We start from the raw sequence: 71,020 nt of genomic DNA on the forward strand, positions 1-71,020 counted from the left end.
AAGATTCAAGACCAACCGGGAGTGTAGGCAAATGTTTCCGGAGGGGATGTGTCTTCACTTATATCTCAGTGAGGGAGGGCTGTGGTGTGGTGGATGGAAAGAAGGCTCTTGTTCCTCAGAGTTAGTGTTGTTGGCATCAGAGTCTATGGCACCTGAGTCCAAGGGCCTAATAACAGCAGCCAAAATGTGTCCATGACCTATCTCGGAGCTAAGGTCTTATCTGACACTCACAACCACCACCAGGAGAAGAGGAAATGGAGCCCCATGGGACTGAGTGAGGTGCCCAAGGACGCAAGCTGGAGCTGGTCTAGACCCAGGCCTGCTGTCCCTGAGCACCTGCCACCCCCTGAGCACCTGCCACCTCCTGAGTACCTGCCACTCCCTGACACCTGCCACCTCCTGACACCTGCCACCCCCTGACATCTGCCATCCCCTGATACCTGCCGCCCCCGACACTTGCTGCCCCCTGAGCACCTGCTGTCCCTGAGCACCTGCTCCTGTTGCTGTTCTGCCCGGCCTCCTTGGAATGAGGGGTCACGGGGATTAATAGTGACGACAGGGTTGAGACCAGACCCTGAGCATCCTCGAGACAGAGCAGGAGAAAGGTGATCCTCGTAAGAGTTTGGGGCATTGGAAGAGGAGCCACCAGGTCCCTGGAATCTATTAGGATGATCCTTTGTGAATACTTGGCTTGGGAGGCTGTTTCACAGGTGGGTAGAACAGATCAAAGCCCTTGAGCAGGAGGTGAAGCTAGCCCAGGAAGAATAACAAACGTCCACAGAAAGGGTGAAATTCCACAACAGTGTCAGTGTCCTGGAGCAGGTCTTGCCACTCCACCACAGCGAGGGCTGGCTGTTCCCTCCTGCCATCTGGGCGATGCCTCTGCTGCTGCGGGAGACGCTTTGCACATAAACGGCCCTGCAGTCATCCCGTGGTGGGGCCTTTGCCGAGGCAATTGTGAGAACTATTAAGGTTCAGGACAGGATCCTCGATGGAGCGCATCACGGAGGCCTCAGAGGTGAAGACGCAGCACTGATAACATACAAGCAGAGCCCGCCTGGTGACAGGGCCAGCCGAGGGCACACACAGGAGTCGCCGTATTGTGGAGCAGGCAGGAGAGCATGGAACACAACCCGCATTTGCATCCCACACCCTAGAATCTGCAAGGACACGACAGACTGGAAAATATGCTTTTGCAAACCCACTAGAAGTGAAGCTTAGGCAGCAAAGCCTGCAGCTTCCGGGACAGTCACATGAGCCTGAGCCCAGGATGCAGCACATCCAGAGGCCGGGGCGAGGCCTTGGGGTTCTGTGACAGCCACTGCAAATGACGGTGGGAACCGCACGGTCTCCACCAGCCCTGTGCTGAGTCGGTGAGGATGCTCTGCCATCTTCAAGGCTCACTGAGACGGCGGCCTCTAGGTGCATCCATACATGGATTCAAAACCCGCCTCTGGGTTAGTAGCTGCACGGGATAAGATGCCACATCTCTGTAGGCCTTGACTTTCTTATTAATAAAATGGAGATAACAATGGCACCTGCCTCACAGCATCCGACAGGACTATTTATTTTGTGTTGGAAACTCAAAGTTTCCCATAAAGAGCTTCAGTTTTAAATTCCACTCATGTTGGACATGGGTCCCTGGCTCAAGAAGTGAGACAGTGCACCCAGATCTCTTGGCTGCGAAGGTCCCCCCAGGCCTAAGTTGCTGTTTGTCTCCAGGCGGAGACGTGTCGAGGCTGTGGTGGGAGCACAGGGACCATCCCTCACTAGCAGGCCACGTCCCATCTTGCAGCCAAGTGCCAGCACCTCCTGGGCAGAAGCTGGATCACCACAGGGTGGCCCAGGTCCCAGGCACCCTTCCAACCCACACAGAAGTGGCCCACCCTTTCCAAAGGGACCGAGGTGTTTCAGGACGATGGAGGCTGCTCATCTGGATTCATTCATGGCATCAATTCTCTCGACTCCTCCAGCCAGTCCACACACCTGATCTTTCACGGAGCCTCTCCTGGTTCGAAGGCTGCAGGTGAGTTGAGACTTCCTGGGAAGCTCCCTGCACCATGAGTGAGAGTTTAGGGCAGTCTCCATGCTCCAGCCTTCAGCAGAGCAGCCTCAGGTTGTTCTTGTCCACATTTATTTCCCTCTGGCTGCTACTGGAGCTCCCTGCAGAGCCCAGATCGTTGCCCACAGAGAGCTTCTCATTCAGAGCTTTTAGTTTATAATTTCTTGGTTCCTAGAATGTTGTAGAGACTTAGATTGACAGGATTCTGGCAGGAAGTTGTTTCTCAGCCATTCCCCGGCATGGACTCAGCAGAGGTGACATTGGGGAAAGTCCCGTATTGCTTCTGAGGGGCAGGTGCTAAGGAAGAAAACACGCAAGCCGGCCGGACTCCGCCACGCCCCAGAACTGCTTCTGCAGCCCCGTGGTCACTGACCCCCAACAATGCGCCTCTGTCTGCTGCTCCAGCACGGCTCACACCACAGTGGTTTATGTGTGCCCTTGGGGTGCCAAACACCGAGATTGGAGCAGGTAGTGAGGCTGGGTTCCCTTCATGACATGGAGACCTCTGCTAAGATCATCCTGAACACCCTTGAGCCTCCAGGGCACTGACCTGTGCTCTTGACCTGCACTCAGGAAGCCAGACAGCAGGGAGGAGGCAGAACAGATGACGGCCACGATATTTACCTCACTGCAGAAAAGAGCAGAATGCTTCTCCTGCACCACCCTGCCCGCCCTGCACTACCCCTACCCATAGCCTGGCGCATGACTGTCTGAGGTCTCAGAGGGATGAGTTCCCCAAAAAAGAAGAGGAAGAAAAGAGGGGAGTTTGAATTAGAATAAGTCACTCCACACATGGCGGCCAGCTCTGCCTCCTTCACCTGGTGTCCCGCAGGCCTGCACCTGCCCTGACCAAGAACCTGGGGACCCCCTCCCTCTGCGCTGCCACGAGGAGCTTCTTCACCCCAGAACCTGAGCCCCGGGGAGCATGTGGATCCCTGGAGGAGGGGCGTCCAGATATCCACTTCATCTTGCATTGCATTCAAGTAGACCCCACTTCTCTAGTGGGTTATTTTATTTTTAACATTTTTATTTATTTTTTATTTTTAGTTGGACTTTCTTTAAAGAGAATGTAAATATTGAAATACAATTCTACGAATATGATTTTGGCTTGGGAAATCCCACACCTGAAGACTTGCCTGTTTTGACGTGGGGCATGCGCAGAACCGGAGTTCTTCAGAACCAGCCATGAGCTCAGCATCAGAGCACAGGAGTCAGCCCCGCCATGAGCCTAACGCGTGAGCCCAGCGCCCGAGTGCAGGCGTCAGCCCAGCCGTGAGGTCAGCGTCCGAGTGCAGGAGTTAGCCTGGGCGCCCAGGGCAGTTGCCTTGGTGCAGTGCTTGCGTCAGGAGCAGAGGGAGCCAGAGGGAGGAAGATCCATGGGGGAACGGAAAGGTCGCTTCCTTTTCATAATTTGAATGGAAACTTGATTGTGGGCAAAGACTTAGTTTCTACATGTCCTAAATGTTCTTTTTCCTTCTGGAAAGCTATAATGACTTAATCGACTCCACTGTGCTGCAGAATGTCCTCGTGTGCATCCGGAGACAAAGCTTGTGTGGGGGCACTCGGTTCCACGGAAAAGCCCTGGTGGGGCAATGGTTCTGTGCTTCTGTGCAAACACAGCACCCTGGGGAAGGAAGAACCCTCCCGGGCTGAGGCTGACTCTTCAGGTGACTCAAAGTTACCCAAAGTAAGCCAGGCACAGTGGCTTACGCCTGTAATCCCAGCACGGTAGGAGGCTGAAGTGAGAGATTCTCGTGAGCCCAGGAATTGGAAACCAGCCTGCGCAACACAGCGAGACCCTGTTCCTACAAACAAATAAAAAAATTAAAAGAAAATAGTCAGGTGTGGTGACATGTGCCTATAGTCCCAACTACTTGGGAGGCTGAGGCAGGAGGATCTCTTGAACCTGGAGGTCAAGGCTGCAGTGAGCTGTGATTGTACCACTGCAGTCCCAGAGAACAGGTCTGAAGCCTGGGCCTGCGTCAATTTCACCTGCAGCATTGTGCCCCTGAAATATAGCACTAGTCTCAGTGGCATCACAAAGCGGCACAGCTCTCAGGGCCCTGCCCCATCCCTGATGACACCCCCTGAGCCCTGGTGGAAAATGCTCTCCCCTTTGCACCCCTTAACACGGACCAGGCCCGGCTTTCAGCCCCTGTCTGCTCATAGTTCACAAGGAACCTACGCTCACTGCCCTCCTGCCTGACACCGCTCCTGACTTCCTGTTCCCCGTGGACCAAGGCCACACCGTGAGACAGGGTTGTAAGGCGAGGTCTTATAAACCCATCCACAGTCTCCATCCCCAGTATCCTTTCCCAGTCTCCTTTCACCATCTCCCTGCTGCTCTCTGCGGATGAACTGAGCCACTGGCAGCCACTTAAGCCGGCCACAACCTCACCCTGTCCCAGCCTGGCTCTTCCTCCTTCTGGTCCCTCTCAACCTTCTGGTCTCAGCCTGGGCACACTTCTCCTGCTGTGGCCTCTCCACCTCCCTGGACAAGGCTTCCACCCTCTCCCCACACCAACAGAATGGTCGGGCTCTGCCCCGAGTCTCTGCCTTCTGTCGTCAGCCTGTTTACTCACTGATTTCTCCATCATCCCTGTGATTCCATCAGTAGCTTGGGCAAAGGACCATTTTTACCCTAGAACCAACCTAGCACATACCTGGCACAAGGTAGGCCCACAGGAAATACCTGATGAATGAATGAATGAATGAATGAATGAATGTTATCAGCCAGGTGACAGCCAGGCTCAAGGAAGCAGGCACCATGAGTGAATGAATGGCTGCTACGGGCCACGTGGGCAGGCGCAACAGGTCTCTACAGACACCGGTGTCTCCCCAGCTTCATAGCAGCAGCATCCGCTGCACAGCCTCGTGCTCGGGGTTCCAGGCCTCAGGCCTCACCTGCTGCCTCAGGATCTCCAGGGTCCTCCCGGATCACAGACATAAAAGGTCTTAGGACAGTCGGCCCAGGGTCATCAGCGCAGTTGATGCAGCTCCCTCCCCTTCTGGTAGGACATTTTCATGGATGTCCGTGTTTGGGATCAGAGCAGCTGGAGTTACTATGCGTTTTCAGTGTATGTATTTATGTAGATAGTGATGCACTCTTAAATGTTTAACAACAGCTTTCCCAAAATATACACGCATATACATACAGATGTAAGTTTGTTACAAATATTACTGATATCAAGGATATGTAGCATACAGCTTACAAATAAAAAAAGATGCTGTACTCTGTCATGAATTCCACGTAACCAATTGATGCTCACCGAATGTTTTCGCTGATTTTTGTTGAAACACGATTTGACTAATCTAATCGCATCCCTACCTGCTAACTCTTTTCCCTATAAATTTAGTGTCCTTAATCTGATTTGTGATATAAACTATTTTCACCCTTGTATATGTTACATACAAAACTGAGACCTCTTTCAGTTTTGGCTCCGGACACCACCCACACAGAACACCCCATTGTTAACATTTTCTCCATCACTTTCTTAAATCTATACAATCAACAGAATAATCAGCCAAGCCTTCACTTGCAGCTGTTGCCAACTCCGGAGGTGTCCATCCTCCCGCATGGCTGACTGTAGGCTGCTGAGATGGTTCACTGAATGCAGCTGGGAGGAGATGTTTTGGGTAGCTTTGCCAATCCAGACACCGCAGGTGTGATAACCTCAGCATGTACACAGGTGCAAAGTCTAGTAAGATTGCTAGGAAGTGATGAGTTTTCAGTATTTAACTTTGTTTTGAAATAATTTATTCAATTGCAAGTTTATGTAATTTAACTTTTAATAATGGCTGTTTTTAATAAACTATAGGTTTACCAAAACCCTGAAACTTTAACCAACTGCTTTTGCAGCTATTTAAAAATATATATATATATGATGTATACAGTGTGGAGTGCATGGAGTGCAAGGAACATATAAAATTCTTCTCAGGTGTGGTTCACACCTGTAAGCCTAGTTACTCGGGAGGCTGAGGCAACATAGCAAGACCCCATCTCTTAAAAAAAAAAGTAAAATTTTATACAGGTCACTTATAATAGCTTTAAGATAAAATGTCCCATCAATGTCAAAAGTGGGAATGGTTTTGAATGATTTTCTTCGTAATAAATGTATTTGTCTTTAAGAAAAAAAAGAGCACAGTCCCCTGAGAACCGCCAGCTGTTGCACTCCAGATGCAGGGGAAGGCTGCTCCGGTGGCATTTCAGGTTCAGGGAGAGATGGCTGCAAGGAGCTGGGCTGGATGCCATTTAGGTTTGTGATCATCTTTGCAAGCAGAAAATAAAAGTGCCCTATATTTCAGAAACCAGGTTCTTAGCTTCACTTCCCAGTCACCTGTACTCACACATCACACATCAGGACATTGTCACAGGTGTTGGGATGGGTTTATGTGGCCATGCAGGGTGCAAGTAGGGCTGAAAAGATAGCTGTCCTCCCACCCAGCGCCAGCTTCCTGCCCAGCACTGTCCTCCCGCCCAGCGCTGTCCTTCTACCCACTGCCATCCGCCCCTTTGGTGGGATGAGCCACGGTCCCACTTATGCTGTGCCCTGAGACGGGAGGTCCTCTCTCCGCTCTCCCACTGGTCTGGCATCGCCATCTGTTTTCCAGCCTTGCTGTCCAGGTGAGCTGTGAATGTTGGGCTGCTGGGCTAAGCGGGGTATATGCGGGGACCTCCCACCTTTCTCTCAGATGTCTCCTAAGAGTCTGTAGCTTATGCTTTTGGATTTTTAAACAAGGTCAAAATGGAAGACCTTTTTAAAAGTCGCTTATCACCTACTCATCTGCTTTGCAAAGGCAGCAAGGCCTGGTGTGATCCTTAAGGTCTTTGCTGTCCTGGGAGAACTCAGCAGCCTCCAGGCCCTAAACTTGGAGCTGCTCATTGCTGCAGAGTCTCTGGGACGTCGCAGGTGGAGCAGGTTGCAGATGTTCAGGCTCTGGACAAATGACTCGCTTTATGTAAATGTATAAGCAATGAATGCATGAACTAGAATGGTGATGTTTAATTACAAGGTGGTAACAAAGGGCTATGATGGGATGTGGGTTTCCCTCACCAAGGGCACCCATTCCTGGTGTCAGGATTCTTGGGAAATCGAACTCTAAATTCAAGGCCATCTGGAGCCACAGGATGGGAATGCAGATGCCCAGAGCTTTCTGCAACTGTTGCATCCTGGCTGTGGTGAAGCCTGTGGGGGGGGCTGTCCCTGCTCTCAGACACTCACTCTGCCAAAGCCACTCCGCAGCCGCCTCTCAGATCACTGCTGCATGCACGCAGTCAGCCTCAGCTCTTACGTCTCCCTTTTCTGAGGCCCACGCGGCCCTGCCTCTGCCTCGGTGAGTAGAACCCTTCTTCAGATTGCTGGGCAATCACGGATCAGACCCCAGCTTTCCTCCCTTGTGCTCGGGTTTAAAGATAACCCTCTGGTTTCCCGCCTCGATCCTGGAAGTACTCTGGGCGCGTTAGCACCACATTCACAAGTCATGGCGCAGGTGGGCCCTTCTCCCGGCTCACCCCCCTCTCAGGGCCAGGCGGCGACGTTCCGGCTGTCTCGCCAGTGCCCTGAAGGCTGGGTGCCTCTGCTTTCCACAGCTGCATTCAGGGTCTCCTGCTCGCCACACAGCCGGATGGGAAGCTTGCTTTGTTATTTGAAGATGCGGTGACTTGAGAGTAAATCTCAAGCTTGTTGTCTGTGGAGCCCACAGCAGCCCACAGGCCTGGTGAGTGGGAGGAAGAGCTCTTCCTTCCCCACTGCTCCCCTGCCTGGCTGCTTTATGACAAAGTGACCTTCCAGAAGCCTTTGGCTTAGCCAGTTAAGGAGCCGGAACACCTAGCTCAGGGCTCCTTACACGAGGCAGCAATAAATTTTAGTCGGGGCTGATGAGTCTCTAGGGCTGTCATCACGAAGGACAGTGGCTGAGTGGCTGAGACCTCTGAAGCTGTTTGCTGTTCTCTCTCAGTCCTAGAGGCTGGAAGTCCAGGGTCAAGGTATTGGCAGGGCTGGTGTCCCCTGTGGACTCTCTCCTTGCTGTGTAGACAGCCATCTTCCTCTGTGTCCTCCTGTGACCGTCATCCCATGTGTCAGTGTCCTCCTCTCCTCTAATAAGGACCAGTCACGATGGATTAGGGGACACGTATGACCTCATTGAACTCGATCACCTCCTTAAAGGCTCCGTCTCCAAATACAATCACATTCTGGGGTGCGAGGGTTAGCCCTTGAATTTGGGAGGGAGACACATTCAGTCCGTCACAGATTCCAGACGTACACATGCCTAGATGTGAATACCACTCTAATCCTCCACAAAAGGGAAAAAGAGAACCACTCCCGATACGACCTGCGTGACATTTCTGATCCTGTTGAGAACAGAGGAGCCAGGTTGTGCCTTGGTCTAAAGGGGTCCAATTGCAGCCCTGCTGACACCTGCCGGTGCACAAGAAGGGGACAGGAGGCAGCCTCCGCCCTCACCAGTGAGGCTGAACCAAAGGTGCTTCACACGAAGCTGAGGAAGGCAGACCATGCCCTGGAAATGACCAGTCCCAACTGTGGAGAGCTCCCCGGGGAGGGGGCTGGGCTGTGAGCTCTTGAGGGCCGCATGGGACTGTCCTGGTGTGGTCTAGGGAGCAGAGGATGCTCTCACGTGGGTGAAGGCATGGAGGATGGGCATTTCTGTAGAGAGCTTTCTCCAGTCACCACGAGAAAAGACCTGCAGGGACCAGCGGGGACAGGAATGCTCTGTGAGGCAGCATGGAGCAGGTGAATGGACCAGGTGCCCTCGGGGAAACGTAGCCCGACGTGGGATGGCATCTGCATGAGACACTGAAAGAATGGTGGGAGGATTGCTATGCTTGGGACGTGGTTTGTGACACAGTTTTGGTGTTTTCGCCTCCAAATCTCATGTTGACATTTGAACCCTAGTGTTGGAGGCGGGGCCCAATAGAAGGTGTTTGGGTCACGGGGGCAGATCCCCTGAATGGCTTGATGCCTGTACTTGCAGTGATGAATGAGTTCACACTTTATTAGTTCCCGTGAGGACTGATTGTTAAGAAGAGCCTGGCACCTCCTCCCTGTCTCTTGTTTCCTCTCTCACCATGTGATCTGCACACGCCAACTCCCCCTCCTCTTCCACCGTGAGTGGACGCTCCCTGAGGCCTCCCCAGAAGCTGATACTGGCACCATGAGCCTGGTACAGCCTGTAGACACAGGAGCCAAATAAACCTCTTTTCTTTATAAGTTTCCCTGCAGCCTCAGGTGTTCCTTTACAGCAACACTAAGGGACTAAGAGAAGGATGAGCACCATGAGCTCCATGCCCAACCCGAGAGATGGACCAGCATGACCAAGACCTATGGAGCCTGTGGATGTCCCCCAGGAGAGCCCTCCATCCATCCTGAACTGTGTTGCTTTTCTGTGTGGTCTTCTCGGTGTGTGCATCGTTGCTTTGCCTGGTTTTGATGAGGCACTGCTTGGGGTGCCAGGGGACAGCCCAGTAGCATTGACCATCCTGGGATAATGCCCCTCCCTCCCTCCGCTCTGCCTGGAACTGTTCACAAGTTTGGAAGCGCCGTATAACCACTGCTCATTCCACCTTTTCCTTCCAGCCTGGAGATTTTATTTTAGTCATTCCATAGTGTCTTTCTGTAGCTAGACAGGCGGGAACAACTAGGGACAAATCCTCCAGGCTGCGATTTCAGAAATGATTCTCAGATCTATAAAAACGTGAGGCACAAAGAGAGAAGTCAGTGTGCATCTCGGGGAGTGGAGGGGCAGCCTGGAAGCATCAGTCACAGGGACAGAAACTGGAAAACGACCATGAGTGTTAAAGGCAGCAGAGCCGGGAAGGCTGCCATCTGCTGTGTCCCCAGCAGCTCACATGCGTCCCCCTCCCGAGCACCTCTGCTGGGGAGAAAGGAGGAACTGACTGCATTGAATTATCAAGTACAAATTGAGCACAGGGGTCCATTTATCCAACAGAGGTGAACTGCTTAGCATTTAACTAGACAGAGGCTTTGGTTATCACATAAAAGCAGGATCTGGAATGCTCATCTGAAGCAGCAATGTCCATGCATTTCTCCCACAGGCGCAAAGCGGAGTCCCCATCTGTCTCATTCTATAATTGCTTCTCTTCTTTTCCCTCTCTCCCTCCCTACTGCCTTCTTCCTTCCTTTTCCTTCCTGAAAATAGAAAGACTGGCCAGATATGGGATGGGGGAATTTTCAGATAGTTACACATTGAATTTTGAGCCACTGTGGATTTCTTACCATACTATTTTGCAGTCCTTTTTAGGGATGGCACTAGTCCCATTATTTTAAAAATATCTTTCTTTCTAATTACTTACACCTAGAACAATTAAGGATTGTTATTATGTCTTCCCAATATTGTAATAATAGTGGGACAGTCGAGCTGGGAGGCTGAGGGACATGGTTGGGGAGATTTGTCACTGTAATTCTCTTTGCACCTTTTGAATTTTGCTCAAAGTCAATGCATTACCACAAGCCTTAGTCAGTTGTCTGCTGCATAACACACAACCTCAGGCTCACACATAACACACAACCTCAGACTCACAGTGGCTGGTGACAATTGGCCCTTCTTTTTCTCACCTGGCTCAGTGGGTTGACAGGAGAGTGTGCCCTCAGGCTGTGGGTCAGTGGCCCCAGACCCCAGGCTGGACTCAGGTTTCTCCATGTCTTGCCCAGACCCACTCGGAAGGAACAGCAGCTGTCTGGGGTGTGACCTCCTGGTTGGTGTGCTCAACAACCGGAAAGGTTGACCTGCTCGTGCTGGCTCATTTCTGGCCTTCCCCTCTCAGGCCATCATGGTCCATTGGCCAAACATTAGGAGTTGGGAGTTACGCTCCCCAGGCTCGCAATTCCGGGCCCCCTAGCAGAGGGAGGACATGGAGAGGGGAGGTGTGTGAATCATTCCACCATGCGCAGTAAAATGAAAGTGCACAGATGTGGGTGGCAAGCCACCCAGATGCCGAGGCAAGAGACCGAGGGCACGAGCTGTTCCAGTGTAACAAAATATATAAGATACGAATTATACCAGATCTAGATCATAGATGTCATTATATATGAATATCACTAATCATTAGTGTGTAGCAATTACTCTTTATTCCAATATTATAATAACCCTTGCTCTACAACTCTAACCTAGGAAAAACCAGGCCATACAGAGATAGGAGCTGAAGGGGCACGGTGAGAAGTGAGCAGAACGTCAGAGTGCGAGCCCTCTGTCATGCCTGGGCAGGGCCACTAGAGGGCTCCTTGGTCTAGCCGTAACGCCAGTGTTTGGGAAGACGCCCGTCACCAAGCAGACCATGGTCTAGCAGTAGCGAGTAGCGTCAGTGCCAAGGAAAAGCACCGCTACTTAGCAGATGGGGAAAGGGAGTCTCCCCTTCCCCGGGGGAGTTCAGAGAAGACTCTGCTCCACCACCTCTTGTGGAGGCCCTGACATCAGTCAGGCCCACCCGCAGTTCTCCAGAGGCCTAACCATCTCCCCATGATGCTGTGCTTCAGCGGTCACGCTCCTGTTTCACTTTCATGTTCCACCCTGTACACCTGGCTCTGCCTTCTAGATAGCAGTAGCAGAATTAGTGAAAGTATTAAAGTCTTTGATCTTCCTGAAAAGAGCATAGAAGAAATAATGACATAAGCTGTCCGCTCTCTTTCTGCCTCAGCTACCTAAGAGGGAAGAGCCCCCTCTCTGGTGGACATGTGACTCACGTGACCTTATCAATCACTGGAGATGACTCACACTCTTTATCCTGCCCTTTTTGCTTTGTATTCAATAAATAACAGCGCAGCCAGGCATTCGGGGCCACTACCAGTCTCCACGCCTTGGTGGTAGTGGTCCCCTGGGCCCAGCTGTCTTTTCTTCTATCTCTTTGTCTTGTGTCTTTATTTCTATGATCTCTCGTCTCCGCACATGGGGAGAAAAACCATCTGATCCTGTAGGGCTGGCCCCTACACACAGAAGTCAATAAAAAGCTTAAACAATTAGGGGTAACCTGGCTGCAATGTTAATAATGTCTCCTCACCTTCTCACCGCACTCCCGGGCCAGCCCTCACCGATGGTGCCAGAATCCCAGTGACTTAGAATTGATAAATGCACCTCTGGTTCCTCCTTCTCAAGAAGGAAACCCATACTCAACTAAGCCTCGCTTCCGTCTCCCCGGCTCCATCCCTGACGGGTCCGTGAATCTCCCTCTCTCTCCCACGAGGATGCAGCAAAACTGAGGACCGGGAAGTTCCCAAGAGAAATGCTCCTGTGAGGCAAAGCCTGCAGTGAGGCTGTGGTGAGGAGTCCCTCACAGGCAGGGGTGTCTCTCGGAACAGAGAGCCCTGGCATGTCCCTGGGACAGAGACAGCACAGGCTCTGGGGACCGGAGGTGGACTCCAGGCAGAGCCAGCATGTTGGAGGGGAAGTGAGTAAGTGCTGCAGTGAGGGCAGCCGACTGTGGCTCCCTGTGTGCAGAGTCCTCTGGCTGCTGGCTGCAGCCTTCCCAAGCCAGCCATGTGCGCCACTTTTCACAAAGCACAGCCCCGCCTGGTCACACTGGGTAAACACGGCTTCCTGCCACCTCCTGCCAATCACCCCCAACACAAATTTCATCAGCTAAAGGTCGGGAAGTGATGCTCACTAAACACTTTACAGCAGCAATTTGGAGGAAGGCATGAGGGCTGCTTTTTTCCAGACTCTTCTTTTGAAAACTCATGTGTGTTTTTGTTCCTGATTTTAGAGCAGTCCCACCCTGACTCATTAGCAAAGGAAAAGGCGTCAATCCTATAACTTTCTGCTTGCTGACGGCAGGAAATCCTGTCTCTCAAGTCAGATTTTTGCATGCTGTGGGAAACATGATGCAGTAGGCGAATTTTCTTTTCTTCCCAACTTCCTAGATCATAAGAATCAGGTAACTGCCTGAAAAACAGCCACAGCCTGGTGCTGCTGGACTTCAGTGTTTCCCCAGGCTGGAGTCTGCCTGAGCGCATCTCCGATCAGCTCCCAGGCAGTGCTGCGTACGGAGCGGGGCCGTCTGTGCCTCTGGAGCCTCCGGAGCATGTCTCCTGGCCCCTGGAAAACAGCTCCCCAGGTGCAGCATCTGCAGGCGCTGGGTCCAGCACAGGTTTCTGAGCTCCAGGCTACACAGAGTGCATCAGAGCACCCCGTGTGGAGCAGACAAATCCGCATCTGCAACAGGCTCCAAACACAACCCGTATCTGGACCCCAGGCACAGGGTTAGAGTCCAGTTGAGCTGGGCAAGATCAGTTATTCGTGGTCTTCGGAATTCATGTGTGTAAAATGCGGGACCTATGTCTCGGAGGGGTGACAGGAGCAGTGTTTGGACAGAGCGCAGGGCCCGTCCCCATCAGGCGTTATTGCTGTGAGCTGCCTTTATTCGTGCTCAAGTTATTGAATATGAACAAGTTTAGTGTCAAAAACAAGAAGTCCAACACCGTGATACAGGATTCGTCGGATGTGGGCGTCCCTCCCACCTCTCCACTGGCCCCGGTGACAGTTGATGCCTGACCTTACCCCTCAGTTCGATGTGTAAAAGCACAAAAGTAGATTCCTTAATGGTGTCAATGCCACAGACCGGAAGGGGATGGTGCTGCAAGTTGTTCTTGTGTTTCTCAGAGGGTAACAACCAGATAGAATCGGGCGGAATGGATTTCATCTAGCGCTTGATGGAAATAACAGCCCCACATGGCTTGTCATACACATGAAATGCAGAGAAATATGCAGTGTTCTAGAGTGTCCTGCATGCTGTTGCATGGGTCCCCCATCTACTCCTGCTATCAACTGGCTGATGGATCATGGTCCCTGCAGATACAGGAACTGAGCTCAGAGAGGCCGTGCCTTCTGCAAGACTCCCGGCCAATGAGAGGGACCCAGGCCTGAGCACAGGTTTCTGAACCAGAGTACCACCTCTCACCTCCTCAAACCTCCCTGCTTCCCTTCCCACCGAGTTATAATTCAGTGATTGTGCACTTGGATTGTGGTCTTCCAAAGGCACTTATGTGATCACCTATTCCTCTTCGATTTCTCACCAGTTAGCCTGTAAAGTCTGTCCCATGGAGAGAGCATTCTTCAGATTTTAATAGAAAGATATCAGCATTGCCATGAAAAGATGAAGACCATGAACGTAATTATTTAGTAGGATAATGAACAAAATCTGGACAGACTTGTGCTGAGCAGCTATCAATTGCATCAGCATATCACAGACTGGCAGCAACTCACTGTGCAGACCGTCCAGGCCACAGGCTCAGGCTCCCCCGACACCCCGCTTCCCATGGGCATTTTCCCTACTGGGTACTAACATCAGATGGGTTCACACTCGTGAAAGACACTCGGCGCCAAGAAACAGGTGCCTGCAGGGCTGGTGCGACACAGGGACTCCGTGGTATGGTGTGTGTGGCTGGTCAGTATATTAGCAAGGATGGGGACACGGGTGTCCAGTAAGGACTGCTTGAACGAAGGTCCATGATTCACAAAACAGGAACAGTGCTGACCGCCTGCCCTCCTTTATCCCAGGAAGAACTCCAACTGACATCGTTACAAACAGCATGGAATCCAAACCTTATCCTCATCACACCTTAAATAACATATTTGTACAGCACTTTATAATTTTTAAGTCACTTTGGCATATAAACATACATTTCTTTTGCATAAACACGTGTGCATATGAAGAGGATATGTGTGTGTGTTCACAAAAGTCATGTCTACAGGATATGGGACTGCTTTTGGTAAAGTCCCCTGGAGAAGGGCCTAGGTGTGAGTCCTGGATCAACTCCCAGGTCAGCTACTTGTCTTCAGGTCTGACCATGAACCCAGCTTCCCACGTCCCCACCCTAAATGGTGTCAGGGACCCTGAGAAGACCAAGGCAGTATGGGGCTTTCCCAGTGGGGAACCTGTTCCTAACTCAGAGCTCTGCACCCAGGCCCTTTGGGCGTCTGTGTGCCTGCTGTGGGTGGGAGACCCTGCCCCTGTATCTTCCATGGAGAGGGTACGTAGCTTTCAGCAGACCACAAGACGCTGGAAGTGAAAGACACCCCTCCTTTATTTAGTCTGAAAGTTCTGTTTGCCTCACTAGAATTCTGCGTCATAAGAACCCCCAGACTTGTATGGCCCCACTGTGATGGCTGGATCTCAGCTCCCCACGGCCCCTCTGAGGGTCAGGTGTCCTTTACCCCCGGCCCCTCTGAGGCAGTCATGGCAGGTGTCCTTATCCCCTGTCCCCTCTGAGGCAGTTAGGGCAGGTGTCCTTATCCCCTTTGTAACTGACTCCTCCAACAACCCTCAGGGTCAATGATTCACTAGAAAGATTCACAGAACCTTACCATTTATTACAGCAAAAGGACACAGATTAAAATCTGCAAGGGAAAATGTGCTTGGGACAAAGTCTAAGAGAGACCTGCTGTGAGTTGCCCGCTGTCCTGTCCTGAGGGAGCCACCGATGCACTTAATTCTCACAGCAATGACTGTGCCAGTGTACACACAGCACCACCTGCCAGGGAGCCTCCAAGCCTTGGGATCCAGGGCTTCTCCTGGGAGGGAGTCACATAGGCCTGAATCATCCCACTGACTAATCCTAGTCACCCAGTCCAGCTATACCAGAGGTCAAACTGATGTAGTGTGGCTCTAGGCTCCGCATAAATCACTGTTAACATGAACTCCAGGAACTCTTGGCAATGGCTGGAGGCTGCTTGTAAACAAAGACACTCTTATCAAGCCAAGATAATCCAAGTCTCAAAGGGTGTCCTCTGGGAAGAAGGACAGGGCCAGGCCTTTCTCTGAATGTGCAGGGTTTGGACACCCCAAGCCTGCTGAGTCAACCCTTTACTATGCACATCCTTGTGCAAATGAGGAGGGCACACCTGGAAGTGTAATCGGCTTCCCCAAATAACACAGTTCTTGAGGCCAGTGAACAATGGGGCCATAGATACTCCCAATGCATATGTAGGAAGGGTGCAACGTAGGATGCCTTGAGGTTTTCCATGAGCATTGCTGAATACTCTTACAATCCAGAGACCTGTGTCAGCCGTGGCGTTGTTTCCCCAGGCTAGATAAAGGCTGGCACAGTCAAACTTGCAGGCTACCTCTTAACACAGCCTGGGTCCATGTGGGCACAGTTCTAAAACAAAGAAGTACAAACCACTCTTTTGTAGTAGAGGAGACTACTAAGAAAGTAAAATATAAACGACCGTATTGGCATTTTCAGTATCTGTTGTGAATCTAGCAGTTCCCACAATGGCAGACCACTACGCACCTGTGCAGGGCAGGCCTGAACCTTCACACCCGGAGAACTGAACCAGGTGCCAGGTGGACAGAGACAGCAGCCTCACCAGGGACTTCAGAATCCTGAGAAGCCCATCAGGCCAAGGGAAGGGAGTCCCGGTCCCCAGGCCTCGTGTGGGGCTGTGGTCAAGGCATACCCTGAGCTCAAGGGTGAAGGGTGCAGACTTTGGGATCGGAAGTGCTTGGATTTCAATCCCTCCTACTCCACTCCCAAGCTGCACAGCCCCGTGACATGGCTTGCCCTTTTCAGTCATAGCTTTCATCTCTAAAGTGAGTGTAATAATAATAATATCTGTGTCGTTTTTCTGAGACATAAATGAAGTAGACTGCACGCCAATGTGGAAGACAGTCGTGCTGGGAGGGTTGTTTGCCTTCAGCCAGCCCTACGCAGCCCCTTGCACCCAGGCCTCAGCAGCATAAGACCAAGGCCCTGAGTGCTCACAGGAGACTGTCCAGCCAGCCTCAGGTCTGTTGGGCAGCTGCCCGGGCTCAGACAGGGCGTAGCTGCTCGGGCAGTGAGGACGGGTGGATAGAGCTTTGCCCCAGACACAGGTGCAGTGAAGACCGGGGTTACCATGAAGCATCTACTGAGGGGCGGGTCACAGGGCCCCCGGGGACTGAGCTCTTCCCTGGTGCAGGCCCTGGAACCGGTGTCCATCGAAGATTACGGGGCACACCCCCTGGGAGGTGGAGAATTAGCCCTGCTCAGTCATGCTCCTGTGTGCATGGTGCATGTGACTTCCTTTTAAAGAGAGCAGAGTGTGGAGGGGAAGCTTGGCAGGCATGACCTCCATCTGGTGGACAAGGTCAGCACGGCCAGTGACAATCACATAGACAGCACTGCCTTTGACTGCATGTGACGGGAATAGAGCTCATCTCTGGGGTCCTCTTCCCCGAAACCCACAGCCCTGGTCTGATCTTGAGAAAAAACATCAGACAAAACCCTCCTCCAAACAGCCAAGGTCATCAGAAACCGGGAAGGTCTGAGAAATGGTCATGGCCAAGAGGAGCCCAAGAAGACGTGTCACCAGGAGTTGTGTGGGAGCCTGGACAGGACCCTGGGATAGACATTGGGCAAAAACCGAGGAAATCCGAATCCAGTGTGGACTTCAGTTAATGTCAGTGTGTAAATATGAGCTCAACAGCCACAAGTGTTTTACACAAATAAGCTGTTAGCAGGGAAGCTGAGAGCGTAGGGAATGCAGGAACTGGGTTACTCCTGTGACTTTTCCGTCATCTAAAACAGGAACTTCATTTCAAAAGCTTGTTGAGCAGATGCCAGGCAATAACAGCGCAAACTGACCCCAGGTGGGCTGGGACGGTCTCAGGGTGTCCTGGTGGGAAGTCTCAGCCAGGAGGCTGGGTCGGGCCTCCAGACATGAGGCTCTGGACACAGCGTTTGCTCCTGAGACCACTCAGATTTTATTTTTTACAGATTTTGCCACTTTCCAGGCGGTTGCTTTTTGTCCTCCTGAGCTTGGGCCTCACTCCTCGAGACCCCTGGCCCAGAACCCCAGTCAGCTCAGGAGCAGGGTTCCGGCAGATAAGCCCGGAGGCCATGGAGCGAGAGATGCAGCGAGCAATTTAGTACCATAAGCACAATACGATGCATATCCGTTCAGCCACGCCTTTGTTTATTTCATTCGCTTTGCTTTATGAACGATTTCGAGAACTGGAATTGTGTGCAAGGCTCTAAAAGAATTTTTTGTACGTGTTTGATTTTAATTTTCTCTGCTTGCTTTTAAATAATTAAGAGTAAAGTCAATCAAGAACATTTTACATTCCTTTTGTTTTCTTTCTACACTTGCTAGGCCAGGAATTGAGGAAAGAAAACAGTACTTTGGAAGAATTGGCTGAAGAACAACTTAAAGTAGATTCTCCGACAATACAAAATTACATCCAGCTACTCAGGGCACAGGTGCAGCTCCTTGGTGTAGATGGGCTATGGGGTCATTTTGTCCATCCATGGGGAATATGTTTGTATCCTGTACAAAGTGTGGTCCTGTCACCTTGTCAGTGGCCTGAAGAGTTGTGGCATGAAGAGGGATGTTTCAAATTCTAGGCCTGGCGCGGTGGCTCATGCCTGTAATCCCAGCACTTTGGGAGGCCAAGGTGGGCGGATCACAAGGTCAGGAGATCGAGACCATCCTGGCTGACACGGTGAAACCCTGTCTCTACTAAAAATACAAAAAATTAGCCGGGCACGGTGGCGGGCGCCTGTAGTCCCAGCTACTTGGGAGGCTGAGGCAGGAGAATGGCGTGAACCCGGGAGGCGGAGCTTGCAGTGAGCCGAGTTCGCACCACTGCACTCCAGCCTGGGCGACAGAGCGAGACTCCATCTCAAAAAAAAAAAAATTCTAATTGAAACTGACTTTCTGTGAGCCTGGATTCCGAGAGGTGTTGCCTGATTTCCATCCAGTTGGAGGCCCTTGGATCCTGCATTTTAGGGACAGGCCCTCATTTTTGTTTCTCTGGCTCATGGCTGGCGTTTCTTCCCCAAGCTGTGACACTCGATGAGTCAGGCCCTTGCATAGTTAAGTGGTGGGTTCCCACAGGGGTCAGGAGGAGCCCCAGGGCTTGGAGGTCAGGACAATTTTTAAAAGCAATCAGATTTTATCAATCAAATATTCATTTTCACATATCTACAGTCATACAAAAACTGAAATGACACTGGTACGTAAGTCCCCACAGTTTGGGAGGCTCAGGGAGAAGGAGACTCTGATTTGATACTCAGATGGCAGAGAGGTAACATCGAGGGGAGGAGGGTCTGCCCCTAATACGGCCAACTCCCACAATAGAGAGCTTCAGTATGACAGAGGGAAAGAGCGGAGAAGAGGAGCTGGTGCTCACAGAGGACCCCATGCGGGGCCAGCAGGGCCCCTCCACCTAAGATCTTCCATGGGGTGGGGGAGTCAAGGGAGCATTTTAAATTATGCCCTAAAATACAGCATCTTGGCTACAGTAAACTAGACATTCTCCAGTACTGGAATCCTTGCCCTGTCCCTCTCTCCTTGTAACTCCAGTAACCCGATCTAACTTCTTCCCCTTGACTATCAAACTTGTGCAGCAAGCTCTGACTCCGGATCTTCAGTATCCCGCTCGTAGCTTAGCTTTGAGCCCACAGTTTCCGATGACTCCTGCATTAGGGCACCTGGTCAGCCATGCTGCAGACCCAGTGCAACCAAGAGGAGACTCTCCCCTCTGTGGACCTCTCCTCTGTGCAGCCACTCAGCCTCCTCCTTCCTCGCTGGCTGGAAATGTGAGACCCATCCTGGCCCAGGTGCTCCTTCATCATCAGAGCCTCATCGATCTCCAGAACCTCCATTTGTGTCCGCGTAGAGTTGGTAGTGGTGGCTCTTTCTTCATATTTCTGTTGCTTACTGTCTGTCACATTTTCCTGAAGTGTCACTCTTGGCACCTTGTCAGAGCCACTTGAGTACTTGTTAAAAATTCACATTCTCAGCCCAGAACTATTGAATCAGAATTTATGTGGGTAAGGCCTAGAAATGTACATTCAAAAAGAGTTTCTTCTGTAACAAATTACCAAAACTTAGTGGCTTAAAACAACGATCACATGTTCTCTTACAGTTCTGTATGTCAGAATCCTGGCTGAGTCTTGTGGAGCTACAGATCAGGCCTTGGCAGGCTTGTTCATTCCAGAGGCTGGAAGTGCGCTCTGCTTTCTTGCCCTTTCTGGGCTGAGAGCTCCTCAGCTCCTGGTCCCTTCCTCTCTTCAGGCAGGAGTTCAAACTCTTCAAACCTCTCTGCACCCTCTCTTTCTTTCTCTCTCTCTTTCTCTTTTTCTTTCTTTCTGTCCTTCTGTTTTCCTTTCTTTCTTTCTCTCTTCTTTCTTTCTCTTTCTCTTTCCTTCTTTCTTTCCCATTCTTCCTTCCTTCCTTTTTTCCTTCTTTCTTTCTTTCTATTTCTTCTTTTTATCTCTTTTCCTTCCTTCCTTCCTTCCTTCCTTCCTTCCTTCCTTCCTTCTTCCTTCCTTCCTTATTTCTTTGTTGAGACAGGGTCTCACTCACTCACCTAGGCTAGAGTCCAGTGCCACAATCTCAGCTCACTGCAACCCCTGACTACTGGGCTCAAGTGATCCTCCCACTCCAGCCTCCTAAGTAGCTGGGATTATAGGAGTGCAGGCTAATTTTTGCATTTTTAGTAAAGATAGGGTTTTGCCATGTTGGCCAGGCTGGTCTCAAACTCCTGGCCTCAAGCGATCCCCCTGCCTCGGCCTTCCAGAGTGCTGGGATGACAAGCATGAGCCACTGTGCCTGGCCTCCCTGCCTTCATTGTCACATCGTCTCTCTGACTCTGACCCTCTGGCCTCCCTCATGTAAAGATCCCTAGTGATGACATTGAGCCTGCCCAGATCATCCAGGATAACCTCTCCATCTCGAGATCCTTGACTTCATCACCTCACAGTCCCCTTTGTAAGCTGACATATTTCCAAGTTCCAGGGATTAGAATGTGGGGGCCATTATCCTGCCTGTCACACATTTTGTGGACTAAATATGTAAACTTGGTAGCTTAAATCTTCTTCCCTCATGACTGGGTTACTAAATGGCTTCCCAACTGGGCTCAGCTTCTCTCTCTTCCTCTTCCAATTTATTTATATGCTTCTGCCAGAATCATCTTATATAATCTACAAATTTCATCATGCTAAACTTAAAAACATTCCTACTGATGATCATGTCAAGTCCAAGGTTGAGTGTCTGAATTTTGAAAGGACCATCATCCAACCCATGCTATACCTCCAGGTTTATATCCTAAAGAAAAGCTCCTCTCCCATCCAAATAGTCTTTGCACAGCTCCTCACAGGTGAGGAAGCACAGGTAAGGAAGCACAGGTAAGGAAGCGCAGGTGAGGAGGCACAGGTGAGGAGGCACAGGTGAGGGAGACAGATGAGGAGGCACAGGTGAGGAGGCACAGGTGAGGAGGCACAGGTGAGGAAGACGGGTGAGGGGATGCAGGTGAGGAGGTGCAGGTGAGGAAGTCAGGTGAGGAGACACAGGTGAGGAGGTACAAGTGAGGAGGCACAGGTGAGGAAGTCAGGTGAGGAGACACAGGTGAGGAGGTACAAGTGAGGAAGTCAGGTGTGGAGGCGCAGCAACAAAGTCAGGTGAGGAGGCTTAGGTGAGGAGACACAAGTCAGGAGGCGCAGGTGAGGAGATGCAGGTGAGGAGGCACAGGTGTGGAGGTGCAGGTGATGAAGTCAGGTGAGGAGGTGCAGGTGAGGAAGTCAGGTGAGGAGATGCAGGTGAGGAGGTACAGGTGAGGAAGTCAGATGAGGAGGCACAGGTGTGGAGGCACAGGTGATGAAGTCAGGTGAGGAAGTGCAGGTGAGGAGGCGCAGGTGAGGAGGTGCAGATGAGGAAGTCAGGTGAGGAGATGCAGGTGAGGAGGTACAGGTGAGGAAGTCAGATGAGGAGGCACAGGTGTGGAGGCACAGGTGATGAAGTCAGGTGAGGAAGTGCAGATGAGGAGGCGCAGGTGAGGAGGTGCAGGTGAGGAAGTCAGGTAAGGAGGCGCAGGTGTGGAGGTTCAGGTGAGGAGGCACAGGTGAGGAAGTCAAGTGAGGAGATGCAGGTGAGGAGGTGCAGGTGAGGAAGTCAGGTGAGGAGGCGCAGGTGAGGAGATGCAGGTGAGGAGGTGCAGGTGAGGAGATGCAGGTGAGGAGGTGCAGGTGAGGAGGCACAGGTGAGGAAGTCAGGTGAGGAGGTGCAGGTGTGGAAGCACAGGTGAGGAGGCGCAGGTGAGGAGGCGCAGGTGAGGAGGCACAGGTGAGGAAGTCAGGTGAGGAGATGCAGGTGAGGAGACACAGGTGAGGAGGTGCAGGTGAGGAGGCGCAGGTGAGGAAGCACAGGTGAGGAGGCACAGATGAGAAAGTCAGGTGAGGTGGTGCAGGTGAGGAGGTGCAGGTGAGGAGGCGCAGGTGATGAAGTCAGGTGAGGAGGCACAGGTGAGCAGGTGCAGGTGAGGAGGGACAGGTGAGGAAGTTCAGGTGAGGAAGCACAGGTGAGGAGGCGCAGGTGAGGAAGCACAGGTGCAGAAACACAGGTGAGGAGGCACCCACTGCTTCCTCCTGGGCTTTGGTTGACCACCTTCCTTTGGAAATATCCCTTCTCTCTCTCTCTGATCCTACAGAAAGCTGCCTCAGCTCAAGACCTGGAAAGGTGTCCCCTCTTGTACTCTGCTCAGCACCATGCTATTAATATCTAGATGCTAATTGTCCTAGTGCAGTCTCTTCATCTCTCTCACTATGCCCTGACTTCTCAGGCACCCAGGACCACGTGCCATACTCATCTTTAAGTCTTGCAACGGCCTGCACAGTGCTAGGCGCTGGAGGTTGTAGATTAGTTTACAGTTAGTGAATTACAAAATAACAAGGAACAGAATAGAAACATGTTGCGTTAAGTATTTACTTTCACTGATGACTCAAAAGTCCCATGATTTTGTAGTATTTACAGAACAGAATTATGAATGTTAGTGTTCATTTTTCTGGCGATTATTTAGTTTTGGCTAACAGAGCTCTGACTGCATAAGTATCAGGTCACAAAATATTTACTATGGGTTCATATGATGCAGGAAACCTGTGTCTTTCATGGTTGTTTTTTTTTTGGTTTTTTTTTTTTTTTTTTTTTTTTTTTTAGCTAAAGCAGTAATTAGAGGTATCTGTAAGATGAACCCCTTAGCTAATTGTTAAGCTGTACCTGACGTCTCCCGTAATGACGAGCAGTCAGATCCTGATGTCTCCCGTGATGACGAACAGTCAGATTCTGAGGTCTCCCATGATGACAAGAGTCAGATCCTGAAATCCATGATGGTTTTGCGAAAGTCTAATGGATATTCTGCAATGACGTGCCATGGGCTTCTGTTGTTTCACCTCACCCTCATGCCACAAATTAGTACTCACAGCTGAGAGTTTAGACCTAAGACGGGCAATAAAATTGGGTTCAAATACAGTTGTAAGGGACTTGCCCCAGATTACATAATTCTTTTGTGTAAAGACCAAATTATACAAATCCTCAGATTCCAAGGTCGAGGATTGGAGTTTCTTTCCTATAACATGTTTCTTCAAATATGGTTTTATCCACGTTTCATATCAAGGGGACCCAGGAAAAATGATGAATAATCAGACAGCATGATATGGACACAAGGTCATGAGCAATAAAGGGTTCTGATAGAGCTATTAGGAAGAGCATGAGATCCACGAGCAGTAGGAATATTGTTCTATGTATTTATTGGCCTTGTAACTATGGTTTAGAAGTGGTGGGGATCCACAGAGGTATACCTACAGAAAGATTTAAAAGAAGTAAAACTCCCAGCCTCAATGTGGTATCATTCCACCCTTAGTACCTCTATCTCAATCTTGGCCTTCATACACATATCAAGAAACTTTCCCTTCTTGTAATACAACAACTTTCAGATATTAAAAGCCTTCTCAGGACTCTCTCTCCTCTGTGGCCTCTTCAGCACTGGTATTGGAAGCCATGGGTTGATGTTATATGGCTGAGTGGCTTATCTAGAAATGTCTCCTGGCCCCAGGTCCCTTTTGGTGTAAGTTAGCTTCTTCCCCTGTCCGTACTCAGTCTTAGCTGGTCACTGACTATGTGATATCCTTTCTAATCACTTGGGTCCTACTACAAAAACAAAATAACACAACATAGGGTAAATACATTATTGGGATGGCTAACAATCATCGGACATTTTTCTCTGTTCATTACCTTGAAGAGCACAATGTGCTCCCCCAATTCATTTTAAACAAAAAATCTTTAGAATGTAATTAATGGAAGTACTCACTACTGTGGATTGAGTAGTTTTTATATGTTGCCTTACCAGTTTGCTTAAAGGGGCAATGTCTTTCCTTATTCTCAACCTTTACAAAATAGTGTACAGAGAACATGCTTAAAGAGTGTGTAATCCCAGTACTTAAGAGGCTGAGGCAGGTGGACTGCTTGAGCCCAGAAGTTTGAGACTAGCCAGTGCAACATAGCGAGACCTGTCTCGACAAAAAATTTAAAAATTAGCTGGGTGTGGTGGTGTGAACCTGTAGTTCTAGCTACTAGGGAGGCTGAGATGGGAGGATTGCTTGAGCCTAAGAGATCAAGGTTGCAGTGAGCTGAGATAGCACCACCGCACTCCAGACTGAGCAATGGAGCAAAACCCTGTCTTGCAAGAAAGAAAAAGGAGTGTGTCACTTATAACATTCAGACTCAGCTCATAAAATCCAAAAGAAAGTGGAGTTTTGAGAGTGTTAAAATGCACCACTGAGGGAACAACTAGAAAATGTGGAAAATCTTTCTCTTTTTGTTCTATCATTGTACACTATAGCTACTGGTGATAGTATTAAGGCGTATTTTACAATTCATATTTGGATTCGATCACAGGGCTCATACTCTCTTATCTTCCCCTCTCACAAGTTTTACCGTAAGAGTTTTGTGGTAGTTTGAGGAACTCAATATAGCTGCAAGTATTTCGCTGGAATCTACTATGATCTGTGTCACTTGAGGCACAGTATGAGCTCATGTCATTCCTTGGATGACATGCACCCCTCCCCTAGCTTAGTATTCCCACATTTAGTCATCCTCAAATTCGCTCAGCTACCTCCAGTGGAGTGGGTTCCAATCTCAATGGCATCTCACTAGCTCCCCGGTCACATTGCCCATTTGCAGTGATGGTATTTATAAAAGATGATTTCTTTTGTCAGGGTCTGCACCACTATAAAATTAGTCTTTTGAACCAGAAATTTCAACAGCTTAGCTACTTTAAAAAGTGTGTCTGCTGCTACTTCAAGCAGCCGACTGTGGAAATGGCTTCTGATTTTAAAAGATGAGTGAAAGATGTGCCGTGGTTTCCTCTGCAGAATGTTCAGATCAGAAGGCCCCTGGAAGACCGTGCCTGAAACGCGGCTAAGGCACTACCAAGCTGAACAGAAAACGGGGCCTTATCAGAGAGAAGGGAAAGGCCCCACAGTCCAAACGCCCAGGAGGCTCCGCCCTGACCCGTGGTGGCACGTGTTTGCTGCAGGACGAGAATCTGGGGAAGACTCAGTGAAGAAAATGGCCTGGCCAGGCCTGGAAGAGCAGTACACAGAGACCCGCAGCAGAGAGAGGAATAGGGGGACCCTGCCCCGGGAACCACCCTGGCTGAGGCTCAGGAGGGGAGCTGCGAAGCCTGAAACACATCGATGATGGCTGGTGATAAAAACATGCGGGTGGACCTGCTTTGATAGCGAGATGGACAGGTCTGAGCTCACACATCCTCGGGATAACAAATAAAACCCTGTGGAAATGAACATGAGATACTGGGCCTCATTCCCCAACCTGTAGAGATGACTGAGAAAGGCTTCCAGAACCTCGAGGACGTTACAACTTCCAGCTGGGTCAAACTTCTCAGGGTGCTGTGAGGCCAGGGTAGAGACACGCCCTGGGTGACCCAGGGATGACGGAGTCTCTGGAGCATGGAGACACCGTGAAGATGGGGATGGAAGCTGCCTGCCCCACGGAGAGGGGAGGGGGGCCGGCCACGTCTCTCCCCAGGAACAAAAACCATGAGGTACCTGAGAGGAGCACAGAAAAGAACACAGCCCTCACACACCTCAGGACACACACACACAACCCTCACATACCTCAGAACACACACACACACACAACCCTCACACACCTCAGGACACACACACACAACCCTCACACACCTCAGGACACACACACAACCCTCACACACCTCAGGAAACACACACAACCCTCACACACCTCAAGATACACACACACAACCCTCACACACCTCAGGACACACACACACACAACCCTCACACACCTCAGGACACAAACAACCCTCACACACCTTAGATCACACACACACAACCCTCACACACCTCAGGACACACACACAATCCTCACACACCTCAGGAGACACAACCCCTCACACACATCGGGACACACACACATCCCCTCACACACCTCAGGACCCACACTCCCATGGTTAGAATGACACGCAGGGACAAAAGTGCCTCTGTGTCCTCTTTGTGGTAGTTTCTTCGTTCATTCACGACGTCGGTGTTTACTGCCTATTGCACACCAGTGACTTGCACAACTATCCGGGTGACACACAGCATGAGCAGGCTCAGGGGAGCCCCAGGTGTATTTTCCACAGGCAGCACGTGGATGAGAAGGACGGCCAGGGCTTAACAGGAACGTGGACTGTCGCTTGCTCCTCATTCTCTTCTCTATCACAAAAATCACAAGACAATTCAGATGGAGATGCATTTTGTGAAATGATGAAAATTTGAATCCTGTCTCCTATTTAGACTCACGTATATTATTTTCCCTTCATAAAAATGTTTTTTCTAGTAAATAATGTGACATCCAAACAAAGTTTATATGTCTTCAAGAATTTATGCTCAGAGAAATGAGCTCTTACTACACGTTGCATATTGAAGATCCAATATTAAACACATGGTTTTTGTCAATGAGAAGGAGCAGTTTGACTCTTTCCAATGTCCTTTGTGGATGGATGGACTCCACTGACGAGCTTCTTTGTTCGAATTGCAGGTTTGGGATGTTTAATTATTATCTGAGCTGGTCCAGTGGTCACGCTGAGTGAGACGCTCATGCCCCTTTAAGACAGAAAGTCCGTTGGAACCGTCTGCTGCTCCCTGGTCTCTGGAGATGACGCGGGAGGACTCGGGGACAGCTGTGGGGACACGGCCCAGATGATCCGGTCCCAGCAGAAGTAACTGGTGGGGATCAGGTGTTGTGATCAGCTCTGGTGTTGGGGCTGAGGGAAGGGGTCTTCCCCCGACTTAAGGGGTCACGAGTTTGGGGTCAAGGACACTGGGGTATCCCCTCGGAGGAGCAGAAAAGAAGGTGCTTTCTCAGGGCTGTGAGGACCGTGGACCCCCGCCCACTTCCACAGAAACTGTCCCAGTCCCCGCGGGGAAGGGAACGGCCAGGGATCTGGTTACTGGTAGGTCTTGCTCTTGACCTTCGATTCGCTTCCATCAGGAGACTCTCTTTTAAACAGCATTTCTGAGATCACTGTGGTTAAACTTTTCATTCTCAGATTTGTATACAGTGAGAAGTTTATGAATAAACAGCAGGGGTTTCGTTGGGGGCTACTCGCTTCCTAAAACCCAGAGGGTGAGGCGGGGTGGGAGCAGCTTTCAGAGAGGACCCTGCAGGCTTGCAGGAAGCTTTGCGTTTTCTCTTTTGTTTTAGTTTTCTGATTGCTGTGAGCTTCCTAGAACTGGCATAAATGCTGTACCTATAAAAAGAGGTTTCCTTTCCGCGTCTTCACCATGAATTCACAAAAGACATCTGATGGTTCAAGACTCAGACTCAACAGTGGTGGGTCTGCCTGTGCCCTCCAGTGGGTGCTGATCCAGTGGTGCCGGTTAAAGGGCTGAGAATTCCCTCAGGGTCGCACGTGACCATCCACTCACATCCCACTCACACTCGCGACCATTCCACTCACATCTGCTCACACCCGTTCACATTCCACTCACACCCGCTCACACCCCACTCACATCCCACTCACATCCGTGACCATTCCACTCACATCCCACTCACACTCGCGACCATTCCACTCACATCCCACTCATACCCCGAGACCATCCTGCTCACATCCGCTCACACCCATTCACATTCCCCTCACACTCGCTCACACCCCACTCACATCCCACTCACACCCGTGACCATTCCACTCACATCCCAATCATACCCCGAGACCATCCTGCTCACATCTGGTCACACCCATTCACATTCCCCTCACACTTGCTCACACCCCACTCACATCCCACTCACACCCCATTCGCATCCCACTCACATCCCACTCACATCCCACTCACACCCACTCACACCCACTCACACCCCATTCGCATCCCACTCACATCCCACTCACACCACCTCACACCCCACTCACACCCTTCTCTGGATGACCAGAGTGCATTAAGTGTCAGGCTGATCTAAGATCTAAAGCATTTTCCACGGAGGATGGTGGAGAGCCAGGTGTGGACGGCTCAGTCCCTTCGTCTGTGGATGGTGAGAGTGTGTTAGGCATCAGGCTGATCTTCTAGGAACTGAAGTGTTTTCCGTGGAGGATGATGGAGAGCCAGGTGTGGACGGCTCAGTCCCTGCATCCGTGGTGTCCTTTCACCTGGTCAGCTTCAGGCTTGGGAATGTGCACAGGACCCCAGGGGAGAAGAGCAGCTGTTGTTCCTGCTTGCCCTTAGGTTGAGGCTGGGGCCTTCAGCCCACACTGAGTGGGTAAGGGGGGCTGCATTCAGACATCGCCATAGCTCTTCCCTTCCCAACCAGGATGCTGGAGGGTCAGCTCGAGGCCGGGGAGCCCGAGGAGGGCACCCACCCAGAAGACCCACGCCCGGGAGCTGGGGCTGCCATGGAGAAGACAGCTGCGGCCGCGGAGGTCCCCAGGGAGGACGGCAACACCAGGGAGATGCCGGTGAGCTGACCTCTGTGGGGACAGAGTTAGTCCCACCAGGCGGGACCCTGACTCCTGTCCCTGAGGGCTGTCATTGGACTTTCCCCTCACCGGACCCCTGTAGGAATGAGCCACCCTGGGACGCTGATGCTGAATTTCCTCTCTGAGGGGCACGTGGCTCTCTTCCTCTCTGCAACCTTCTCTCTTAGTGGATGAGAGACAGGATGGGGAGTTAAAGAAAATATTAACATTCCAGCTTTTCTCCTCTAATCCGGGAGAAGGTACCAGGCTTTAAAAACTTCATTAACGAAAATCAGAAGGTTGACATGCCTCACACCATCCCAGCAACCCCCTTCCTCACCGGACCCTGTTGGACAGTGCTTGCTCTCATGAAAGTGCCACGGGTCCTTGTGGTCAGGGCCACACAGTGCAGGGCTCACGATTCCACTTATTCTCAGAACCAGGCTGGAGGTTCTATGGTCCGATCAAGACCAGCCTGGCCAACATGGCAAAACCTCATCTCTACGAAAAATACAAAAATTAGACAGGTGTGGTGCTGCGCACCTGTAATCCCAGCTACTGAGGATGCTGAGGCACAAGAATTGCTTGAACCTGGGAAGTGGAGTTTGCAGTAAGCTGAAATCGCGCCACTGCACTCCACCATGGTTGACAGAGCAGGACCATGTCTTTAAAAAAAAAAAAAAAAAAAAAGAAGGAAAAAGAATGCCAACCTCTTATTGCCGTAGTAGTGTTTTAACAAAGAATTATAATTCACGGAACATCTATATCTGGTTATATCATGTAGACTAACACACAATAAACACTACTTAATAAGACTAAAGCTATAGCCAGGCATGGTAGCTTATGCCTGTAATCCCAGGGCTTCGGGAGGCCGAGGCAGGTGGATCGCTTGAGCCCAGGAGTTGGAGACCAGTCTGGGCCACATATTGAAACCCTATGTCTACTAAAAATACAAAAATTAGCCAAGTGTGGTGGCGCATGCCTGTAGTCCCATCTATTAGGAAGGCTGAGGCAAGAGAATCACTTGAGCTCATGAATTTGAAGCTTCAGTGAGCTGAGATCATGCCACTGCACTCCAGCCTGGGGGACTGAGTGAGCCCCCGCCTAAAAAAAAAAAAAAAAAAAAAAGAAAGGAAAAAGGCTGTGGTAGTCCTGTTTATCTCATCGGGTGTCTTTCTGTCTAGAAAGATGTTGGTCTTACACCAGAGAGGGCTTGAGTATTTTGCAGATAAATGCACCCATTGTGATGTCTGAGAGGTTTTCTGTTGTTGTCTTCCCAATAACAGCCATTACAACAGCAGATCACCAGACTCTACCAAGAGCTCGGGAGACAGGAGTCTCTGTGGGCTGATGTTCACAGAAAACTCCAGAATCATATAGATGCTTTGAGGAAGCAGAACCTGGAGCTCCGAGAAGAGCTGAGAGATCTGAAGAGGCAGCAATGGGAAGCCAGGAAGAAACCTGTAGCACGCCCACACGCAGGGCGAGAATCACACACTCTGGTACCAAAAGTGCATTTGTGTTTTTGTGTCGTTTGCATTATGTAAAAATAGCGTCCCCGTAAAGATGTGGATTTTATCGCTGGGTGATGTGGTATCACACACACTCCAGGTGGTGGGGGGTTCCCTGTCTTTCCATCAACTCCATTTCCCATAAGTAATGATTAAAGAACTGGGTATATCAGGCCTCTCAGCTGGCGCTCCAGCAGACAGAAGCACAGCCGCTTCCAGGCTGCGTGTTCACATCTAGAATTCTAAGACATCTCATGATGCCTCAGGACAACAGCAGCAGACCCTTACTGTGGACTTTACATGGGCTAGGTAGGGAGCTTTACCGTCTTACTCTCTACAACGACCCTATGAAATGGATATTATTACTAACTCCATCACAGTCATGGGCTGGATAACGCAGAGCTGGGATTCGAACCCAGACTGACTCCAGAGCCAGCTCAGGGGCCTGGTGTCCTTCTGTTCATCCTCTAGGACAGCTGTGTAGAATGCGATAGAGACCTGTTGAAATGGGAAAAGTTCCCTTGTCCTCCTCGCAGGGTGTGCGATGGGGGTGTGGCTCGCTTCCTCAGTGTCCCACTGCTCAAACCTCCAGGGGAGCGTAGAGACCGGCAGGCTGTGCAGCTCCGACCCTATGGCAGGGTCTGGGGTGAATGTTTACAGCTGAAGCCCCAGTGGGCGTGTGTTACAGGGCGCTCTTTCAGTTTAGCTGTCTGTAGGCGGCTTGTGTTTATCAGCTCAATTAGACCCTCTGCCCTATCACTAGGACAGAGGGCTTTCTGTATCCTGGGTTCTTGCCTTGGTGTACTGGAAAAATAAGATCACAGGTGGGCTTGGAGGATGGGTGCAAGGATTTTTATTGGGTGATGGTAGCTCTCAGCAGACGGGGGAGCCAGAATGGAGATGGAGTGGGAAGGTGGTTTTCACCTGGAGTTGGGCTGCCCAGCTGCCGTGCTCTCCTCTGACCGCCCTAACCAATCTCGGTGTCATTCAGCCAGTCAGTGGCTTGCTGGCATCTGCCAGTGTGTTCCTCTCGATGCCAGCCACTTGTGTCTCTGCCCGCTAGGGTCTTGGGGTTTTACAGGCACAAGATGGGAGTGTGGTGGGCCAGGGTGGTCTTGGGAAATGCAACATTTGGGCACAAAAGCAGAAATGCCTAGGTCCGTGGGCACAGGCCAGGGGATGGAGCCCTAGCCAGGGACCTGCCCTTCTCTACCCAGGACTTTCCTGCCCCCGTCCCATGTCATTGCCCTGCTCTCTCCCAAAGGAAGAACCAGCATTCTCATGCTGAAGTAGTCAGTGCCTCCCAGCACCTGCCTGCCTTTATAGAACACTGAGCTTTCGAGTTTGATCACATGTGGCTCAAAGACCGAGTCTAAGACAGTGTGAATGTGGCCAGTGTTACCACTGCCTTGTCTGGGCTCGGTTTCCCGCACATGGGTCTAAACAGCTTGAATCATTAAAATTATACACACAGGTAATGACACATGAACCATGTGAACAGCCTCCAAATGTAAATGGAGATGTTTCTCAGTGGGTTAAGACAAGTACTGACATTTCCTATCCGCACTTACGGTGTGAACTTTTAAATCGGTACTTCCAGGACTTAGAATAGTTCCAATACGGCACAGTGATTACAACACACACACACACACACTCACATATACACGCGCACACACACACACACACATACACACACATACACACACACACACACACAGAGGCACCCACGGAATACATTCCAGAGGAGCCTGCTCTGTGGTCGGTTCTCCCAGCATGGCAAGAACAGCCACAAATTCCTCTACAAGAAATTACGGGAAATCTTGGAAGTTACTCCCACTCTTCGGGAGCTCTGCGAGAGCTTTTTCTTTGGAGATGGCTTCTGTTGCCTCAGAAAGCAAGCGGGTTTAGCCTCTCAGCACAGCAAAGCACCCAGTCCTTCGGTGGAAGGAAGAGTGAAAGCCAGGCAGGCTGTTCCTCCGTCAGAGGTAGAGAGGGGGAAATTGCCACAAATACTGGCCGGGATTGTCTACCTTCTGTGGGGAGACCCCGAAAAGACCCACAGAGATACTTTTCCCTGCGTATACTATATGCCAGTTCCTAAAAAATAGCATCTACTGCCCCATTTGCATCATTGTATGTTGGCCGAAATGTTACCATAACAATAACCCCAAGAGTCAATGAAGTCTCATTCTGTCTTCACACTCCCTGCAGTTTTGATCATTCTCTTATTTCGAGACTAGAGTTTGGTGAATTTCCAAATGTTTTTGATTCTGTGCATCGTACTGGCCACCATGGGGCTGTTTATGAGAAGAGGATCTATGCTCACAAGAGCAGACCTGATCTGAAGAAAGAGGACGGGACATGTGAATCCCACATTTCAAATATGCATAGGTGTATCTGTGTGTAGTCACAGTTTTAGGGACTGAGTATCTAAAAGGCTGAGGCACGAGCACCCACCGAATGCGGGCACGGCTGTGTGGGTGAGCCACTCCGGATCTGGTATTAAGGGTTCATTCATAGCAACCCTCTCCCCTTCTCACTCCCTCCTCCTCCTCAGAGGGGACAGCGGGGAATAATTAGACATTCCAGACCGAACACACCTCCTCCCACCTGAAGAATCATGCTGTTCCAGGTCAGTCTGCTGGTAACAGGGAAAGTTGAGAATTTGCATTTCGAATCTTAGACAAGTTGTAGAGACAACACTAGAATGAGCATCACACTTTCCTCCTCCGTTACCACATTCCCCGTTGAAGACACAGGAGTCTAAAGGAAGATATGTTGGGTATTGTTGAATCTGTGGCCTTTGGGAGCCTGTGATCATTTTGAAACAGGGAACCACAATAAGAAACACAAAGCAAACATGGGCTCCACAAAGGTTCCTTCACAAACGCTGGGTGAGGGTTTGTGTTCTTATAAACATGTTAGGGGGAAAACCCAGTCCAAGTCCCCCCACCTTGTACCCTAATATTTTCTAGGACATTCCAATTATTTTTGATTGTATTAAAATTTGAATTTATTTTTCCTTCGAAAATGTGAACATTTTCCCTGCATTTTGTCTTTTAGGCATGGGAACTCGCTTTTGGAAAAATTTCACCTCTGCCAGTTGATGAGGAGATGATGCCCAAATACATTTGCCACAAGAGTCAGAGTGCCACTGTCCTGGGACAAAGGTCGTCATCCAACAACTTAACTCCTCCAAAGGTGACCCTTGGTGCTTATCATCTATAAAGAGCAGCAGACGTTCTGGACGCAAACACACACACCCCGTCAGCTCCTCACCACACAATCTCACCTCCCTGGGCGAGCATGGTGCTCCCTGGAGTCCCGCGTTCTTCCAAGGACCCGGGTGCGTGCCTTTCAAACAAGATCCTAACCCACAGCACTTCCGCTGTAGAGCACATTCCAAGTCCTCCCAGCGGCTTCCCTCTGAGCACTCACAGCAGCAAGTGTCTGGCTGGGGCCAAGTGGACTCGGGGCTTTGTTTCCGTGGATGCCACCCATGGAGGTGACATGCGTGGTGCTCTCTCCACACGCCGTGGCCCATGTGTCTTGGGGCTCACAGCCTCCTGAGCTTCCTGCTTCTGCACTGCGGTCTTGCACCTGCTGCTTGTCAGCGTGGACCCCTCTGACTGGGAGCTGTGCTGCTTGCTTTGGGGCCACAGTGCAGGATGCTATTTTGTCTCCATCACATTTTTCCTTGTTAAAATTAGCTCCTCTTTAGAACATTCTGCTGGCCAGTGTGTCTCTTCCCGTCCCAGCTTTGTGTCACCCTCACACTCAGGAGGCAAACTCGTGAGTCCTCAGCCAGCAACTGAAACTGGGTTGATGTGGATGGAGAAGACAGCCCCCCAACTCCTGAAGATGATTTATCCCCTCGCATTCTTTCCCAAAGCAACTGCTGAGCAGATAGCACTTTATTCCCTGAAGGAAGATCAGATCTACTCCAAGCATTTGTCACAAGTAGGAAAATAGCCTTTTCAGATCCTATGAGTACAAAACATCGAAAGTCTCAGGATGGACTGCATAGGTCCAACCTCCTGTGAGACGCGGACTCCTCTCACACTCCCTCATTGACCTGAGTTAATCACACGTGTGCCGGGCAATGTACGAGTAAATAGACAACTGAATGGGTGGCTTATCCACGCCTCGAAACCATGAATTTTTAAACAGCAGAAAAGGTAGAACATTATTTTCATTATGCATTTTTGAATTGCGTTTCAAGCACTGTATTTCACTGTTGACTTTATTCTACAGTATCAGCCATACAGTTCCTGAATTCCTCAAGAGCGTGGAATGTAAAGTGTAAAATGTAAAACGGGGAATGAGAGACAGCAAGCGTGGATGCCTCGTGTGTCCTTCTGTAGAAACGGGCGTAGAATCATCTAGATTCTGTGGTAGCTGGTGTGATGTGTTGCTTAACATTTTAAAATAATACGATGGTTACTAATGCAAAAATATTCCCACATTTATTTTCAGACAATGAGTTTAAAGACAGAAAGAATTAACTTGGGGAAAACACCACCACAGGAAGATAGAGAGAAAGGTCCTCCCGGGAGACATCAAGACGGAAGTCCAACAGCCACTGGAAGGCCAACTTCCGGTGCAGAAAGACGGGGGGTGTCTGAAGACGGAAAGGTGACCTCGGAAACCTGGGTCCCTCTACACTGGCCGCATGGAAAATTCAGATTCAGATAAACTTCCACTTAGGTCTATTAAGAGTACTCAATTTGTTATTCAAAATAGACCTAGTATTAACCTAATTATGTTTTTATTTATGTATTAATATAAATTTATTAATACATAAATAAATAACATTATTTATTAACCTAAATATGTTTCTGTAGATAAAACCTTGAATTTCTTCAGACATGTCTTTAATGCTAAAAAACTGAACAACTTGAATTGGGTTTGAAAAATCAATTGCTTTCCCGAGCTCTGGAGTAGGTATATTTCTGCAGAGTCTTTAAAATAATTGGCTGGGCGCGGTGGCTCAAGCCTGTAATCCCAGCACTTTGGGAGGCAGAGACGGGCGGATCACGAGGTCAGGAGATCGAGACCATCCTGGTTAACACAGTGAAACCCCGTCTCTACTAAAAAATACAAAAAACTAGCCGGGCGAGGTGGCGGGCGCCTGTAGTCCCAGCTACTCAGGAGGCTGAGGCAGGAGAATGGCGGGAACCCGGGAGGTAGAGCTTGCAGTGAGCCAAGATCCGGCCACCTTGTAGTGTGGAGTGCAGGGCTGTTGGGTGAGCCCTGGGTTCTTGCTGGAAATTGTGGATGGCTGAAGATGGCTTCATGCTCCCAGCCTTTGGGTTGGAGGCATTGCTGGCTGCAGGGACCTTGTAACAAGGGGGGCCTCTGACTGTCGTTGCCCCAGGTAATGCACCCATCTTCCCGAAGTCCACAGAACTCCAGTGGCAGAAAATCACCAGTGCAGGCTTCCCAGGCCACCACACTGCAGGAGCAGACGGCAGCAGCTGGAGGAGCTGGTGAGCAGGGTCGGGGACTCCTAACTGTTTCCATGCTTCCTGTAAAACACAGGGCTTTCTTGTCGATACGCGTGAGTAGAACATCCTACCACAGCCAGGACATGTCCTTCATGGAGCTGCCTAATTTCTGGCCACCTTTTTTTTTTTTTTTTTTTGAGACGGAGTCTTGCTGTGTCGCCCAGGCTGGAGTGCAGTGGCACGATCTCGGCTCACTGCAAGCTCCGCCTCCCGGGTTCACGCCATTCTCCTGCCTAAGCCTCCCGAGTAGCTGGGACTACAGGCGCCCACCACCTCGCCCGGCTAGTTTTTTTGTATTTTTTTTAGTAGAAACGGGGTTTCACCATGTTAGCCAGGATGGTCTCGATCTCCTGACCTCGTGATCCACCCGCCTCGGCCTCCCAAAGTACTGGGATTACAGGCTTGAGCCACCACGCCCGGCCTTGGCCACCTTTTGTCTGATTCCCTCATTGGGTCCTCACCTGGGAGTCTTGCCGACACCCCCAACTGCCACCCCACACACAGCCCACGTGCTGGTCTCCAGGGCCTGTGGCTGGAGATTCCGAATCCTACTGGCCACTTCCCCCTGAGCACACTCCTAGCAGAAGGCTGGGCCTGGGAGGCCTCAGGGGCTTTGTTCCCTTTTCTCCGATTGCCTGCGCATGGCATTGCTGCCACCCTGATGGGAGTGCCCTCTCATCTGGCACCTGCCTGGCCTCTTCCCAAGCCCCAGCTCTGTCCATGCAGCTGTGGGTGCTTTCTGCATCAGGGGTCCCAGCAGGAGGAGCCAAGAGTGCCCCTGGGAGAGTCGGGAAAGAATTCCTTCCTCACGTTGCTGCCAGAAAATGGCCATAGCAGCTTCACGAATCCCGCAGGAACCTATCTTGGTAAAGAAACAGAGGCCTCGTAGTGGGCAAGCCTCAGGTGTGGTCCTTATGCGCAACACAGCTCAACCCCATGGGCACCACTCCCCCTGGGCTGCCTGGCACCTGGACTCCTTCCCATCCTTGGCCCAGGCCTGTGTGGCCCTGCAGGGCAGAGCCCAACCCTGTTTTCCTTCTGGGTCTGCTCCCCAGGCCTCCTGTCCCCCAGGCTGCTTCATGGCCTCTGCAGGGAGCTTCGCAGAGGTGAGTCTGGTGTCATCTGTCTGCTTCAGACCACCCCAGGCTCCGCGTGCCCTCACAGTGCCCTCTGTGCTCCTCTGCGGGGCAGGGAAGCCCTTCCCATTGGGTCTGCACCAGCCTGGCCACCTTGTTCCTGCTGCCCCTTTCCCTTCGGTCCCCCGGACAAGATGTCAGTTTACTTGCAGGTGCTGGGCAGAACGGGAGGCCTTGTCTCCCACACACCTGCTGGCACCTCTGCAACCTCCAGGCATCATCTCAGCTGCCAGTGAGGCCATCCTGGGGAAGCCCCCGCTGATCCCTGGCTCTCCTGGAAGCCTGTGATTCTCCTTCACCACGGCCCTGTCCCTTCATAGGTCCCGTAAGCCAATGGCACAGGGATCCGGCTTTTCTCTCCTGTGTCTGCCTCCCGCAGTACCGGGAGAAGCTTCAGGGCCGAGGCAGTGCCTTTCCATCCATGAATCACCTGATCCATCAGAATACTCGAAAGAGAGCGAGGCCCAAGAAATACTGACTGAGTGTATTCATTAAAGAAGTAATGTTCCTTACAGGATCACCTGTTGTTGAACTGATCTGACATGTGTATGGTGATCTCATGAACAAGAGAGAGCCTGTTCACCCATTCACTTAAATTGGATTTAGCAATCGCATTAGGATAATGATATTTCCACAATGTATATGCACTGTCCTTCTAAATTTAACTTATTTGCTTTTTAGACAGAAGCTCATCAGTCTTAGAGAGTTCCGAAGGTGTATTTCTCAGCCACGTTGAAGCTGACGAGTTGACCGGTTCTTCCCCAAACATTGAAGAGCTGCAGGTAGGTGAGCTGAGTGGCTTCTGCAAGGGTGGCCGGCCCAGCTCCCCTCAGGGAGACCTGAGAAGATGACCTTTTCATCCTGGGGAAGTGAGATTCAGAGCGGGTGTCAAGAGAAGGTTGCATCTTCCCATCTTCTCAACAAGAACAGAAAATTAAGTTGATTCCAAATGTCTATTTCCTGAGGTTCAGCCTTTCAAACAGAGACTATTTTTTAAAGCTTTAAGTTGGTTGCATTTAGCACATAATCAAACAAGATGAGTATTTTTCATGACTTATGAGTTCCCCATGTCAAAATTTCGTTTTTTATCATTTTGATTTACAGTTCTCAGTTGACATTAATAGACCCGAAGGCAAGAATAGCAAGCATACTTCTAAGCCCTAGCTAGTGGTCCACTTGTAACATGCTATATTTTACCAAAAAAAAGTCAACAAAATAAAATTATTTTCTCTATGGCAGGAAATTTGGGCTGTGAACTTACATGTGATGTAAAAGTAGGCACCTGGCGGGGAAGTCTCAGAACACAGGTCCCGCTTGTTTTCTGTTCTCCTGTGAAAAGCCCACATTCTGTTCTGCCCTTTCCGACATCTTCAGCTGGGGGACGAGTAAGAACATCTTTTTGTTTTGTTTGGGGATCCAGCTAATGAGTTCACCTGGAAGCCTCAGGGCCAATGATCTGCATTTAGAAAGCGGCAGCCACAGCAGGTGGTGTCTCTGTGTGCTGTTTGTATCAGGTGTTGAATGGGGCAGTTGTGACTGTGGCCACCCTGACCCCAGGGCAAACATACAAGTAAGAGATAAGCACTTTAATAAAACACAAAACATGGTAGAAAGTCCTGGTGCTGACTGTCTGGGGCTCAGCCACGCCCACCGACTTAGAGGCAGAGGCTGCAAAATGCCAGGGCGAGGTGCATTTCTCCCACCTCATACTGCAGTGTTCATAGAGACCACGGGAGACTAGGATTATGCTCTTTCTGCAGAATCTTCCTGTAAACCCACCACCTTCCCTAGAAACAGCACAGCCCATGGACACTAAGATGAAAAAGGAGGAAGTACAGGAAGAAAAACGACATCCAAATGGCAAGGGTCCGGTTTCCCTGAGTCAATTTCCAGGAGCTCTGCATGCCGCTCCCTCCAGACAGGCCACGGACACAGGGCGCTGACCTGGAGGCCAGACGTTTCCAGCATTGTTGACTGCCAGTTTATTTCCAGTAAATAAAGCAATACACTTTTCAGGAGGAAAATTTGTTTGTCTTAAATACTTAAAAATTCCCCAAAACTATAGCCTCAAGTATCTTCCAGCCACCACATTTTAGCCCTTGAGGAGAGCTCAGTTCCGGAAGGACACGTCAAGGTGGCGGTGGTCGGCATTGACTCAGGAAGCGGTCAGAAGAGGCACCGGCTGCGGCTGCAGCCACGGTGTTTTGTGAGTTCCGAGGAGACCCAGTCCTGCTTGGGGCAGCACATCATCGCTTCTTCTTCAGCTCAACAGGTGGTTCATCTAACGCCTCTTGTTGGCCTGTTAGAAACTGGAAGTCGGCCTCATGCTTGCTTTGCTGAGTGAACTCTGCCTCGGTAAAGGCGAGTTTATGTCCTGCAAGCGCATAAAGCATTTGGACAAGTGAGCAACAGGGAATGCTACTTGCAGTAACAGTTTGAATTCCCTGAAATGCTTTTGTGTTTAGTGCAGTGGCTGTAGTGGTTCGTCAGGGGAAAAGGAAACCCACATCATTTGAGTACCTGATCTTGCTGTCTCCATAGGTAGGTCCATGAGACATAAGTGATGTTCCCCCTTGGCTAAGTGCATGGAGGAATCAATCACTCAAGCTCATGAAACTGTAAAGGTGAGGACACAAGACCTAGGTAACGTGCTGTGCCCTCTACTAGTGCCATCCTTCCTTTCTCCCCACAACCGACAGTCTCCCACCTCTGCCTGCCCCCACGTCCATGGCTCCCCCACCCTCCCTCTCAGGTCTTCATCACGTTCCTCTTCTCGTGACTCATCTTGCATCTACTTCTTGTGTATCTTGCATTGGATATGCCAAAATTCTTTCCCTTTTTGTATTTTGTTTCTTTTAATAATATAAACTCCAAAATAGATTGTATGATTCTTTTCATGTGGAACATTTTAAAAATTATTTGTGCTTTATTACTTCTGAGAGTAACTGATTCTTTAAACGTTGCTGGGGTTTTTAGTGTTGGTTAAAAATTCATCTTTGGATACAGAACTGAACATATTCTTGCTTCATTCACCGAGTTGGTTTGGGAGTAGGTGAAGGAGTCATCTTGGTTCAAACTCCATCAAATAGGAGGCTGCTGTCCCGGCCAGCAGGTGGCGCACACCGCCAAGGTTTGTTTGGTGGATGGTTGAAGACAGTTAAAGCAGCCAAGCATTTGCTTTTACTCCCTTTGTATTTTCTCAGCTGAATTAACGCCTATATTTCTGAGCTATGGTTAAGAGTGACAGTGCGATATAAATAATGAAGACACATTTTGCCATTTGGAATTTTCAAATGCACTTATCTTAACTCCCCAGATCTTGAGACTATTTCTCTCAGATATTTTCTTTTGCTAATTTTCACATGAGTAATATTTTCAATGCGAAGACAAAGATATTCTTTCTACATTCCTTGTCCAGCATTATGCATATGAGGTTATATAATATTTGCTGATAGTTAATGAAAATCAATACATCTTTGGGATGGGCCGTAGGAGCGTATAGATCAGAAGAATGGGATTAAAAGGAAAGAAAAAGGTGCCAAGAGTAATTTTTACATAGTAATTACCACAATTCCTATGGCCCAGGATTCTAAACTCACCAAGTCATCAGCCATGGATGATCGAGACTGATGGCCACTGTGTGCACGAGCTCATGAAAGACGGATGTTTGTGGGACAGATCGTAGCACTTATTCATTACTGATAACCACACTCAGGGATGGGAATTTGGACCTGATCTATTCCGTTAGTACAATCTGGGGGGAAATATCACAGCTGGTGTCTAGAATACCATGTAGGCGATAATCATATAACAATTCTGAATAGAAGAAAAATAATGAAACCACAATAATCAGGCTTTACATCATTTTTCATCTTGGAGTTTTTGTGTTTCCATAAAGGCAGGACGGGCACCGAGCGAAAGTTGTGCCATCACCACCTTCCCCGACACCAGCCAGAAGGAGCCGAGCGCAGATAAGAAGACGACCGTCATCCGGTTTTCTAACCGCGACGTGAAGAAGGTCAAACCCGATCAGAGAGTGGTGTGTACAATGGATCTTGTTTTTTAAAGACCTGTCTTTTTTTAAAAGAAATCAAAACTAACTCAGTTATTAGGAATGACTCTGCACATCCATACCCCATCTCCTCTGGGTGTTCAGGATGGGGTGGGGGAGAATGGGCAGAGCACAGGCTGTGGAGTCGGGCAAGGTTGTCTATGAACCAGGCTGTTTTTTGCTTCCTCGGTGCGCTCAGGCAAGTGAGACTCTGTCATCAAGACCCTCGGATCTGCGTGGTGACACAAGAGTGCACCAGCACCCCTCCTGGCTCTGAGTTCAGTCATTGTTTTCAGCTTTTCTAAACCTCTGCAAAATGTGGTTGATAATTACAACCTAACTCAACAGATGGCTATGAAAGTAACATAGTCCATTAAATAATGTCTCTTCTGCAGAACTCTCTAGAAACACAATGGTAAACACTTAGTAAATGTGCATTGATTGTAGAACTAGCATTAGTATTGCAACAAAGTTAGAGTCAGGAGCTAATCCCTGGTACAAGCTGGAGGTGAGATTCAGGGAGGTGAGATTCAGGGCTGTGACCCCCTGGTTCACACTACATGTCTCTGTGTGTCCAGGGATCACAGACAGAAAACACAGATGCTGAGGAGTCTGGAGGGTTTCCAGGCAATGTCTCCAGGGTGGCAATACTTTTGTCCAGATAATCCAGGGTATAACTTGATTCTCACTGAAGAAAACCTGGGTAATTTACAAAACAGATTGTAAATAAGGTGAGATAAGGGAGGTTAGGGCAGGGCTTGTAGTGCATTGAGAATAGTCTCTTAGTACCCACACACTACCAAATTGTATTCTAAACAGTTCCTTCTTTAGAATGATCAATTTCCCTGTTGTTAGCCAAGCTTTGGGTACAAATTTAGAGGCACAGGGTCCAGGAGTTCCGAGAGACTGCAGAGCACATCTCTGTTTTTTGTGTTACTTGCTTTAATGAGAGGTGCCTACTTGTGGCTCTGTGATTTTATCCCACCTAAGCCTCTTGACCCTTCCTGAGGGTGGATGTTAGAAGCCCTGAGTGTGGACACAGGTGTGGTGTGCCCGTCACGTGCTCTTCCACCAACCTGAACTAACTCGCATGCTCCCTTTTTTTCTCACGGGGAAATGCAAACAAGGAGAGCTTGGATGACCCCCTTTAGACGGTGGCCTGTGTTATACCATGGCCCGGTGGGGGAATCTGTGATACTGATCTCATAGCCTGCCCCAGCCTTTCATTGTGAGGTCTGGGTTTCCGTCACTTTGGAGTAGGAAATAGCTGTTTCTTAGCCAGACATGCAGGTGTAGAGAGGCAGAGTGTGACAATATAAGAATTGATGAGGTGAGGATGAGTTAGTGGGAGAGAACAGGGCCTGGCACAGGCCTTGGAAGGACATCCTCCTGTTCCGACCTTTTGCGTGGTCAGAGGGAATGGCCACTGCAGGCCAGCGAGTGTGCACCTCCCCAGGTCTCCTGAGGGCACCTCCGTTCCCTTCGAACCTCTCTGGTCTCCAAAGGGAACCCCGACCCCAGTGAGGAGCCAGAGCTTGGACTTGATCATTATTGGAATGATGCAGAATTGAGCATTTGTGGCTTTCTTCTGACATTTGGACAAATTTCCCATGTGAGAAAAATGCCTTTAAAATAATGGCACAGAAATAGTCCCTTCGACTTCAGTGTGGTGGTTTTTCTAAATAAGTCACCACTCCTATTCTCTCCTGCCTTCTCTCAGCCTTTCTTTGATGGGCAGCGATGCTCTTGCCATGATAGATGCAGACACGCAGTGACCCGCCAGGTCCCAGAGCTCGGGAGAGAGTGGATGCCTGTCCGTGGTCCCACTGCAAAATGAACATGTACATCTCACTGATGTCTACTTCTGGATCCTTAATTTTTTTTTTTTTTTTCTTTTTGAGACGGAGTCTCGCTCTGTCGCCTGGGCTGGAGTGCAGTGGCGCGATCTCGGCTCACTGCAAGCTCCGCCTCCCGGGTTCATGCCATTCTCCTGCCTCAGCCTCCAGAGTAGCTGGGACTACAGGCGCCTGCCACCATGCTCGGCTAATTTTTTGTATTTTTAGTAGAGACGGGGTTTCATCATGTTAGCCAGGATGGTCTCAATCTCCTGACCTGGTGATCCGCCCGCCTTGGCCTTCCAAAGTGCTGGGATTACAGGCATGAGCCACCACGCCCGGCCTGGATCCTTAATTTTTTAATAATTCCCCCTTCCCTACTTATGGTCAAGGCTCGCTTGACCCAGATGACTGTCCTCTTCCAAAGCAGCTCTTCCCCTCTTCTTTTCCCCACTTTATTGGAAACCAGAGGGTGTCACAATGATGGGAAACTTCACAGTAACATGACAATTCAAGAGGCATAACCCAGGGACAGTTGATGACTGGAGCATTTCTGCTGTTTGGAGCTGCTGGGAGACCCCTGGTCTGCGAGCTGTGAGGTTTGGGTCTTGGGGCTCCCCACTCATATTCACTATGCTGGACCTGGATCTCCTGCGGGCCCCCAAGGTTGCCAGGTCCAGCAAACTCTAGCTCAGAACCCACCAGGTGAAGGACTGGGAACTCCACCTCGGTCCAGTCCTCTCTCCCACTAGCCTAGAGCCACAGTGTCTTGACTTCTGGGCTTGGGTGACAAGCCCTCTCCCCATGTCCCCTTGCCGTGGAGGGTGCCCATGGACAGGGTCAGCCCACTCCCACCTGCTGGGATGGTGCTTTTACCCACCTGCAGGAAGGACTTTACTAGATTAAATCCAGGTTCAAAATGATAACACAGACTGCCTCCCAGCATAGGTGTTTCTGGTGCTTACAGATTTACTATCATGCAAATGCTCAGATGACGCGCACGACTTACCCTGATGGTTTGGAAGTTGTGCAGTTTCCTAACAAGCAGACAGGTGAGTGACATCACCAGGAACCCGCATGGGTAGGTGCCTTTGCATGTGAGTCTGTAGAGGTGTGGAGACTTGCAGGTTAGCAGATACTTGAGCCCTGTAGGCAAGTTTCCCACAGCAGCAGCTGTCCAGATAATTTGGGGCTTACCCTGCTTCATGCATGTTTTCTTGGTTCTTATCCAAGAGCTGTGAGCCTGTGGCTTCCGTGCCGGTGTGTAAGTGCACCCAGGTCTGGACGCCTCTGTAAACGCCGTCAGACCTCAGTCGGGGGCTTGTCTTTCAGCTTTTCTGGGTGGGCCTGGCTACATGGCTCAAGCAACAACCGAGATAAATGGGTGTTACTTATTCGCACAGTGCAGCCAGCTTATTGTCCTAAAAGCCACCACGTTCTTTCCCGAAGTCTCGCCTGGACTCTAAAATGCCATCCTCTGGGTAACCCCTGGGTCTCTTGGGAACTGGGCTGCACAGCAGGAGGTGAGCGGAGGGCAAGCCAGGGAAGCTTTATCTGTATTTACAGCCACTCCCCATGCTCTGTTAGGCCTGAGCTCCGCCTCCTTCAGATCAGTGGCAGCATTCCATCCTCATAGGAACACGAATCCTACTGTGAACTGCGCACGTGAGGGATCTAGGTTGCGTGCTCCTTGTGAGAATCTAATGCCTGATGATCCATCACTGTCTCCCTTCACCCCCAGATGAGACCCTCTAGTTGCAGGAAAAGAAGCTCAGGGCAGCCAGGCACAGCGGCTCACGCCTGTAATCCCAACACTTTGGACGGCTGAGGCAGGCAGATCACAAGGTCAGGAGTTTCAGACCAGCCTGGCCAACATAGTGAAACCCCATCTCTTCTTAAGAAAAAAAAAAATACAAAAATTAGCCGGGCATGGTAGCAGGCGCCTGTAATCTTAGCTACTCGGGAGGCTGAGGCAGGAGAATTGCCTGAATCTGGGAGGCAGAGGTTGCAGTGAGCTGAGATCATGCCTTTGCATTCCAGCCTGGGTTACAGTGTGAGACTTTGTCTCAAAAAAAAAAAAAAAAAAAGCTCAGGACTGCTACTTGTTCTACATTGCGGTGAGTTGTATGATTATTTCATTATAATGTAATAATAATAGAAATAAAGTGCACAGTAAATTTAGTGCACTTGAATCATCCAACATTCGCACAACCCACACCCATGCCAGTCCATGGAAAAATTGTCTTCCACGAAACTGGTCCCTAGTGCCAAAAAGGTTGGGGACCACTGCATTAGATGAGAGAACTGTTTGGGCCAGGCGCAGTGGCTCACGCCTGTAATCCCAGTACTTTGGAGGGCCGAGGTGGGCGGATCACCTGATGTCAGGAGTTCGAGATCAGCCTGGCCAACATGGTGAAACCCCAACTCTACTAAAAATACAAAAATTAGCCGGATGCGGTGGCGTGCACCTGTCATCCCAGCTACTCAGGAGACTGAGGTTGGACAATCGCTTGAAAACTGAAGGTGGAGGCTGCAGTGATCCTATATCGTGCCACTACACTCTGGCCTGGATGCAGAGTGAGACTCCATCTCAAAAAATAAAAATAAAAAATTCTAGTTTGGTGATGAACTTACTAATATTTATTTGTAATTTTTCTCTTTATTAGGAATTTGTTTCTTTTTAAAAATCCTTAACCAGTGACATATATTTTTATACCTTTAATGCTTTCTGCTTTAAGTCTATTAAATCTAATAGGTACAGCAGCTTTCTTTCAGTTAGTTAACATATGCCTGGTATATCTATTCTTTCTTTTGCTACTTCTAAATCTTTACCTTTAAATATGATCTTATAAGAAACAGACATTTAGAAAAATATATAATCTGAAAATAACTTTCCTTTTAACCTGAGGTTTTATTGCATGAACTGAAAATGTATCAGTATCCTAACTGTCCTCTACAACCAAATCAAGAGTCTTTTAGTTCTAATTCTCCTCCCCAGTCTTTCATGCCATTGTGTTGGCTTCTGCCAGGATTTTTACTCTAAGTTGTTTTCACCTCCAGTATTAGTTATGATTATCACTGTGGTGTTTATGTGGCCAGTGTTTACTTTAAACTTTTTAAATGTATGCAGAATTTGGGGCTTTTCTTTCTTGTATCTTGGGCTTTTCTTCTCGGCACCACTTCCTTCTACTTGACGAGCATGAAGAGATGGGGGCAATCAACCCTATCAATTTTGGCTCACCTGAAAATGTCCTTTGTTTTGCCTTGTTCATGAATGGTCGTTCGTCCTGATGCACCTTCTGACTCCTCATCCCGTAGCTATTCCATGGCCACTGTGCAGCAGGCATTGTTTTAGGGCTAGGGATTCAGCAGTGAGCAAATCTGTGAAAAGTTCTTATTTCATGACATTTTATTGGAGGGAAGCATAAAATAATCAGGTAAAAATAAAAATCAATATAAAATATCAGTCTGCATGAAAAGCTACCAAGACAAACCAGAGGGTAGAAAGCGGACAGGGAGTGTGCTGGGCTGCTGTCTTAGGGGCCGTTGAGGAGGGCCTCACTGAGAGGTGACATTTCAGGGAGCCATGAGTGATGTGAGAGAGGGAGCTGTGTGCATGTCAGGAAGAACATTCTAGAGTGAGAAAGAGCCATGAAAAGTGTGGTGTGTCTGAGGAAGAGCAAGGAGGCCGGTGTGGCAGGGGTAGAGGAGATGAGGTCAAAGTGCCAGGACCAGGCTGTGTAGCCCATTGTGGAGAAGCTGTTGGAGAATCTTGAGCAAGGGAATGACAGTGATTTTTCTCAGCGTGTTGAGGACTTTATTCCAGGCCCACACAGTGTCTGCTGGAGGATCTGATGGTGGTCTAATTTCTCCCTTCGACTGTGATTTTTTCCCTTGCTGCATTTAAGCGCTGTTCTGTCTCCAGCTACATTATGATCTGTCTAGTTATGGATTTAACTTTGTTCATTGTATTGGGGATTTGTTGTGCCTTTTTTTTTTTTTTTTTTTTTTTTTGAGACGCAGTCTCTCTCTGTCACCCAGGCTGGAGTGTAGTGGCGTGATCTCAGCTCACTGCAATTTCTGCCTCCCCAGTTCAAGTGATTCTTCTGCCTCAGCCTCCCAAGTAGCTGAGACGACAGGTGCATGCCACCATGCCTGACTAATTTTTTGTATTTTTAGTAGAGATGGAGTTTCACCATGTTAGCCAGGATGGTCTCGATCTCCTGATCTTGTGATCTGCCCGCCTCAGCCTCCCAAAGTGCTGGGATTACAGGTGTGAGCCACTGCAGCCAGCCTGTTGTGCATCTTAAATATAACCACTGTGTCTTTCATAAGCTAGGGTTGCCAGATTTAGCAAATAAAAATGCAGGATGCCCAGTTGAATTTGAATTTCAGGTAAACAATAAATGAATTTGTTTTTGTTATGAGTAGGTTTCATTGAGTATGTGGGACATATTTACACCAAAAAGTCATTTGTAGTTTATGTGAAAATTCAGATTTAACTGGGTGTCCTATATTTTATCTGGGAACACTATCAAGTTCAGGGAAATTCACAGCTATTATCTTTATCAATCTTACCTTTCCTCCACCTCCAATTATAGCTGCATGACACCACCTCATTCTAGCCTCTTTCCATCTTCACATATTATATTTTCTTGTGATCATCTGGGTAAATTATTTATCTATTTCCTCAGTATTCTCTTCAGCTGAATATTATGTGCTATTTAATACATCATTTTGGCTTTAATTTTGAAGATTATATTCATTTCATTTGTTCTTTTTCAAATCCACCTAGAATTTTTTCTCGTTTTCATTTTCAATTTCCTACTTTAATTTTTAAAATATTCTACAAACATTTGCCTTGTCATCTGTTTCTAGTAGCAGGATGCTTGCCATCTCGGAGCTCTGCGTGGCGCTGGCTGCAGCTGGCTTGTCTCTGCTGGTACTTCCTCATGGTGTTGCGTTCCCTCACCTATTTTATATTTGTGCTAGTGGCTTGTGTTGGTGGCAATCATATGGGGCCCAGTCTGGGAGATACTATCCAGAAAACTTTGTGTTTGTTTCTGCCAGGTGTTCCAGGGCACGACCAGCCTGGGATCACTTCATGTTAGCTTCTTAGTTTAAGGTGTCCCAGGTACAGGTAGCAGAATTGCAATTGCTAAGGGTAAATGAGGGTCACCCGGTAGTGACACATTCTTTGGAAATAGCTCAGAGATAGACAGCCACACTCCTTGGTGCTCTCCATCTGCCAGCAGGGAGATATTTTCTAGTTCCCTCTTTCCTTGGGGCTCTAACCTTCAGAGAGTGTCCTCTTTAAGCATGGACGCAGTTTCAATTCCCAGACAAAGCCCTTCATCCTATCCCAGCAGAGCAACTAAGGGCCAAACCTCCTGGAGACTGCAGAGGACAACAGGGCAGCCGCAGGTCAGGTTCGGGTCTGCATTCCAGCACCCTCTGGGATTTGTGGCTCCTTCCACGAACTTGCATGTTCATTTCCCAGGGTTTTTGTGATTTACTTGAGCGTTCCTCAGTATTTGTAGTGGATGTGTGGGTGGGATGTCTGATCTGCCCACTGCCACGGCAGAATCAAGGCCTCTGTGGGGCATCTGCTCCTCCGTGACACAACGGACCTCCAGATGGGCCCTTGAAGCTGCTGAGACTCAGGCTGTCCTACGAGTTCCTGGTTCCCAACCCTTTTTCTTTTTGTCCTAATATTTCAGCCAGCGCAGCTGTGTGTCTTGTTAGAACGTTCACCTTCACAGGCTGTCATTTAGGCTCTCACTGGGCATGTAGCAGCAAATTGGGCACTAGAGCAATTGTTCTCTTGAGTGACCTCCAGCAAACATTTGACAAAAGAAAAATTACACTTGCTAGTTTGTGAAGGTCATGCTGAGCGATTAATATTAACGCCAGTCTTTTGAAAAAGAAAAGTATTTACAGGTCTGTATTTTATTTTTGTTTAAAAGGCCTAAAACTTTGACTCTCAGCTGGTCCATGTAGAAGGTCTCAGTTCATTTTCCAGCAGGAATTCTAAGTTCTGTTACTATTCTTGGATATATTTGTCATACATTCAACAGTTCTGCCTATGGCTGACATTTCCAGAACAGAGTGAAGCAGACGTGCCATTGTTTCCACTCCTTCCATTTTATAGGTGCAATTGTGTGTGACGTGCATGGTTCTTATACATTCATACAAATCAGCCAAGAATCGTGCATTGATATGTACCAGACAGTGAGTGAATTCATTTGCTCTCAGCTGTTGACCCAAAGAAGAGCCCCCAGTTTCTCCAGGGTGCTCCATTAATACACAACAGGAAAACAATCTTTTACAATTTTGTGCTAAAAATCATTTTAAGGGGTAGAATTTTTCCTCAGTTGTCAGGTTCTTCACTGTATTCATTTTTCTTAAATATATTTTGTGGGCTGGGCATGGTGCTCACACTAGTTATCCTGGTGCTTTGGGAGGCCACATTGGGAGGGTCTCTTGAGGCCAGGAGTTAGAGACCACCTGGGAAACATAACAAGACCCTGGTCCTGCAAAAAAATAAAAAATTAGCTGGGCATCGTGGCATGCTCTTGTAGTCCCAGCTACTCGGGAGGCTGAGGCAGGAGGATCACTTGAGCTCTGAGTCTGAGGCTGCAGTGAGCCATGATCACACCACTGCATGCCAGGCTAAGTGACAGAGTGAGGCCTTGACTCTAAATACACACACGCAGAGAGAGACAGACACACACGTATGTATGTGTGTGTGTGTGTGTGTGCTGCCCCTTATCTCTTTATCTGTCAGAAACTGCTAACAGTTGACAATACAAATAAAAAAGAAGCAAATGGATAGTAAAAGAACAAATGGAGGCCGTGTGTGGTGGCTCACGCTTGTAATCCCAGAACTTTGGGAGGCAGAGGCGGGCAAATAACTTGAGGTCAGGAGTTCCAGACCAGCCTTGCCCACATGGTGAAACCCTGTCTCTACTAAAAATACAAAAATTAGCCAGGTGTGGTGGCACATGCCTGTAACCCAAGCTACTCGGGAGGCTGAGGCAGGAGAATTGCTTGAACCTCAGAGGTGGAGGCTGCAGTGAGCTGAGATCACACCACTGCACTCCAGCCTGGGCGACACAGGGAGACTCCATCTCAATGAAAAACAGAACAAATGGAAACTCATCAATTAAGTTTAATTTGGCAGCTTTTCTTTTTTCACAAACACATCAAGCAGCTGTGCATGTTCCCCATACGCAGGCACTGTAATCACGTTCCTGTTCCTGTAATGAAATAGGCACAGTGCAGCAGTATTTCAGCAGGCTGCACAGCGAGTTCCTCTGCGTCAAGGGTTCTGTCTCCAGTGCAAGGTGAAAGTCACTGTTAATCATCCCTGGAGGATGCCGTAGAGGGTGAATTATGGCTCTTTTTTTTTTTTTTGAGACAGAGTCTGGCTGTGTCGCCCAGGCTGGAGTGCAGTGGCCGGATCTCAGCTCACTGCAAGCTCCACCTCCCGGGCTTACGCCATTCTCCTGCCTCAGCCTCCGGAGTAGCTGGGACTACAGGCGCCCACCACGTCACCCGGCTAGTTTTTTGTATTTTTTTTAGTAGAGACGGGGGTTTCAACGTGTTAGCCAGGATGGTCTCGATCTCCTGACCTCGTGATCCGCCCATCTCGGCCTCCCAAAGTGCTGGGATTACAGGCTTGAGCCACCGCGCACGGCCAAATTATGGCTCTTTCATACAATTTATTATCCAGCTGAAAACTGCAAATCAATATGAAAATGTGAAGTTGAATGTTTACCATAGTCAGTCAAAAGCATTCAGAAGCAGAGGGCACTGACTGTGGGGTTAATAATGGACCTTTGACCTCAAACACAGACACAGGGACTCAGGGAGTCAAGACAGCATATGGGAGGGAAAAGAAAATTTCAGCCAGAGATCCCTTAGCAAAGTTGGGAGAATCTAAATTTTGTGTTTTAATGAGACTGAAATCATTCTGCCTAGAGCAAGATGTTCAAGTGTAAATAAAAAATGACAGAGCAGGTACAAAACTGCATGTAGAATATCGGTTCTTTATGGAGTGTGCCTTATCCTGTTCAGGCTGCCATAGCAAAATGCCACAGACTGGCTGGCTTGCCAACAACGGTGTTGGGGGCTGGAAGTCCATAATGAAGGTGCCGGCAGCTGCACTGTCTGGTGAGGGCTGCTGCCTGGTTCACAGATGGCATCTTCTCATTGCAGCACCACATGGTGGAAGGGGCGAGACAGCTCTCTGGGGTCCCTTTAGTAAAGGTGCTAATCCCATTCATGGGGCTCCATCCTCATGACTGCATCATCACCCAAAGGCCTCATCTCCCAACACCATTGCTTTGGGGATTAGGTTTCAACACAGGAATTTGGGGAGGGCACAGCATTCAGCCCGTAGTAGAGCAGATCGGCACCAAATATATTTAAGCAGCTAAGTGACACACAAGTGTCCTGGTTTACAAATACAAATCTACTGAATTTGCAAAGATAGGTGTGTATGTTGTTTACATCCTGGTTGAAACAGCGAAACACAGTAAATGCGCTCTCAGATGTTCACACGGTTTTTCTTCTTGAGTATTTTCATATAGTATTGAAGTCCTTAAACTTTTATTATAAGTAGGGTTGCCAGATTTAACAAATATATTGATTCAAGTCCCTCACTGAATTTGAAATATCAGATACACAGCAAGTAATTTTTGATATAAAAGTATGTTCCATGCAATATTTGAAATATGTTAAAAATTATTCATCATTTGGCCAGGTGTAGTGGCTCATGCCTGTAATCCCAGCACCCTGGGAGGCCGAGGCAGGCAGATCATCTGAGGCCAGGAGTTTGAGAGTATCTGGCCAACATGGCGAAACCCTGTCTCTCCTAAAAATACAAAAATTAGCCGGGCGTGGTGACGCATGCCTGTAATCCCAGCTACTCGGGAGGCTGAGGCAGGAGAATCGCTTGAACTGGGGAGGTGGAGGTTGCAGTGAGCCAAGATTGTGCCATTGCACTCCAGCCTGGGCAACAGAGTGAGACTCTGTCTCAAAAAAATAATAATAATAAAAATAAATTATTTATGGTTCATCATTTATCTAAAATTCAATTATACCTGGCAACCCTAGTTATAAAGCCAGATGATTAGAAAATACTCTCTATATAAATCTCAGGAATATTTTATAGATTACTAGGATAGAACATGTTTCTAAACAGATTCAATGTAACATACTCTTAAAAACTGCATCCTGCAGAAAAATTCTACCGCGATGGCTCCAAAGAAATTGTGTTTCCCGACGGGACAGTGAAACATCTCAAGGATGGACAGGAAGAGACCTTATTTCCCGATGGGACAATCGTAAGGGTGGAAAGGTCAGTAATGTCAGACAATGCGAACCCGAAATCCCCAGTTTTTGTTTGTGTATTTAATAATTTCCTTATATTAATTTAGATTTTTGCAAACATTTAAGTGCTTGTATTAAAAATAATAATATTAATGTCATTGACTCCAGAAGTTTTGTCTTATGGCCTTGATTTGAATCCCTTTATAGAGACTGTGAGTTTCAAATGGACTTTCAGGTATTTACTTTACTGACATTAGCTGTGTTTGAATTATAACCGTAAAAATACACTCCAGTCTTCAGTGCTCACCTCAGACCACGTGGTCTAGAAGCCGAAGTCCATTGCAGAACACGTGCAAGCAAATGTTTAAGGCACAACAAGGAAGAGCTCATCAGAGCTGCTATTTCAATGCTAGTTTGTGCAGAAAGTAAAGATCCACCCAGCTGCCCAAGGGAGAGCGTGAGATGTTGTTTTAGACCTTCCCTTTCTTTCCTGATATTCAAGTGACCACTGAGTGAGCACTGTGGGCTGTGTCTCCTTGCTGCCCCACCTCCAAGCTTTCTCTGAGTTCTGCAGTCTCCCACTCTCACCATTTCTCTCCTGGGCAATTACAATAGACTCCCCCAGCTTCCTCACAGCAGTCAGAATCTTCCCTGTCACCTCCGGGGCCACTTTTCTGAAATGATTCTATGTGTGTCCCTGTCACTCCCTGTGTTAACCCTACCGTCCCTCTCACCGTCAGAGCCAGCTGTCAGCACAGGCTTCAGCCTGCAGGTGAGCAGACGCGGCTGACCTCCCGCCCTGCCTCCTGGTCCTCCACACTTGCCCTCTCTCACCCACACCAAGTTTCTGCTGATGCCCTGAGCCCACCGTGCACCTTTCCTGCCACTGCCCGTGGCCTTCTGCACCCTCATCTAACGAGCTTTGGAAGAAGGCCCCAGGTGGGGCCATTATTCTGTACTCCCCCAGCCCCTACTGGCCTCCACACTAGCAGCATTGGCCCTGGCGCACACTGCCCTTCCACGTGTTTCTCTTCTCAGGAATGGCGACAAAACCATTGTGCTCAGCAACGGGCAGAAAGAAATCCACACGGCCCAGTTCAAGAGAAGGGAGTACCCAGATGGCACCATCAAGACTGTGTATTGCAGCGGCTGTCAGGAAACCAAGTATGCCTCCGGGAGGGTTAAGATCAAAGATGAAGCTGGAAACATCATCCTGGATGAGAAGCAGATGAGCCCTCAACATGCAGCGTCACATGGGAAATGCCAATTGCAGTTTTTTGCTAAAACAGACAAAAACTAATAATGTATTAGCTGTCCCAAATGATCTTGGAGAGCCACTAAACCTTTAGGACTACCCAAGTTACCTAGAAATTGCAAAGAAAAGGACATTCTCTTCTCTATTTAGGAAATACGGTTAGAGCAGCACCCATCAGATAACAGAAGGCTCACAAAAGAAAGATTTCCATGCCCCCAGCAACACTGCACCCTCTTTGATCATCACAGGGGCCATTTCTGCCTTGTGATGGACCCAGGAGGTCTCTGCAGAGCAAGTGCCCTTGGACCAGCTGATTCACAAAGTGCTGAGCCCCTGTCCCCTTTATGGCCCACCCCAAGCACGGCTCATATCTCCAGCATTACAGAAGCTCAGCCTGGCCAGTTCACCTCTGCTCACCGACACCCCTGTCCTCACTGGGACAAGAGGGAGACAATTCTAGTCACTACAAGGATACTCAAGTGGCGTCCAAGTCAGGTCAGGTCTGCAATAGTGCAGTTATCATGGCCTGTCGCTGCCCGGGGAGCATGTTGCCTCCTGAAACTTGAGATTTTTTAAATCCCAATATAAAATGATAACCGTTACTTACTTATTTTGTTGTTTTGCAGGCCACCTAGAAATATAAAAGCAGACTGGCATTCATCTAATTTTTACACTGAAATGTGAATGCCCCCAAACATGATTTTGGAAAGAGATAATTTCTTGAAAATCTTATCAGAAGATGCATAGTTTTTTAATTTTTTCAAGTATGTACTCATGTTCTTATGGACTACGATACCATATTTTAGTGCCAGGGATTATTTTAACCTTAATACTGTGCACGCATCATCGTAGTCCTCAATATTTGGTAATGCTATTTATAATAACTCAAGAACCATGTGCTATCTGGCTTTGAAGGAAAAAAAGGAAGTCTACTACGATTGCAGTGGATGGAGGCCTTTTGTTTTCAGATGAATGCTAAAGCAATGTGAGGCATTTGTCAGGCATAACCGGCAAAACAAATCCATTATTAAAAAGCTATTTTGGGTTTGGCTGAAAGAATGGACTTGCCTATTGCTTTGATTGTTTTAAATCAGCTTATACTAAAAATTGTCACTGAAGCAAACAAAATGATACACGGCTGTACTGAAAAAAATGCACTTCTCATTATCTGTGGGAGATCGGGGAAGAAACAAACACGCAATTTTATCAGGAAGCTATGCGCAGGCATCAGATCACCTGCCTGACTGGAAGTTTTCATTAAATATCATCTGCAGTACACTCTCCAGTAGTGACGGGTGCAAAATCTGTCATCCAAATAAGATTAATTCAGTGTGCACATGGAATTAATACATTCCATGTGCGGGAAGCCCTTCATGGAATATACATTCTGCAATATTGGAAATCAGTACAAGCTTATTAAAACAACATTTCATACTGATTTGCAAAAAGTCAGAATTTACTTTTAGTTCTTAACAATCTCCCAATCTCCCAAAGGCTTCTTATTAGATGTACAATCTGATTATATTTATTACATTAATTTTGAGGAGGGGTCTCTATTAACCTATTTGCAGGCACATTTATGCACAAATTGTAAACAAGCACATTTACTTGTTCAAAAAGGTAGCATTAAGACCATCACAAAACAATGACAGAGTATAAAGGGCTGGGAGATGGGGTGAGTCACACCCATCTGGGCCACTGTCTAACTGCCACCTTGGAAAAAATCTTCAGCTGTCCCCCACTTCCTTTTCCCTAAATGGGTGACATTTCATCCCCTGCACGGCTCAGGGATGCTGGGGGATGGATGAGAAGGGAGCAGGACAGAGGCGTCCCGTCCATTCCACCCAGGTGCTGCTCCTGAAGGGAGTCTTGGATGGAGCCCTCCTCTCTCTGCACGTGGAGTCCTGCAGGGCTCCATGTTTTCCTAAAGAGCACAGGTCCTCTCAGAGCATGGGCCCCAAGTTTCATCGCCATGAGGTGCAGCCTCTCCCGCCTCTTCTCTCCTGCTCCCCACAGCCCACATCATGCAGAAGGCCCTCCCTTAGGTTAACCCAACTTCCTCCGACTCATCGTTCCTTCTGCAAACATTCCTTGGCTCATCCTCCCCCACCCCCAGGCTAAGGCTCCCAAGTGCTCACTGAACCTTGCACTCCTCATGTCCTCCTCACACTGTATCCCAATGACCTGCAGACCTGCCTGTCCCCACCTAGACAATACATTGAGGATGGAGCTCAGTCACCTTCACCTTCGCTCTCCAGCAGCTAGAGTGGAGAGTGGAGCCTCGGAGGCTCTGGAGTAAACGAAGAGGTGAGAATGTGGAGAGTGGCCTCGTGAACTCTGATTATTGGTGCTAAAGTGAAAGGGATTTCAACATAGAGGCTGACTCCCAAAACTGACGACTCTGTCTGATGCTCAGTTTATCAAATTCACCTTTGAAACTACCTTTTCTTGAGCACTTAAAGATTGATTCTAATTAAGTTTTCTTAATACTGCAATTATAGGTTTAGAACGGTTGATATTTTTGAACAAATACTTTATACAAGAGACAGAACCAAACAATTCAGATTATCACCGACTTCTTACAGACCTCCAATTTGAACCTACTCTACAGTATTAACCATTTTCTCATTATTCTATATTTTTTACATTTTCCTACAATTATTACTATAATTGTACAATAATTATTATTATAATTATTACTATAATTATACAATTATTACTATAATTATTACTATAATTACTATATTGTATTTTACTTGTTTCCCTGCTTTAAAAAGAAAAACAGAAATCCTGTGGTTCGTCTTGCTATGGGTGTGAGTGTGACAGCGGGAACTGTGTTACTCACTGGTTATTCCTCCTCCGGCATTTTAAACTCAAGGCACTGGACATCATACTCAACCTTTATGGTTAAACCTGACATGCTACATTAGCATTCTTGTGTTTCTAATGAACACCGTTCACAGAAGTTTTAGTTTTTTGCAACCTGGGATCAGGCCACATCATGACTGCCATTGCCTTTGTGGGAGCTTTTTTCCATTAAAAAATTTAAACATGTAAGTTTTGTTACTGCATTTGTATGAAGGTGGATATATCAATTGTGTATATTAAAACATTTTCTTACACCTAAGAGTTCATTTGTTTCCTTCTGATTTTTAAGAGAAATTAAAACATTTTCATGGGCTCCTAAAAGTATCGTGGGCCCTCACATGCCTGATGGAGATGCTGGCCCTGCCTGGCGTCCCACCTTGTATATTTGACTCTCCCCTGCCTGGTGTTCCGTCACGCGTGGTCCTGCCGTTCTGAGAGGTCAGCAGAGCTGGGGTTAGTGTTGGAAACTCTGGCATTCTTCACCTTCCGAATGAGCAGTGGCTTCCCAGAGAAGACTCATCCTGGAAAGGCAGGGTGCGGCTGCCGGGCAGCTCTCTGGACTCACGCTCGGGGGTCCTCAGCCATCTCTGCTGTCAGGTGGCACCAACAGGATCGACTGCTATTTTTTGCTCGTGGCTCAAGGCTCACTTTTTCCTAGGCTACTTGGCTTTCTTGTGGCTTCCCAGGTTTCTTATCTGCAACTGCAGATAGACAAAGTTTATATCTATACTTTAGAAGCAGACAATGGAAGGAATAAAACCACATTCCTCATTTATTCAAGGCAATAAATGTGTCATTATATTCTTTTGTATCACAACCATCTTTGTATAAAACTTTCTTCTAATATCATTTTCAATTTGTAATCAACTTACTTCAATTAACCATATTTCATTATTTTTTATTATGAGTTGATTCTCAAATGACCACAACTTTCTGTCTTTGTATCACTTCCCCTGATATCTAGGGAAGTGTCCTTGCTTGCTGGGAACACAGAGCACCTGGCAGGCTGCATTAGTTTCTGGGGCTGCTGCCTCACCTTACAGGCAGACCTTGGGGATACCGTGGATTTGGTTCCAGGCCACCACAATAAAGCTCATATTGCAACAGAACAAGTCACACAAATATTTCGTTTTCCCAGTGCCTATAAAAGTTTGGTTTATGTTATACTGTAGTCTATTAAGAGTGCAATAGCATTATGTCTAAAACATGAACATATCTCAATTTTAAAATACTGTATTGTTTTAAAAAATGCTAATGATCATCTGAGCCCTCAGTGAGTTACAACTGTTTTGCTGGTGGAGGGCTTTGCCTGGATGTTGATGGCTGCTGACTGATCAGGGTGGAGGTTGCTGAAGGTTGGGGTGACTGTGGCAATATCTGAAACAAGACCACAATGAAGTTAACTGCATTGATTGAATCTTCCTCTCATGAAAGGTTTCTCTGTAGCATGTGATGCTGTTTGATAGCATTTTACCCATAGTATAACTTCTTTCAAAATTGGAGTCAATCCCCTCAAACCCTACCCACTGCCTCATCAACTAAGTATACATATTCTAAATCCTTTGTTGTCCTATCAATAATGTTCACAGCATCTTCATCAGGAGTCAATTTTGTCTCAAGAAACCACTTTCTTTGCTCAACCATAAGAAGCCACTCCTAATCTGTTCAAATTTTATCCTGAGATTGCAGCAATTCAGCCACATTTTTAGGCCCCACTTCTAATTCTAGCTCTTTTGTTATTTCCACCTCATCTACAGTTACTTCCTGCACTGAAGGCTTGAACCCCTCAAAATCATCCATGAGGAATGAAATCGACTTCTTCTAAACTCCTGTTAATGTTGATATTGTTTCTCCTCCCATGAATCATGAATGTTTTTAATGGCATCTAGAATGGTAAATCCTTTCTAGATGGTTTATAATTAACTTTGCCCAGATCCATCAGAGGAATCACTATCTATGGCAGTTATAGCCTTATGAGATGTATTTCTTAAGTAACAAGACTTGAAAGTTGAAATTTCTCCTTGATCCATGGGCTGCAGAATGGATGTGGTGTTAGCAGGCATGAAAGCAACATTACTCTCCTTGCACATCTCCATCAGAGCCCTTGGGTGCATTGCCAATGAACAGTAATATTTTGAAAATAGTCTTTTTTTCTGAGCAGTAGGTCTTGGTAATGGGCTCAAAATATTCAGTAAACCACTCTGTAAACAGATGTGCTGCCATCCTGGCTTTTTTATTCTACTTATAGAGCAAAGACAGAGTAGATTTAGCATAATTCTTTTTTTTTTTTTTTTTTTTTTGAGACAGAGTTCCACTCTTGTTGCCCAGGCTGGAGTGCAATGGCATGATCTTGGCTCATCGCAACCTCCACCTCCTGGGTTCAAGTGATTTTCCTGCCTCAGCCTCCCAAGTAGCTGAGATTACAGGCACCCACCACCATGCCTGGCTAATTTTTTTGTATTTTTTCTTTAGTAGAGACGGGGTTTCTCCATATTGGTCAGGCTGGTCTCAAACTCCTGACTTCTGGAGATCCACCCACCTCAGCCTCCCTATTAAGCATAATTCTTAAGGGCCCTAGGATTTTTGGAATGGTAAGTGAGATTGGCTGCAATTTTAAGTCACCAGATGCATTAGCTATTAACAACAGACATCCTGTCCTTTGAAGCTTTGAAGACAGGCATTGACTTCTCCTCTCTAGCTATGAAAGTCCTAGATGGCATCTTCTTCCAACAAAAGGCTGTTTCATCTACACTGACGACCTGTGGTTTGGTGTAGCCACCTCCATCACTTACCTTAGCTAGGTCTCTGGATAACTTGCTGCAGCTTCTCCATCAGCACTTGTTACTTCATCTTGCACTTTTAAATTATGGACATGTTTATTTCCTTAAAACTCATGAACCAACCTCTGCCACTTTCAAACTTTTCTTCCATAGTTTTCTCACTCCTCTCAGCCTTTTTTGAATCAGCAATAAAGCTGTTTCACTTTCTTGTCATTCATGTGTTCACTAAAGCAGCACTTTTAATTTCCTTTGTTTTTCTTTGCATTCACAACTGGGCTAACTCCTGGGTGCAAAAGGCCTTGCTTTCAGCCTATCTCAACTTTGAACAGGTCTTCTGCATTAAGCTTAATCATCTCTAGCTTTCGACTTAAAATGAGGGATGTGTGTCTCTTCCTTTTACTTGAACACTTAGAGGCTGTTGTAGGTTATTAATGGTGTAATTCCACAATTGTGTCTCAGTCAGGGACTAGGGAGGCCTGAGGGGAGGGAGAGAGATGGAGGCAGCTGGTCAGTGGAGCACGTGGAACACAGGTGACATTTATTATGTTTTCCGTCTTACCTGGGTGTGGTTGTTGGTTCCCCAAAACAATTACAAAGTAAAATCGAAGATCACTAGGTGCAGATCACCATGACAGGCATAATTATAATGAGAAAATTCAAAATATTACAAGAATTACCAAAATGTGACACAGATATGAAGTGAGCACAAGCTGTTTGAAAATGGGACCCATTCATGTGCCCCAACGGAGTTGCCACAGACTTTCAATTTGTAAAAACAAGTGCAGTATCTGCGAGGCACAATAGAGCAAGGCGCAATAAAACGAGGTCGGCCTGTGCGTGCAAACCCCTCACAGAGCGCTGTAAACACATGTAGGAACGTCATGGAAAAGCCCGTTCTGAGCACCGGGCTACAGGGGGCGCTGTTGGGTAAACAGGTCATTTGGCGGCACAAAGCGGCTCACAGCGCATCTCTGAGGTAACGCGGTCACATTTACCTTTTCAGCATGTGCCGGGCCACAAACTGGGTCACTGAAAACCGCGGAGGAAGTTCATTCTTCGCCCCCGGACCAGGAGGGCTGCGCCCTCAGGGAGCTGAGCGGTCCCCCTGAGGCCCCTTCGCTGCCCGCACAATTCAGCTGTGCCGACCCCAGCGCGGCGGTGCCGGGACCTGGTGAGCAGAGGAATCGTGGTGAGAAATGTGCACACGTCGTCCGGACAGACGGCCCCGTGAGTCTCCCGACAGAAAAGAGGACGGCGAGGCGGAGTCCTGAAGGCGAGGCTTGCAGAGGCGGGAGAACCAGGCAGACGGCCGCGGGCCTGCGGGGCTCCAGACGGCGACGAGGGCGGCGCCCCCAACACGCCTGCGCTCCGGGAAGGCGGAGTCTGTCGGCGCCGCCTGCGGGGTGTGGGAGCTGCGCGCTCCTTCCCTGTGGGGCGGAGCTGGCTGGAGCCGCCGCCTGAAGAAACTGGGCTGTGTCCTGCGCTCCGGGGAGGGGAACGTGGCCAGTGGAAGCCGAGTTCCTTCTGTTGCCTCCCGCAGCCCACAGCGAAGTCACTCTGAAGAGCACCTCGCAGGCCTGCGCTTCTGCTTCTCGTCGCCTTCTAGGCGGCTCTGACCTTGACACCCCTTTCCTGCTCTTGTTGTCTCCTCGAATCCTACAGTAAGGGAAATGGGGGTCCTGTTTTGAAACAAAATGAGAAAGAACCATAACCTTCAACTTCAAAACACTTCCAGTCTCCTGAAGATTTTTCACAGTCCGAGATCACCCATTTCCCAGGGTCCTTGAAATATTTCCTGGAGCCGCGCCTCTCCCAGTGCCCTGGCTGGAGACAGCAGCGGGGGCTGTCTTCCTCTGCGTCCTCGTGAACACCCAGTTTGGGGTGGAAGAGTCAAAAAGAAAACCCAGGAACGCCCCATCCTGTCGTTCTCAGGGTCCCCCAGATCCCCGGGGCTTCCTCTCTCCGCACCTTGTCTTCCTGCGTTTGTTTGACGTGCCCTGCCCGAGGTTTCCGGTTGCACCTGCGGGAAGGAGGAAAACGCTCGCCTGTTCCATCGTCCTAGGAGGGGAAGTGTGAGGCTTTTTGAATGGCCACCGTATATTGCCTTAATTCTCCTTCACTTTCAGCGGTTTCGTCTGCCCCGCCTCAGGAAGACCGTCTGTGTTCTTTCCTCCATAGCCCAGGCACCGAAGGCACATGCCGTGCCTATAAATTTCCTGTCTCGTCCCAGGCTCTACGTGAGCTCGTTATTACTTCAGTTTAATCTGCGCACGTTTCACCGCAAAAGAGACACTGCCCAGATGTGGCAGCTTTTCCTGACAGATGGCCCGAGGCTATTCTTGCCCTAAAACTTCAAATGCTCACTTAAAACCATCCTTCCTAACAACACAGGTTTTCCCATTTCTATGAGGTTGACCTTTACACCTGAAGAGTCATCAAAACCCAGCTGGTGATAAAGAAGTGACGATTTCAAAAAACGGAGGGAGAATGGAATCTGGTCTCTGGGTTTCAAGTGATTCCAGTTGCTTGCTTTAGTCTGATCGGAATGTTTGAGCATTTGAGGAAAAGGCCCTTAACTTGATTTGCCAAACCCCAGAAAGTAGGAGCTGAACTGACATTTAAAATCAGAATAGCCTTGACGGGCTTGCATTCTTACTTAAGTCCTTTAAATCTTTCCTGGAACAGGGTTGAGAGCGTATAAATGTACAAATGCATGAAAACAGGCAATGAACAAAGTGTTCATTCCAGTCTCAGGTCTAAATTCCCTGGACCATGTTTTGTCTCTTGCCTTTTCTCTGAACTCCATGCATGTCAAGTCATTAAGTCATAGCCTTCTTTTTTTAAAGACAGACTCTCACTCTATCGCCCAGGGTCGTGCGATCTCAGCTCACTGCAACCTCTGCCTCCCAGGTTCAAGCAATTCTCCTGCATCAGCCTCTCGAGTAGCTGGGATCACAGGCGCACACCCCCAAGCCTGGCTGAGATCATAGGCTTTGTCAGCTGTACCCGCAGTCTCCCTGTGCACCCAGCCACGGTTGGCTGTCGCTCTCTTGACCCTGACAGTGACCCTTGCTGTTCGCAGTTGTGCGGTCCACTCTGCATCCCTATTTGCAACAGCTTAATCTTGCCTCTTTCAAAATAATTTCAACCAACAGTAATTGTATATATTTATTAGGTACAATGTGGAGTTTTGATGTAAGTTTGCATTGTGGAATGACTGAATCAAGATAAATAATTTATCCATTACTTTACAGGCATCATTTTTTGTGTGTGAAGAAAACATTGAAAATCTATTATTTTAGCAATTTTGAAATATATACTACATTATTATTGACTGTCATCACCATGCTATACAATAGATCACTACAGCTTCTTTTATTCCAGCTCTTTGGGAGGCCGAGACAGGCAGATCACGAGGTCAGGAGTTCAAGACCAACGTGGTGAAACCCCATCTCTACTAAAAATGCAAAAATTAGCTGGGTGTGGTGGCATGCGCCTGTAGTACCAGCCACTCAGGAGACTGAGGCAAGAGAATGGCTTGAACCCATGAGGTGGAAGTTGCAGTGAGCCGAGATGGTGCCACTGCACTCCAGCCTGGCGACAGAGCGAGACTCTGCCTCAAAAAAAAAATAATAATAATAACATGTTTAACTTCTTCATTTTTTGCTTAAAGTTTGATTATATAAAACGTAAAATTTTTTCAAGAGTTCTGCATCACAGGACATTAAACAGTAGAAATATCTGTTCCTTCACAGATTCACGTTATATAAATTAAATCTGTAAATTTATTCAATATGGAAAGCTAGATGATGAAATAAATTTGAAAAGGACCCAGTAGAGCAATACTGCATTGCTTATGGATTATTAGTTACTTTCAGGATCTAAACCAAGATTCTAAATATTTAGACTGCTTTCATTGTATTTTATACTTAAATATCTCTCTATCTATACTGAGTCAAGCTACTGGACCAAAATGTCTGATTTAGGGAAGCATTTCATTTTATAGCAAAAGTTTTTCCATCTACAGTTACCATCTACAATGGAATTTACATTACGGTGCTGACAAAAACCTCCTGGTTCCTTTTGAACAATGTGCAATAAATTCATTATGTCAACCCCATGGTAAGTCAAACAGGTATCAAAAAACATGGAACAATTACACACAGTTCAGTAAAGTATAATACTAGTTTTTCTAATGTAAACATTAAGCAGTGAAATAAAACGTATCAGCTATAGTTGACTTGGTTTCAGGAAAACCACATTTGAAAATTACATTATCTTCCTCATGTCATCTGTAGTCATTGACAAGATTTTGTGGGCCACCATGCTGTGAGCTGTGTGGATGTAGCAGTAAATGAACGAAGGCAAACTTCCTCGCACTGCTCATGAACTGTGGTCCCCACTCTTTCCCATCTTCCAGGTACAACCAGATCTTTGCATAAATCATAGATCAAATGAACAAGAAAATTCAACAGTTGCAGAAATGTCACTAACTGTGCTTCATCTGATCACTGGATGAATTTTGTCCTGGATAGCTTTCTGAGGCTTTTCTCTGGGTTCACTGTCCTCCTTTCTCTGGGTGCACTGTCGTCTTTTCTCTGGGTTCACTGTCACCTTTTTTCTGGGTTACCTGTCCTCCTTTTTCTGGGTGTGCTGTCTGTTCTTTGGGTGCACCGTCATCTTTTGCAGTCTTGTCACACTCAGTATCAAAGTGCCTTCCTTCAAGGACATCACGACTTTCAATATTTGCAAGGACTGCGGCCCGTTTATGAACTGAACATTTGTATAGCCAATCCTTTGGTTGTTCGAGCACATTGTTTAGGTACTGTATGAACATAGGATCAGTAGTTACAAGCAAGGTGAGTCTGTACTCTGCACTCCAGTGAAGGCTTCAGATGAGTATGTGCTGTGCTGAAATAAAATGCTGTTGGTACCAAATGGGAAGAACTCGGACAGGATTCCACGTTCCTGCCAGGGTGATTCTCTGCTCCCGGGAGAGCTGCATCGCCTCGGCCAGGCCCACAGACCAAGATATATCGGCTTCCACTTGGCCAACCAAGAGCACAGCCGCTTCCCCCAGCCCCTCCCACAGCATCTCCCCACCACGGCTTCCTAGAACTTAGTTCTTCCACCTCGCTGAAACTTTGTACCCTTTGACTAGCATTTCTTCATTTGTCACGCCCACCCCCTTCCTCAGCCTCTGGTAACCAGCATTCTACTCTCTACTTCAATGAATTTAACATTTTTAGATTACACGTACAAGGGAAGCCCTGTGATATTTATTTTTCTGCCCCGGCTTACTTCACTTAGCATAATGTGTTCCAGGTTTACCCATGTTGTCACAAATGACAGGGTGTCCTTCTTTTTTAAAGACTGAATAGTGTTTCATTGTAGATATACACCAGCCTTTCTTTATCCACTCATCTGTGGTTGGACACTTCGGTTGCTTCTGTATCTTATGGGAAATAATGATGCCAGGAACATGGGGGTGCAGACATCTCTTTGACATGTTGATTTCATTTCTCTTGGAAATGTACCCAGAAGTGGGATTGCTGGATCATATGGTAATTCCATTTTTTTGTTTCTTGAGGAACATCCACACTTTTTAAAACAATGGCTGTATTAATTTACATTACATAATTACAAAGGCTTCCTTTTCTCCATATCCCCAGCAAAACACCAAGTGTGAGATCACTTCATACCTGTTAGAAGGGATATTGTAATGGATATTATAATGGACCATCTTTTTAATAATATCCATTCTAACAGGTATGAAGTGCTCTTGTAGTTTTAATTTGCATTTCCCTGGTGCTTCGTGATATTGAGCATTTTGTCATGTGTCTCTTGGCCATACGTATGTTTTCTTTTGAGAATGTCTATTCAGGTCCTTTGCTGGTATCTGAATTTTTAAATGTATTTTTGAAACTAGCTCCTTATCACATACAGAGTTTACAAATATTTCCTCCCAGCCTATGGGTTGCGTCTCCCCTCTGTTGTTTCCTTTGCTGTGTAGGCGCTTTTTAGTTTGATCTAATCCCATTTATTTTTGCTTTTGTTACCTAGGCTTTTGGGGTGATATCCAAGAAATCATTGCCAGACCAGTGTTGTGCAGCTTCTTCCTTATGTTTTGTTCTAGTAGTTGCACAGTTTCAGGTCTTTTGTTTGGGCCTCTAATCCATTTTGAGTTGATTTTTGTATATGGTGTGAATAAAAGATCCAGTCTCATCTTTCTGCACTTAGTTTTCCCAGCACCAGTTACTGAAGAGACTGCTCTTTCCTATTGTGTGTTCTTGACACCTCAGTCAAAGATCAATTCCCCGTAAATACGTGGCTTGATTTCTGGCCTCTCTATCCTGTCCCACTGGTCGATGTGTATGTGTTCATGCGAACACTATGCTGGTTTGGTTAGTCTAGCTTTGTAATCTGTTTTGAAAACAAATAGTGCTATGCTTCTAGCTCTGTTCTCTATGTTCAGGATTGCTGTGGTTATTTGGGGTCTTTTGTGGTTCCATACAAGCTTTAGGATTGTGTTTTCTATTTCTATGAAAAATGATATTGGGATTTTTCGATAGGAATTATGTTGAATCTGTAGATTGCTTTGGATAGTACAGACATTTTAACAATGTTCATTCTTACAGTTTATGAACACAGGATAATCTTTTAATATGTGTCATATTCAATTTCTTGCATCACATTTTATAGTTTTCCATATACATATTTTTCACCTCTGGTTAAATTTACTGCTAAGTATTTTTATTGTTTTGATGTTATTGTAAATGGGATTGTTTTCTTAATTTCTTTTTTATATGGTGTGTTGTTAGTGTGTAGAAATGCAACTGCTTTTTGCTTGTTGATTTTATATCCTGCAACTTTACTGAATTTGTTTGAGTTTGCAACAGTCTGGGGTGGGATCGCTAGTGTTTTCTATGTATAAGATTATGTCATCAACAAACAGAGACAATTTCATTTCTTTCTTTCTTATTTGTATGCTTTGTTTTCTTTTCTTAATACTGGCTAGGACTTCCAGTATTATGTTGAGCAGAAGTGGTGAAAGCAGGTATCCTCATGTTGTTCCTGACCTTAGAGGAAAAGCTTTGAACATTTCACTATTGAGTATGATGTGAGCCACAGTCTTGCCATATGCGGTCTTTATTGTGTTGAGGTACCTGCTTTGATTCTACTTTGCTGAGAATTTTTATCATGAAAGGTTTTTGAATTTGTCAAATCCTTTTGTGTGTGTCTATGAAGATGACCAAATGATTTTTGCCCTTCGTTCTGTTAATATGGGGTATTATATTTATTAATTTGCCTATGTTGAACCATCCTCAAATCCCAGGGGAAAATCTACTTGATTCTGATCCTTTGAAGAACTGTTGAATTTAGTTTGCTAGTATTTTGTTGAGGATTTTTGCATCTGTTCATCAGAGATTTTGGGCTATAATTTTCTTTCTAGTAGTGTCCTTATCTGGCCTCGTAAAATGAGTTTGGAAGTATTTTCTTTTCTTCAGGTTTTTGGAATAATTGAGGAGTATTGGTGTTTGTTCTTCTCTAAATATTTGGTAGAATTTAGAAGTGAAGTCATCAGGTCCTGGACTTTTCTTTAATGACTGACTTTCTATTACGGATTCAATCTCCTTACTTATTGGTCTATTCAGGCTTTCCATTTCTTCATGATTAAGTCTTGGTAGGTTGTATGTGTCTAGAAATTTATCCATTTCTCTTAGGTTATCCAATTATTTGGAATATAATTATTCACAATAGTCTCTTATGATTATTTGTATTTCTATGGTGTCAATTGGAATGTCTCATCTTTCATTTCTGATTTTATTGTCATCTTTTTTTTTTCCTCATTTGGTGAAAGTTTTAACAATCTTTTAATGGTTTTAAAAATCCAAGTAGTTTCATTGTTCTTTTCTATTGGTTTTCTAGTATCTATTTCATTTATTTCTGCTCTGATTTTTATTTCCTTTCTTCTCCTGACTTTGGGTTGAGTTTATGCTTCTAGTTCCCTGAAATGCATTGTTCAGATGTTTATTTGAGATTTTTTTTATATGGGCATTTATTGGTATAAACTTTCCTTTTATAACTTCTTTTGCTGCATCCCATAAATTTTGTTATGTTGTGTTTCCATTTTCATTTGTCTCAAGATATTTTTAAATTTCCTTCTTAATTTCTTCTTTGACTCAGTAGTTGTTCAGGAGCATATTGCTTAATTTCCACATATTTGTGATTTTTTAAAAAAAATTCATCCTGTTTTTGATGTCTATTTTTATTCCACTGTGGTCAGAAAAGAAACCTGATATGAATCCAGTCTTCTAAAAGTTGCCAAGACTTGCTTTGTGACCTAACCTATGATCTGTCCTGGAGAATATTCTGTGCATGACTGTTAGGTCCAATGTGAGGTCCAAGCCCAATGTTTCCTTATTGATTTTCTGTCTGGATGATCTGTCTGCTGTTGAAAGCCAGGTATTGAAGCCCTCCTGCTGCTATCGTACTGCATTCTATGTCTCCCTTCAGATTGATTATTATTGGCTTTACATATTTAGGTGGCCCAAAGTTTGGTGCATAGACTTTAAAATTGTAACATGCTCTTGATGAATGGACCCTTTTATTATTATGTAAGGACCACTTTTGTCTCTTTTTACAGTTATTGACTTAAAGTCTGTTTTGTCAGATATAAGGAGAGCCATTTTTGCTCTCTTTTGTTTCCATTTGCCTGAAATATGTTTTTCCATCCCTTCACTTCCAGTCTACCTAAACCATCTGCCAAGGAGTCCAGGAGAAGTCATGCACAGCAGTGCCTCAGCAGGCAGGTCCACCAACATTGTCCCAGCTGTGGACCTGAAAATTACCCTATGCCTTGGCATCAGTCCCCATCAGCTGTGGTTCCACGTTAATTCTGCTCCCACGAGGACCCAGAGACAGACTCACCCATCTGAAACACCCAGAGGCTTGCAGAGGGTCTTGTTCCACAGCAGATGTGGACCCTCTCTTGGCTCTAGGCCCTCTCAGCTGTGACCCAGGAGCCCTCTTACCAACACAGGGGCCTGCTGGGAGACTCGCCGGTCTAGGCCACCGGGATAGGGTTGCTGGCCTCCATCCCATTGCAGAGCCTGAACAAGCCCTGAATGCTGACTCCAGCCCCACTCTACTGCCACCCAGGAGAAGTTCCAGTCACATAGGCAACTGCTGGAGTCTCACCCACCAGTGCCCCTGGGTGGAGCTCAATGAACTTGAACCCTTGCAGATCCTGACACAGCCCTGGGGCTTGGGTCTAGCCCTTCCTTCCAGGCTATGGTCTGGGAGAGTTCTGCCCAGCCAGGGTTCTGCCAGGAGACACACCATTCCGTCCCCGGAGTAGGCTTGCCAACCTCTGTCCTACGGTAGATCCTCAAAGGGCCTTGGACCTCAGTCCTGGCCCCTCCTGCCCGCAGACTGAGAGTGGTTCTGTCCACCTGGGGACCCTGGAGGCATGCGTCCAGCAGTGCCCCTGCAGGCTGACTTCTGATCTTGGTCCACTGTGGGTCACTTCAAATGGCTTCTCAGCTATGACCTGCGAGCAGGCCTGCCCACCCAGGAACCTGCTGGGAGATACGCCTGTCTGCGCTTCCCCATCCCCACCTTTTTTTTTTTAATTTAAAAAAATTTGTTTTCTTTTTTTTTTTTAAGTAAGAAGATTCTTGTTATGTTGCCCAAACTGGTCTTAAACACCTGGGCTCAAGAGATCCTCCCACCTTGTCCTCCTAAAATGCTGGGATCAAAGGTATGAGCCACCACGGCCAACTTTTAACTTTTTTATTGTGGTAAAACACACACAACATACAATGTACCATTAGTGACATTTAGTGAATTCCCCATGTTGTACAACCATCACCTCTATATAGTCCCAGAACATTTTCATCACCCCAAAGGGAAGCCCCCTACCCATTAGCAGGCACTCCTCATTACCCCTCCCCTAAACCACCAATCTGCTTTCGATGGATTTGCCAATTCTGACATTCCATATCAACGGAGTCATACAACATGTGGCCTTTGTGTCTGACTACTTTCACTAGAATAATGTTTTCAAGTAACCTACTGGAATTTTTATGTATGTGGCAGGAATTACAGCATACTTTGATCGGGGAGGCCGTGACCTCGCATGCTGTGATGGTAACCAAACGGTGACAAGGCCAAGGGGGCCACTATTTAAATACAGCAGAAGGATGCCCCCACAGGGAGCTCTTTGGTACCAAGCCTGATTTAGAGCCCAGGATTTGTAAACAACAGGGTCATTAGGGCTTTCAGTGATTTATCTCACTCTGAATGATTGTCTGATCTTTAAGTTAACAAAATAATTTTCACAAATAAATGGTTGATTAAAAAAAACACAGAAAGTTAACTCCTGGCCTCTTTTGTACTGTTTTCACCTAATAATCCTTTAAAAATATTAGAATAATCTTTTTCTCCTGTTTAAATACATACATAGCATAATCATAGCGTAGCATATTCAATTACCGCTAGGAGGCTGTGTGGCATTTGTAGAATTCTTTCAAGACACCTGAGCAAATAAACATGTGATGTAGTGTAATTTAATCACCACTTGAACATATTGTGCTTTGTCAGAGCTGTTATATTTATACATACAGCCACATCTTCAGTTCCAATGACATAGTTAACATGCTGGTGGCACAGGTTAGGAACTTGAACTATTGCTTTCTCTAGGATAGGAATCCTTGGTTTTTAAAAATCCATGTCACTTTTCCTTGATTTTATTTTTTACCACTTAGGAATGTTGCTTATTCATTAGTTTCTGGAGCTCTTGGATTATTCTTTTGACATTTAATCCATTTCTGGAAGCTCCGAGAGTCGCTTCATTGAAAGGAAAAACAAGAACAAAGTTGCCTGCTTGGGGATCTGGAGCTTTGCCGTGGTCTGAGAGGACACGCGGGGAGGTCTTGGTCTTGCAGGAGTGTGACTGGAAGAGGGACGCGTAGGGCATGAGTGTCTTGTGAGGCGTGTGCCTGCTCCGTATCTTGGGCTTGCTTTGTGCCATCTCCTTTGTTGACAGATGAAAATCATCCTGCCCACTCATCTCTCCTTCCAGCTGGGAGACAGGTGCAGCTTTAGGATGCACACTCACAGCTTTCTCCACCACAGAGTCATCCTTGTTGTACATTCTGCTTGTGAATGAAAGAGACTCATAAGGAAGACAGTCATGAGCATCAAGCCCACCTCTGTCACTTTTTGCAGCGTTGATGTTGGAATTTCTATGTGTGGCGTTACTGGCTTCTCTCCCCTCATTTCTTAGACCATTTAAGTAAATCAGGTCAATAATATCGTGGACAAGTTTTCTCTTCAACACATCCGTTGAACAATCCAAGGTCAAGGCTGGGCTGCAGTTGACCTCTAAAAGCCATGGTTTCAAGCTGTCGTCAATCAAAATATCAAACCCAAAGAGCTCAAAGCAATTGGCAGCAGAGGGGACGGAGGGCGCGATGGCGAGAATGGTGAGAATAACCATGCGGTGGATTTTCTTCCACAAAAGCAGATCGTCCACATCCCAGCTACGGAGGTAGGAAAAAAATCTGCTGAGCGTCCACTTACAACCATGACCAATCACTTCTTTGATCTTCTCGTAAGAGGCCCCGGATTTATTAATGCTGCTGTTGGTCAAATGGGCGTAATTGTTTTGCAGGTTACTGAGGTCAAACTTTTCCGTGGCAAACCGAACCAACCCTTCCTGATAAACATAAATGGTCAAAGGCTTAAAGCCGGTAACACAAACGTAGATGCGGAGATCACACTTATATCTGCCAATCAGTAAAGGGTTGGAGATATATTTCTGCACTATGTACATATCATCAACGATGAAGTCTTTGAAGTCACTGAAAATTAGTATCCCCCTCCCACGAGATAACTCAGCAGGCTTGCAAATCCAATAG

The 71,020-nt window shown here is 47.6% G+C and overlaps 3 protein-coding genes across 5 annotated transcripts in view; 1 reads left to right on the forward strand and 2 right to left on the reverse strand.

Moving 5' to 3' along the window:
- The first annotated feature begins 26,977 nt into the window (after nucleotides 1–26,977).
- On the forward strand, nucleotides 26,978–53,641 carry LOC112623253 (T-complex protein 10A homolog). 2 transcript variants are annotated; one of them, XM_025383568.1, is made up of 9 exons: nucleotides 26,978–27,107; nucleotides 28,673–28,817; nucleotides 30,104–30,319; nucleotides 33,392–33,529; nucleotides 34,805–34,963; nucleotides 35,706–35,817; nucleotides 37,653–37,757; nucleotides 52,104–52,221; nucleotides 53,232–53,641. In XM_025383568.1, exons 2-9 carry the CDS (start codon nucleotides 28,674–28,676, stop codon nucleotides 53,491–53,493), a joined length of 1,254 nt encoding a protein of 417 aa, XP_025239353.1. In that variant the 5' UTR covers nucleotides 26,978–27,107; nucleotide 28,673; the 3' UTR covers nucleotides 53,494–53,641. The 2 variants fall into 2 exon arrangements, with proteins under 2 accessions (XP_025239353.1, XP_025239354.1); XM_025383569.1 differs by lacking the exons at nucleotides 52,104–52,221; nucleotides 53,232–53,641 and adding an exon at nucleotides 38,732–38,993 and having other exon boundaries at nucleotides 37,653–37,753.
- Nucleotides 53,642–59,612: 5,971 nt separating this feature from the next.
- LOC112623659 lies at nucleotides 59,613–60,978 on the reverse strand. The gene has a single exon (XM_025384229.1). It carries the CDS (start codon nucleotides 60,803–60,805, stop codon nucleotides 60,146–60,148), a length of 660 nt encoding a protein of 219 aa, XP_025240014.1. The 5' UTR covers nucleotides 60,806–60,978; the 3' UTR covers nucleotides 59,613–60,145.
- An 8,676-nt stretch (nucleotides 60,979–69,654) lies between these two features.
- The window catches only part of TTLL2 (tubulin tyrosine ligase like 2), a 3,602-nt gene continuing 2,236 nt past the window's right edge, over nucleotides 69,655–71,020 (reverse strand). Inside the window, exon 2 of one of the 2 annotated variants that reach the window (XM_025383442.1) lies at nucleotides 69,655–71,020. This exon is cut by the window's right edge and continues 419 nt beyond it. In XM_025383442.1, the coding sequence (XP_025239227.1) occupies nucleotides 69,862–71,020 (1,159 nt within the window). In that variant the 3' untranslated portion in view covers nucleotides 69,655–69,861. The other variant, XM_025383443.1, reaches the window with a different exon arrangement.

This window comes from Theropithecus gelada, chromosome 4 (genome assembly GCF_003255815.1).
Source record: "Theropithecus gelada isolate Dixy chromosome 4, Tgel_1.0, whole genome shotgun sequence".
NCBI classification, from domain to species: domain Eukaryota; kingdom Metazoa; phylum Chordata; class Mammalia; order Primates; family Cercopithecidae; genus Theropithecus; species Theropithecus gelada.

Bases quoted from the DNA above. Each gene is read 5' to 3' on its own strand.
- LOC112623659 (XM_025384229.1), bottom strand. From the start codon at position 60,805: ATGGTTCTTTCTCATTTTGTTTCAAAACAGGACCCCCATTTCCCTTAC.
- LOC112623253 (XM_025383568.1), top strand. From the start codon at position 28,674: ATGCTGGAGGGTCAGCTCGAGGCCGGGGAGCCCGAGGAGGGCACCCAC. The intron at 34,964-35,705 runs GTGACCTCGGAA...TCGTTGCCCCAG, and splicing joins GGGTGTCTGAAGACGGAAAG to GTAATGCACCCATCTTCCCG. The intron at 35,818-37,652 runs GTGAGCAGGGTC...TTTGCTTTTTAG, and splicing joins GGCAGCAGCTGGAGGAGCTG to ACAGAAGCTCATCAGTCTTA.